We start from the raw sequence: 72,089 nt of genomic DNA, 5'->3' as shown, positions 1-72,089 counted from the left end.
GTATTTAGCCAAATGATTTGGCTTGAAAATGGTATATGTGTTGATATGTAAAAAAGTGTAAATGGCCTTATGATATGTGGTGTATAGTTGCTATATGAATGTCTTGCTTGTGAGATTGTGTGTTGGCACTAAATGGTTGTGTTTTAGATATGTATGTATGCTAAGTTTTAGGCACAATGTCTCATATATGTGGTTGACCATTTTGGTAAACTTTGGAAGTATATTTGGTATCTTTAAAAGTGGTCATATAAATGTGCTTATGGATATCATGTTGTATGTGTAGATAGTACATGATATAAACTTGGTATTGGTTGGTTTTGAGTGCTTACTTATGTCATGGTTATGTGCAAATCGATGTGTATAGGTTGGTACAAATGTGTGTGAGGAATATGGCTTGGAAAATGGCCTATTTTTGTCCACAAGGACAGAGACACGAGCGTGTGCCTCAGCCATGTGTTAGTGACACGGCCGTATGTTCCTTGATACTTTTATAGGAATCAAGTCAGTAGCTTCACACGGCCTAGCACACGGGCGTGTGGCTTGGCCGTGTGGCACAAGTCAGTATACCCTCTAGTTTTCACACAGCATGGCACACGAGCGTGTGAGGCCATTTCGAAGGGTACACAGCTTGTCACATAGGCGTGTGGTTGGCCGTGTGACCAAATTCAGTGAGTTACACGGGGTCAGACACGGGCTGGGGCACGACCGTGTGTCCCCATTTCGAATGCCCACACGGCCTGAGACACGAGCATGTGTCCCCTGCACTTTGAAAATTTTACATGTTTTCCTAAAAATTTCTTGAGTACTCAGTTTAGTCCTGAACAATTTTTAATGCCTATTTTGGGCCTTGAGGGCTCGTATTAGGGACTATATAAATGAATTTGAATGATTTTTGATTTGAATGATAATTGATTATGAAATGTATGATTGTTTAAGTTGTAAGTCCAGTAATGCTCTGTAACCCTGTTTCAGCGTCGAACAAGGGTTAGAGGTGTTACACGTTCAGCTCCTGTGAGCTTTCGTTCAACCCTTATGGGTTTCTGTTTACCACTTATGTGCTTTTGTGCAGCCTTCGGGTTTCTGAATACGATGTACTCATATCCCTAAATCGTTCTTCGATTCGGTAAGGATTGGTAAGTGAAATTATGAAATTATTATTGGAAAACTTATTGTTATTATTGGTATTGGTATGAGCTAAGTGTATTTATCGATTGAAGATGTGATTGACAGGAAATGTACATTGAATGAATTTATTTAAATTGATGTGTTATAGTAGGTTCAGTAAGATTTATATTTAAAGCCATCGAATTTACTAAGCTTCACTTAAGCTTACTTGTGTTATTTAATGTCTTTATAGATTAACATGAGGTTAGGAGATCAGATCAACACATCAAGCCACACTATCCAACTTGTTTCGGTAGTTTTTGCAACGCATATTATGGTTTATATGGCATGTATAGGGTGAATCGGTTTGTGTAAATGTTAAGAATTACATTTTGTTTATACTCTCAATCAACTTATGTATGGATGGTTTAATCATGTCTGAGATATGTGTTTGGAATAGTTAGGTGTTGGATAACTCATAGGTATATAAGTGAATTGATTAATGTGGTAAATTAGAATGTTAGGATATATGTGAAAATATGACAATATTAGAGCTAGGAATTGGTTGTTTTGAAGGCATTGTTATGGCCTGTAAGAATGAAATTTGAGGTGTCTAGGTTGAAATCAAGAATGAGTGAGAAATGTGGCCTTAAAATGACCTATTTTCATCCACACGGGTAGAGACACGACGTGTATCTCAGCCGTGTGTGACACACAGCCTAGCACATGGGCATGTGGTCTGGCCGTGTGTCCTCTGTATCTCTAAAATTGAGAAACAGAATGCCCAAGATTTTGCACACGGCCTAGCACACGAGCGTGTGGCTTGGCCGTGTGACCTTTACACCTTAATTTCATAACACACGGCCTTGCACACGGGCGTATGGCTTGGTCGTGTGACCCAAGTCAAAGAGTTACAAGGGCATGGACACGAACTGGAACACGGCTGTGTGCCTTACATCGATTGCCCACACTACCTAAGACATGGGAGTGTCTCTTGGCCGCGTGAGCCACACGGCCTGGCCACACGGGCGTGTGTACCCTACACCTAAGAAAATTGTTGAAATTTTGCGAAAAATTCTCTGAGTTTTTGGTTTAGTCCCAAGTTATTTTTAATGCGTATTGTGGGCCTCGAGTGCTCATACAAGGGTAAATATGAGTGATTTATGATTGGTTTCTGATATGTATATGAAATCTTTGTATTTGATCTGAAAAGTCCGGTAATGCTTCGTAACTCTGTTCCGGCAACAGATAAGGGTTAAGGGTGTTACGAGGCCTATAACTAATCTAATTATTATATAAAATTAACATTATTTTCAATAATGCCAAAACTTATCCGACCATTATCTATAGAGAAGAATGGCAAAATTGACATTTTAGGCCCTAATTGATTAATGTATTATCATTAAAAAGAAATCCATAATAGTAAACTTTTACCACCTTTACGATTTCATCCTTATACTGTAATCAATTCTCTAATAAATCAAATTTTTTGAACTAAAATTTCATATGACACTAAATTGAACCAATGATTATTAAATATTAATATCTACGGACTTGATCATCGGAGAACGGGCTTTCGAAACCATCGTTTTTGATACCTATGGAAACGGATTGTTACAACTTTCCTCCTTTTTTATGAATTTTCATCCTCAAAAATTTTACTTGAAAAGAGATTTAGGTATTGTAACTTTATGGTTTCTTCTATTTCTCAAGTATCTTCCTCAATACCATGGCGATGCCGCAAAACTTTTACTAGAGCTATTTGCTTGTTTCTCAGTTTTTTTACTTCTCGTGCTAAAATCTTCACTAGTTCCTCACTGTAAGTTAAATAAAGTTGCAGTTCTATTGCACTCAAATATATCACATGAGACGAATCAGAACGGTATCGACACAACATTGATATATGAAAGACATTATAGATTTTCTCAAGCTCTAAACGTAAAGATAATCTATACGCCACTAGACTAATTCGCTTAAAAACCTTATACGGTCCTATAAATCTCGGACTAAGTTTTTCTTTTCTACCAAACCACATAACTTTCTTCCAATGTGAGACCTTCAAAAATACCTTGTCGCCAATCTAAAACCCGACGTTTTTCCTTCTTAAATTCGCATATGACTTTTTTTGATCGGAGGTAGTTTTTAAATAGTTCTTGACAACTCTAACTTTTTTTTTCTATTTCACAAACTAAATCAGATCCTACCAACTTCTTTTTGCTTAACTCAAACCAGCACAATGGGGTTCTGTATTTTTTCTATACAAAGCTTCATACTGTGCCATTTTGATACTCGATTGATAGTTATTGTATGCGAACTTTACTAACGGCAAAAATTTCTCTCAGCTACCCTTAAATTCCATAACACAAAAGCAAAACATACCTTCAAGTATTTGTATCACCTTATCAGACTGTTCATCTGTTTGTGGATGAAATGTTGTACTGAAATTTAGTTTCGTGCTCAAAGCTTCATGGAATTTACCCCAAAATTTGGAAGTAAACCATAGATTACGATTTGAAATAATAGACATCAGTACACTATGTAGTCTAACAATTTCAGCCACATGCAATTCAGCTAACTTATCAAGTGAAAAATCAGTTTGAACTGTAATGAAATGTGCAAACTTGGTTAATCTACCAACAATTACCCAAATCGCGTCTTTCTTACTCGATGTCAAAGGCAAACCTGATACAAAATACATGGTAACACATTCCCATTTTCATTCAAGGATCATCACTAGTTGAAGCAGGCCAGATGGAACTTGGTGCTCAACTTTCACTTGCTAGCACACTAAACACTTCGCCACAAACTTTAAGATTTCACGCTTTATTCCTGGCCACCAAACGATCTTTGATGTTTTCGGATAAGTGGATCTTTGATGTTTTTCGACTTTCAACCAAATGATATTCTCTTCTATTCTCGTACCAAGATATGCTTCGAGTGTGGGCTCGAACCAATTAAATCAAAACACAGAACTAGAAAAAGTTTTATTTTCCTTTTATGGTGAAAATGAAAATTCTCTTTTCTTTAATAGAAACCGATAGAGTTGTTAATCTAGAAAAATATATTTTATAGTTGAGAATAAATTCTCTCTATTTTTCGCCAGAGTAACAATCTCTCAAAGTTGTGTTAATAGCTTTACTGGTTTCATCTATTTATAAGGGAGAAGGTAGAACCTTTGTTGAATTGTAGAGGTTTATTTCAAATATAAAAACAACTTCTTAGTCCAACTAAGAGAGGGAGAGGATCTGATAGGGTGTGATTCCCCTCATATGTATTATGATGGGGATTTGGGCCTCTCATTGTATTGGGCCCAATTATATGTGTTTTTTGGACTTTTAACCTAACACTTTATAATTTAATCTGACCCAATACATATTTTTCTATTTTCCAAAATAAACATTAAATTTTCAATTAAATAATTTTCTCATCCTAATTTTACGCACGATAAAATTATAACGATTTTACCCTTGGTAAAATTTTCAAGAAAATATATTCAATATTTCATAACTCAATTTATTCACTATAATCGAATGGTTTATTTTCATTTTCGAGTTTTAAAACTACTCAAAAACATAAACTCATTTTTCCAATAATTTCTGAGTAATCCATATACATTTGCAAATGAATCATTTCTCATTTTCATTTATATTTCTATTTACTTTTGAGAAAACCACATTCATTTCCAAATGATTCCATTTCTCTCCATTTTAGAAAAAACCATAATTATTTCTGAATGTTTTCCATTTCTCCATTTTTATTCATTATGTTCATTTTTTATTCAACACTCAATTCATTTCTAGTTTCAACAAGCTAGCAGAATGATCGATTGGACGTATGTAATTAAGGCTCAAATGATTTATAATTAAGTTCCCAATTTTTGTCAATTAATTATAAACTTATTTAGTCACGAAGTCATTCCACTTTAGTATCGTGACTGAGCTCTCTCTAACGACATACCATTACGAAATTATCTACTTAGTACTCGTCCAATGACCTTGTCATAAGTGTGTTACCCTCATAGGACATATTTAATCTCTTTGAGATAACATCCGCTCTCCCAATATGATCTCATTTTATCTCATGGTAATTATTACATCTTTCTTCATAAAAAGTCAATTACTATCAAATAGTAATCAAGTCATTCATCACAAAGACAAACAACACGTAACCACGTTTACTTTTCATCAACCATGTAATGCCAATAGGAGGATATCATTTACCCATGTCCCAGACTATGAATTCCACTATTGTCAATGGCACTACATACTATAAAAGTCGTACACCTAATGCACCAGCTTTCGGTTCCTTATCTATTCAAACTTAGGTTTTACTTACATCAAAATGTACGAGTCACATATACATAGCTTGTCATCCATTCAGGATTTAGGTATGCCACACTATAAACGTCACAAGTAAATAAATTCATAAGCAGATTTAGGATCTATTCTGCTTAAGTCATGTCCGATGTACTGTCAGCCCTCCGGTCAGTCACATCTATGTCTCTATTTTCTGGGAGTCGTCCACTTTGATGGCCAAGATAAAACATCTCCCCAACTAGACTTGATAGACAACATATTAGTTTTTCAATTGGTTTGCTAATTTCCAATTAGACTAATGACATGTTTAGGTTCGTTTACTAATACAAGTTATCTTTTTTGTATTACGATCTGACCACGTAATACCGCTTAGTATTAGTTAAACATTAGACAACCAGTGAGTAACATTTACATCCATTTTTCTTTGCGTGCAACAATCGTTTGAGGGCGGTATACAAAATATTAATGTGATTCATGAATAATTTTATTAACCAATCTGTTCGAAAAATCATAAGTATACTTAGATGAAAATACTACACTTCGGGCATTAGATCTAACACATACTGGGCTGACCTGCCATGAGAATGTTTCTTGGATTGTTATGTAATAGTCATAACATTTCTCATAGTGATAATTGTATGCATAATCCTTAGACTTGAAATCATCATTGTTTCAATATCGTAAGTCATATGCTTTGAGATAATCAAATGTCTTCCGTAAAAGGTTGTACTATAAAGACTGATGTTAGGTGTGCCACAATTTGTGAGGTAAGATATGAGTGATCAAGATAGGATTTGTCTCTCCTACATAATGGGAGAAATATCTCATGCCTCTTTATTGAGTGAGAATAAAAATGCATGATTTTTCTTAAATTAGTTGTTATGATATATCATACTTATTTGTTTATCTTAGTCCATTCAGGAATCAAGGAACAAGAGATTGGACTATACAACAGTGACTATTCCATGACTTGTGTTCAATTTAAATATAAAAAACAAAGGGATAAACTACGTAATAATATTATCACAGAAGACCATGTCAAACCACGACTTCTTGCGACTTGGGTAGTAGTGAGGCATAGCTAAATGACACTTACTGTTTATAACATTAGAATTGTTTTAAAGTTGTTGCCAACTTTACAGAATCTTGTAGGGTCACACCATTTAGTTCGGACGATCAAATTATGATGAAAGTTGGGATTATATTTAACATGTCATAAAAATTAAATTGATTATAGAAATGTTATAATAATTAATTTAATTTGACAATGTTAATAATATATCTACATACTTGATGCGCATATATAAAGAGGATTCAATTAAAATAATGTGCATATTTTAATTTTATAAATTTCTTTTCGAAGTTATTAAATATTGTATTTAATAAAATTCAATTAAGGGGATTAGGCTAGGATTTAAATTAAAGTAATATCTCCTTAAATAAAAGAGAAAATCACGTTTAAGGAATGTATCATATTTTCCTCTTAACAGTTAATGGTCATTCAAAGTAGTTTTTGAATAAAAGGAATGCCTAATCTCGATTTTAGGTTACCCGAATTAAAACTTTGACTAGCAGCAAAATTCGTCTTTCTGAAAAAGTTTTAGAGTTTGTTTGATCATTATCATCCATGCGGATCACGTAGAGGTCAGGACTTTTGCGTTGTGGCCGTAGTTTGTGGAACAAACAAAGGAGTCAACGTCAGACCAGTGTTTCTTTCAGATCATCAAAGGTATATTTTTTCGACCTTTCTCAAACTCGAGTTCGTTCCTCGTACATGGATCCTTGATTGCGATCAACGAAATTGTTTTTCCACTGTGCCACAACGCATACGGATTGAACATGAACATGGCTTTGATGCATAAGGATTCCATAATTGCAATTTATTTGCAATTCCTTTGCAAGGCCTTATTTATTTGATGGACTTCTTTCTATTAGTACTTTGAACATTAAAAGCATTGTTCATGAACATGGCTTTGATGCATAAGGATTCCATAATTGCAATTTATTTGCAATTCCTTTGCAAGGCCTTATTTATTTGATGGACTTCTTTCTATTAGTACTTTGAACAACTTATATGTTATTCGTACTAACACAAAGGAAAACTTTTGCAATACTACTAGGATTCCATAATTGCAACTTATTTGCAATTCCTTTTGCAAGACCTTATTTATTTGATGGACTTCTTTCCATTAGTACTTTGAACAACTTATATGTTATTCGTACTAACCCAAAGGAAAACTTTTGCAATACCACTCACTAAGTATGTGCTTTTGCTTTAACTCATATATCCCAAGTGTAATCCAATTGCTACTAGGACATATATACTATCAGAAATTAGGTCATCTGATTGAGGACGCAATTAAGGGAAAGGCATGGAAGCCGATCAAACTAGCCAAGGATGGTTAAGTATCTCACTTTTTTTTTGTTGATGACTTAGTCTTATTCTGTGCAGCGGATGTTGTCAAGAAAAGATGGTGAAAAAGATTCTTGAGCATTTCACATTCTATTCAGGCTACAAGATCAGTGCTTAGAAAACAAAGATTTTCTTCTCATCCAAAACTACTACAGCTTATATTAGTAGTTTTTTGGGTTTCAAGTCAAAAATTTGGGTATGTATTTGGGAGCGCCTTTGTTTCATCAAAGAGTGACAAGAGGTACATATATGTTTATCATTGATAAGGTTCGAAATAGGTTGAATAGATATGATGCTAGTCTTTTGTCTATGGCAGGGTGTTTAACGCTTGCAAAAGCAGTTCTGATGGCCATTCCAAATTATTTCATTCAAGGTTGGCAATGAAATTGTGAAAATAGCCGTAACTTTGTGTAGGAGTCATCAAATGGCATAAGAAGAATTATTTGGTGGATTGGCAGTCTCGTTGTCAACTACAAATGCATGGGGTCTCGGTTTAAGGCAATGAAACTAAAAAAAAGTCAATTCTTGTACAAAACGGGATTCAACTTTATGGCCAACCATGATGCTCATTGGGTACTAGTCTTAAGGTCTAAATATAATATATGTATATATATAAAAATTTCCCTAGCAACTTGATGAGATGTAATTGCTCCTATGTATAGTGTTCCTACTCGAAGGTTTAGGCGAACATTAGAGAGAATATGTGTTGGGAGTTAGGGGATGGTACACGAGTGAGATTTCGAGTTGATCCTTGGTTCCAAAATTAGGGCCACTTTTCGAAAGTACTCTAGTTCCTGAAATGGTTGATAAGCCTAAAAGGTGGAGATGGTATCTATTTACAAAATCCTTGGACCGAACCACTTTACTAAGGATTGCTTCGGTAAATCCACCTAAGAGCATATGAGGGTAGATGTTAGTATAAGGCATGAAGCTACTTAGGCAAACTCTTAGTACCCGAGGCATATAAATATATTTCTAAAGTGCATTTGTCACCAAAAGATTTGAAAACTAAAGGGACCGCAACAGGTGCGTCAATTTCTTTGGCGAACAATGAGGGAGAGACTACTGATTAACTTCAAACGTTGACAGACCGCCTCTTGGTACTTATGTGGAGCGGCTACGGAAACTAACCTCCATGCTCTTAGGGATTGTGGGAGTGCGAGAGGTATAAGATTTCTTCTTCTCCCTTCCACTTAGTAAATATTGATGATAAGCTTAACATGAATTGTTTTGGCATGCATGGGAGACTTTGTTTGGGATTACTTCTTGGAACCTAATAACTATAATCCAATACACACAACCCAACCCAAATTATATCACACCTAATAACCCATTTACAATTAAACAAATAATTTATTTTTACCCTAACCTTATCACTTTTCTTTTAATATAAAGTTTAATTTTACATAATTAATGTATTAAAAAGATAAACAAAATATATAAAATATTCTAAAAAATATTCAATGTGAAAATATTTTGAGTTACCTACTTAAGATAAACTTTTTTTATTTATTTTAATGTTATTAGCGGCTAATAATTTTTTTTTCTTTTGTAGAATTATATCTAAAGTAATTTTTAATATGTATAATTATTTTTACTTCAAACATTATATTAATAATACTATATCACATTTACTAAAAAAGTGACAATAAAAAACTATATACACACTTAGATAATAGGCGTTGTACTTTTAATATCCATAGTAAAAAAAAATGTGCAAATCGTTTTATCTATTCAAAGATAAACTTTTTTATTAAATGAAAAAGTTTTTTTATATTTTTTTAATGTCGAATAATTATATCTAAAGTAATTTTGTAAATGTTAAACTAGTTATAATTATTTTATAATTTCTAATTTAAATATTATATTAATAGTATTTTATCATATTTACCGAAAAAGAAACATGGAAATTTTAGAAAAATATATATTAAGAAATTGAAATAAAATAAATGATTGATGAATAAGTTGATGATTTTTTTTTTGAGAAAATTGAGATTTAATTTTTATTATTTAAAATTTTATTGAATTATACTTACTTTATCTTTCATTTTAAATATATTTAATAATTTTATATATTTAAAATTTTAATAGTTAATAGAGCAATAAAAATATTTTTCAAAATGATATAAAATTTAGGAAATAATTACTATATTACATTAAAATAAAATTATCTTCTATCAAAGAAATTTATAGATTTTATTTATTCAATATTTTGTAATACCAATAATATAAATTATGGGCAAGGTAAGTGACAGATAATATGGTTTTTTAGAATAGGAACATTATCACTTGGGTATCAATATTTGTACTTTCATTTTGTGAATTACGTACTTTTAGTATTGCAATGACTAAATTGTTACATTTAATTATAATAATAAAATTAATTTGATTCAATTCTTATAACAAAAAGATTTACTGAATACATTCACTAAAAAGAACACACTAAATTGAAGTACTAAATGATGTATTAAAAAAAAACGACGACTATGATAATATTCTCTCAAAACCTCACTTATGCACGGTGTTTTCACTCTTCAATCCAAAATTAGGTGTAGCGACCTAAAAATTTCGACACGGGCGCTAGTTGAAGTAATTATTGAAAATTTGAAAACAGAATCTCGGTTTATTTAAAAAGGGAGTCGCCACCGATCTTTTTTTCTAGGTGTGATCGGACACCTAATAAATTCTCTTTTTAGAAGAAAAAATTATTTTTAAAATTTTTCTAAAAAAGAGGTAATTTTTGGTCTATTTGAAAATCCAGAAAAAATTAGAGTTCGGGAGTCGGTTACGCACGAGGAAGGTATTAGCACCCTCGCGACGCCCAAAATTGGTATCTCGTTAAACACATGTTGTCTTAATTTTCAAATATACGAGTTTAATTTAATATTTAATCGTGATCCAATTAAAACATGAGAATTTCTTGTTTTGAAAACACGAGAATTTCAAGACATAATATTTTTAAAAAAAAAAAATTTATGAAACACTAGATTTTTTTTTTGAAAACACGAAAATTTTTAAAACACCGAAATTTTTGAAAACACGAGGATTTTTGAAATACGAAAAATTTTGAAAACACGAAAATTTTGAAAACACGGAAATTTTTAAAACACGGGAATTTTTTGAAACACCGGAATTTTTGAAAACACCAAAATTTTTGAAACACGCAAAATTTTGAAAACACGAAAATTTTTGAAACACAGAAATTTTTGAAAACAAGAAAATTTTTGAAACACGGAAATTTTTAGAAGACACGAAAAATTTTGGAAAATGGAATTTTTTTTAAAAACACTGGATTTTTTTTTTGCACAAATTTTTTGATTTTTTATTAAGCACGTATCGTATTTAACACGAATCGGTGATATTCACTCAATATAGCAATGAAATCAACGAATTAGTATCAAATCTATTCGTTGCCTTATTTTTGAAAATACGAGAATTTTGAAACACGAGAAAAATTTTTGAAGACACGAAAATTTCGAAACCCGAGGTTTTTTTTTGAAAATACGAATTTTTTTGAATATTTTCGATTTTTAAAAGGGCGTATCGATTTTAACACAAACCGATGATATTCACCCAACATAGCGATGAAATCAACGATTTTATGTTAAATCGATTCGTTACATTATTTATTAAAATTATTTAAAATTAAATTAAATTAAAAATATAAATACAAAAAAAATGCATAAAGCACTAATAATATTAAAACGAAATAGCATAAAAAACGGACAATAAAGTAAAAGTGAAATAAAAGAAATTACCGAAACTATCTAAAACATGAACTTGGTCGAACAAGTGACGCAAATTGAAACCCCCTTTTTTTCTTCTCTTTTTTTTTCTCTATTGGGCCGGGCTGCTGGGCCTGCTTCTGCTGGGCTGGTGCGTGTGGGCCTGGCTTGCTGGTGCTGCTGCTGGGCTGCGCTGGGCTTGGGCTGGTGCGCAAATGGGCCTGCTAGGCTGCCCAAAAAATGGCCTGCTTTTCTTTCTTTTTTTGCTTTCTTTTTCGTTTTTTTTTTGGGCTACTCCTTGGGCCACTGCTTGCTGCTGGCTGGAGCTGCTGTCCGGGTCGGTTCTGGATCGGGTCGACCTGACTATTAAAAAAATTTCTTCTTCTTCTTCTTCCTCAAACCCAAGTTGCGCCGCCACCACTCGCCGCCGTTCATGCCGCCGCCGTCATCTCCATCGATGATGCCGTCGGACCCTCTCCTCTTCTTCTCCTTTATCCTCTCTTTCTCTCTTTTCTCTCTTCTTTTTTCTCTTTTTCGCAAGTTTTTTTTATTTTTTTTGTGGGTCTTCCGATTGTGGGGTTTTTAAACCCATTTATAGCTGTTTTTTCTTCCTTTTTGCAGGGATTAGGTGGTTAGGGGAGAGGGAGGCCATGCCTTAGGCCGGTGGCCGAAAATCACGGGGGTAGGTGTGCAAGTTGCTACCAGAAGGACTAAATTGCAATTTTAGTAAAATTTATGGGGTCTAAACGTAATTTTGAGAAAATTTTGGGGTCAAAACGTAATTTTAAAAATTTTATGGGTTAAAATGTAATTTTAAACAAGTTTAGGGGTCAAAATATAATTTTAAAAAAATTTAGGGGTCAAAATGCAATTTTTTATTTTTTGTATTTTTTTGAAATTTTAAAAAAAAAACACGAAATCGAGCCGGACAAAATTCAGTGATTACATTAGGTAAATAATATTCTCATTTACATATTTGAAGAACTAAAAATTAGTGTTGAAGTTATGATTTGGCTTTCAAGTTATACTTTTTTTTTTTATGAAACAAGTAGCAACACCACTACATACGGCTACACCTTATATCTCGAGCTAGGATAGCCCAACACCCTGGTATCTAAACGTAATTTTGAGAAAATTTTGGGGTCAAAACGTAATTTTAAAAATTTTATGGGTTAAAATGTAATTTTAAACAAGTTTAGGGGTCAAAATATAATTTTAAAAAAATTTAGGGGTCAAAATGCAATTTTTTATTTTTTGTATTTTTTTGAAATTTAAAAAAAAAACACGAAATCGAGCCGGACAAAATTCAGTGATTACATTAGGTAAATAATATTCTCATTTACATATTTGAAGAACTAAAAATTAGTGTTGAAGTTATGATTTGGCTTTCAAGTTATACTTTTTTTTTTTTATGAAACAAGTAGCAACACCACTACATACGGCTACACCTTATATCTCGAGCTAGGATAGCCCAACACCCTGGTATCGGATTGTCAAACTGCTGAAAGACAATGCCTTTTCTGCGGAATGCCTTGGCCACATAGTCTGCAGCCGTGTTACTTCCACAATCAATATGCCACACCAACACCTCCCATTGCAATGCCAACAAACCTTGACTGTGTCGCACCAAGCTACAAGCAGTGACACCAACAGAATCATTTGTTATCACCCGTGTAGCTTCCAAATTATCACTCTCCAAGATCACTCAATGGTACCCTTTACCCCTTGCTACTCGTAGGCCATCAAGCATTGCCTAAAGCTCCGCCCATAATACAAGGATCTATCTACTGCTTTGCTCAAACCCAGACAACCAATTCCCTAAAAGTCCCGAATCAGTCCCCTACAACAGTCGCACTTGAAGCGGCATCAACGTTCACCTTGACCCAACCGCTCGGCAGCACACACCAACTAGCTCCGCTCACGTCCCCACCAATAGGTTTAACTTGTACCATGGCCACCCCATAAGACATTACCTCCACACAGCAATGCCTAACAACCACAGACTCTAACTTGGTTTCATTCTAAAAAATACACCTATTTCGCCTCTTCCAAATCTGCCACATCATTATTCCAAATAAAGACCCCCCACAAGACATCATGGGAAACAATGTGAGCCGCTTCACTAATGTTCTCCTCTATCCAAGCAAGCTGTTGGCCTAGTAAAAAACATGTTAAGCTAATCAACCGGGACAACCAAACGCCAAACCACCCTAGCAGACTTGTAGTCACGAATGCCATGCAATACCGACTCAGCAGACTGTTAGCGTAGGCTACAGTATGGGTTATCCGTCAACCCCAAATGATGACACTCCTCATTAATAAGGATTCTCCCTCACAACACTAACCGTATAAACTAATGCAGTCATTGCGGCACAGCCAGTTTCCAAACTTACTTCCAAATCGGTCTATCCTCTAGTTGTTATTAGCAAAGGCCTAATATGAGTGAGGTAAAAAGAATTGCCCCAATGTGGTATTGCCCTAACTAAACATATCTCCTCCAAGTACATCAGACGATACCGAACATACCTGTACTCGATCAAGTATGTTTCGCCCCAAAATACGTAAGAGCATATCTATCCACCACTTACCATCTACGCCCACCATGTCAGCAACTGTGGTATCATTCACCCTACTAACCTGACCCTCAACATAGTTAACAAGCGAATCAAAATTAATGATCCATCTATCCAACTAGAAACAACAAGTGCGACCATTACCCACCAATCAAATGACACTGTCGTACACCTCCTTCCACACTCGTAAAAGTGATCACCAAACATGGTAGCTTCTCAATTTATCAATGTTCGTGGGACCAAGTCATGAACTTCATACTTCTTTTGTAACAATCGAACCCGAAGGGCCTCGGTTTTCAAAATCAAAACATACCCAAGCTTCATAAAAAATGCCTTATTCTGACTAACTAGATTCCGAATCCCCAAGCCACCATTTTTCAAAGGTTGACAACAAGCTTCCCAACTCACTAGATTCACACGCTTAGTCCCATTCATCGTGCCCAAAATGAAATCCTGGACTAACTTCTCAATCTCCTTACAGACCCAAAGAAGCAACAAATATTTCTGCATAAAGTAATTTGGAATAGCTAGAATGATAGACTTAGCCAGAGTGAGTCTTCCAGCCGTATAAAGCAAACTTGCATTGTAACCACTAAGCTTCTGGCGCACCTTATCAATCACGAACTGGTACGTACCACGACCAACCAGTTTGTGAAAAAGCGACACCCGCAGTAGGTGCCCAAATCTTCCACTGATAATACGCTTTTTAAGAGTTTATTATACTTAATTTTGATAAATTATTGAATGAAATGTCATTAATTTTGATTTTAATATTTAAATTTTTATTAGGTGCAAAAGTAAAATTCGAAAAGTCAAAGTAGTTGAAGCTGCAGACTGTCCTAAAATTTATGTATAATAATTTATTTTAGAAACTTTTATTTTGGAATTTATTTGTAAAACCAATCTTCTTAATTTTTCATTAGAAAAATATTTTATTTCTTGTATTTTATCTTTGGGATAATATTTTCATATTTTAATATTTTATCTTTCATTTTCTTTATTTTATTTTTAGATAACTCCACAATATTAGATTGATGATTTTAAGTATAAATTTGGATTTTTATATTATATTATATATATATGCGGGCAGAAGAAGTGGGGGTAAAGGTGCTCATGGGTCGGGCCGGGTCGGGATTAACTAAAAATTTAGGCCCATCATGGCCCAAAAAATAGGCCTAAAATTTTGCCAAAGCCCGACCCAGATAAAAATGCTAAAACCCAGGCCCGACTCGGCCCACCCGTATTAATTTTTATATTATTTTTATATTATTTTTAAATATATATAATACATCAAAAATATTAAAAACGTCAAAATAAATATTTCCCAACAAATTAAAAATAAATTTTAAAAAATATGTAGACTTAAATAACACAAAGATAAATGCAACTTAATAAGCAAAGGTCTCTAAAATAATAACAAAATTAACAAATGCCTTTAAAATAATAACAAAATTAACAATAAAATAAGTTTTACACAATATCCAAACAATAACAACAAAATAGCAGCAACATAATAGTAAAATGGTAGCAAAATAGGGAAAACAACAAGAAAATAACATTCAAAAACAAAAAAAAACAAATTTTTTTTGTCCTTTAGTGAATTCGGGCCGGGCCAAGCTAAGCCCGGGCCAAAAATGCCTTACCCGAGGCTCGACCCATTTTTTAAATGGGTCTTATTTTTTATCCAAGCCCATTTTTCGGGCCTATATTTTTGCTCGAACCCTCCCACATTTCGAGCGGGCCTTCAGGCCGAGCCGAGTGACCCAACCCATGATCAGGTCTAAGCGGGGGAGCCCCTGTACTTTAAATTGAATTTCAATTCCAATTTCTTCATTTTGTTTTTGCCTTTCTTTGGCCTGCACAACATTGCGCATTTTCTTTTCAATTTTATTTTTTTAGTTTTAATTAATATTTTTTTTTTTAATTTTGTTGAGTAGTTAGGAGCTAAGTTTTCCTCTAGCTTTAGGTCGATAAACAATTCAGTAGAGAGCTGTGAGATCTAAACCCACACTTAAAAATCTTCATTATGGTATTTGTTGTTTTTCTGGTTTAGGAGATAGACATTATTGTCTCACAAAGTTGAATTGGGATCAAGTCAAAAACAACTCGTTGATTCGATATTTATAGATGTACAGTCGGAAGTACCAAATCGATTGTCTGTTATATTTGGTCTACCGAAGAACACATTGACGTGTCTAATTAAGTAGTTGGTAGGATCCATCAAGGAAAATAGCAATCGAATATAAGCAACCCACGCGGTTGAAGTCATTGGTTCGAGTTGGGCCCTTGTAGTTCGTAAGACTACCTAATAGCTAAATCGTGGACGCATGTTTCGTGGTTGTTCCTTAGGTAAGCATGGTTGTTCCTTTGGTAAGGATTAGTTGTTGGGCATTCTTACAATTAATTTACACACAGAAGGGTTGTGGTCTGAGGTGTCCTCAATCACTATAACTAATTTATCAATTGAACGGGAAGATTTGTTATCAAGGATCATTTCAAAATAGGAGCAAAATCGAGCTTGAAGCAGGAATTTCATCGTATCGATTAATTTCATTTCATTTCATTGCGGGCTATTTTGTGCTTTTTTTACCAAATCTGGACATACCAACCACTTGAGCACAATCTAGAAGTAGAGAAGAGTGGTTGTGAAAAAAATTATGAACATTCAAATGTACTTTGCTATAGCCAGAAATTATTAATTGTTTGGGTTTATGTCTAATTACCCAATAAGAGCACAAGAGGTAAATATATCTTCTATGGAAAGTAATTTTAATGATGTTGCTAATATTGTTAATCACATTCGTGCAGGAAATACAATGTCGACCACAGTATGTGGTATATGTACTACACTTAGCCATGCGGCAGAGGCGTGTCCTGTCTGGGAGGATTATTATCCAAGATAATTTTGCATTATAGCATCATAGGAAGTTTTCATGGCCCACCTCAAGGGCGATACGGCTCATTCTTCAAGGCATACAATTATGAGTGGAGAGGTCACTCTGATTTAGGCTATGGATTGAGACTTCAATTAGATCCATATTATCAACCTAGTCCACAAATGCAACAATCATAGTTTTCAGGTATGTCTTTAGAAAAACTCGTCAATGCTTTAATCGCTGACACTCTTGAATTCCATCAAGAAAGAAAGGCAAGAATGGCGAAACTAAAGAACCTAATAATTCAGCTTGCTACCTTAATGGGTGAATGTGACTCCCAAGAGAACTTGTCAATCCAAATAAAGCTTAAGCTGGGCCAAAACATGAGTTCTATGACTCATAAAAGCGGAACAGTTCTAGAGCCCCATTCAAATAAAAATTGTGAATAAGATTAGCCTCCAATTGGCAGATACCTAGATGAAGTGTTGGAAAATGTTTTGGTTAAGGTTAATGACTTAATATTTCCTACAAGTTTCTATGTTGTATATAGGGAGGATGACGACTCTTTGGATATGATGCTTCCGACATTCTATTGGGACGATCGTTCCTTAGCATTGCAAGAACCCATATAAACTTTTTTAATGGTACATTTACTATGGAGTTTAATGCTAAGGTTATTAAATTTAATTTTTATAATTCGTTAGAACATCCTAATAAAGTGTTTGAGGTATGCAGTGAGGATAAGATTGATTCTATGACACAAGATTCTTTGGACATAAACGATGAAACCTAATCAATGCTATTGCCTTGCAGGAATGCCAATGAGGAAAATTGAGTCAACTTGGAGAACATCTTATGGTTGAAGAAAAATTGTAGGACTTAATGCAAAAGACAGAAGTACTAAAGCCTCTAAAGGAAGGCGTCAATATTACGAAACTAACACCCGTTTATTTTGAACTTTGGCCTCCTATTTTGTAAGCACTGATGTGGGAATCAAAACCGCTATTTGATCGTCTTGGTCTCCTCAACTACCTCTTATCAGGAGACCATTGAAAGCTTCCGCCTCAAGATGTGGAAGAAATTCAAACTAAATATCTGCCTTGAGCCGAACAATGAAAATTGTCGAGCAAATGACATTAAACAAATGCGCTTTTTGGGAGGCAACCCAATTTTATTTTATTTTCTTATTTGTTTTAGTAATTTTCTTTCTCTTTATTTTTATTTTTGATTCTAGTTATTTCTAATTTATTTTATTTTTCTTCAATAGGATTGGACTCTTGCGATCCCTTACATCAACGCCTTATCGCATTGCACAGCCGTAGAGAAGTTTCCTCTTCATACTTAATTCATTCATTTAATTTTATTGTGATACACTGAGGGCAATGTATGGATTAAGTGGGGGAGAGTTTGAACTGAATTGTTAATTTATATATTTTTTTAATTATTTGTGGTAAGTTGTGTTGTTGTTTACTTTGTCCTAAGTATTAATTGTGTTTTCACCCTTGCATGCTACTTTAATTTGAAAAAAAATTCAATGACTCAATTCTTTAAACATTTAAACACTAGGAAAATTTTGATTCTATCATTTAATTCTAACAAGAAAACACTTAAATTCACTTAATTTTTTGAGAAAAAATTGTACGAAATTGAATACTTTACGATGTTGTTTTGTGTTAAAATTGATTAAGATACTTTATTTGCATGAATTCTTTTTGCCATAAATATTCTTTTGTTTTATCTTGTGTAGGAAAACGATTGAAAATTTATAATTAAAATAAAAAGGAAAAAATGTCAATAAATACTCCACTAGTTATTTAGATTATGAGTAAAGTCTTCGAATCGTAATCAATTGAGTAACCGGAATCAGGAACTTTGGTTGTCATTTGTCTTCGCGTCAAAAGATCGAGCAAAATTCTAAGTTATTCGTTTACTCCACTAATCTCAATAATTATGAGTAGAGCTAGTAGCCGTTTAGTGATGTGATGGATCGAGTAATCGGGGTGAGATGCTTGGGTTCTCATCCTTTTTCGCATAAAAAGATTTAGTGACACTTTAGATAAGTTTTTTAATTTTTGACAAAAAAACTAAAAAAATCAAACACTGGACTACCTAAGAGCAAAATCATGGATGCGTGTTTCGTGGTTGTTTGTTTGGTAAGAGTTAGTTGTTGGGTGTTCTCGCAATTAATCTACATACGGAAGGATTGGTGGTTTGAGGCATCCTTGGTTATTATAACTAACTTATTGGTTGAAAGAGAAGATTTGCTATCAATGATCGGTTCAGAACCGGGACAAAATCGAACCTCGATTTATTTAATTTTATTTTGTTTCTGTCTATTTTCACTGTTATTTTGATTTCAACTACTTCTATTATTTTTACTTTTATTAGATTTAAATTCCTCTTTTTATTTTTGCACAGACCGTCAGACGTCGTGGGCACAACAGCTGTCTAGGCGCGCAACTTGATTAAATCGAAACGATAATTTTAAATATCCTAGTCTTTGTGGAATCGATCACACTCCCTGTACTACTATTTATTTACTGTTAAAGTATAACAATATTATTTTTAGTGAAAACTTAGTATAACACCTATGATAGTTGAAAACTAAGCCGACAACTAATCTCCTCACGATCACAGTACGGGTCTTAAGGGCAAAAATTATTTTTGATTTCCTAGCATTCACACGGTGCCCAAAAAAACGACAGAACTCCTGAAGAATGTCCTCGACGACTAACGCATTGTCAAGGCTAACCTCACAAATCAACAATAAATCATTTACAAAGGAAAAAAGGAAAATACAGAACTCATTTCTTACAAAGCGAAAAGGACGCCAAAGCCCACTTTGAACTGCTTCATCAATCTTACGTCCCAAGCGCTCTATACCCATGACAAAAATATATGGTGACAAAGGGCCTTTAAGGGTTTTTCTTTTCTTTTCTTATTTTAGTATTTAAATTTTTTTATTTCAATATCTAAAATATCATTTTCGTCTTATTTTATTCAAAAATTATTGGAATCTAATAAAAACATCACCACGTGTCATATTTTTATTAATTTTTTTATTTTGAAATAAATTGAAATGAAAAAGGATAGTTCAAATGTTAAAGTGGACAAAAAAATTATTTGTACTTATATTTAAACCTTTTACTGAGTTGATGTTACGAGCTAATCAACGATGAATTATTAAAATACTTTTTTATATACAAAATAAGTTATGTTACTGTAAGGGTGTTTTTTTTTATCTTTTTTATTTTTTTATATAAGATAAAAAAAACTTAATCATAGTAATATTTAAATTGGTGACACAATAAATTATATATATATTAGAAGCGATCATGGGGCCATGCCAAGTTCGGGTTGGGCCCAAGCAAAAAATTAAGGCCCGTTTGTTAGGCCCGAGCCCAGCCCACCTATATTCAAATTTTTTTATATTATATTTTTTTACATAATTTTTAAATATATATATATAATACATCAAAAATACTAAAAATATTAAAATAAATATTTTTGAACAAATAGAAAATAAATTTTAAAAAATATATATACTTAAATAATACTAAGATAGATGCAACTTAACAATAAAATGTCTCTAAAATAATAATAAAATTAACAATAAAATAAGTGTTATACAATATCCAAACAATAACAACAAACTAGTAGCAATATAATAGTAAAATGGTAGCAAAATAGGGAGAAAACAACAAGAAAATATCACTAAAATAACAAAAAAAATAGCAGATTTTTTTTGACATTTAGTGAATTTAGGCTGGGCTTGAGCCAAAAACGTCTTACCTGATGCCCGGCCCATTTTTAAAACGGGTCTTATATTTGTCCAAACACATTTTTCAAGCCTATATTTTTATCCAAACCCTCTCACTTTTTGGGTGGACTTTCGAGTCGAGCCGGGTGGCTCAATCCATAAACAGGTGTAATATATCTACTATAACAATTTAAAGTTACAATTAAAGAAAGCGTTCCAATGTGGCATGGTTAAGAAAAGGTCATTTGGCAAGCTAATCATTTGTCAGGTGTCTTTATTGACTAAAGTTTAAAATAAATATTATTTCAATCATATAACAAGGATCATACATGTCAATAATCTCCGCTATAATTGATTTAATCATGATTATGAAAAAAAATATAAATATATATTTTTTCTTTTTAATCTTTAATTTATATTCTAAATTTTTTTATGGGTAACCCTAAAATTATTTATATTAATTTGAATTTGAATTATCTTTATAAAAATTAAATATTTATATTATTTTTAATTTTTAACAATATTATTTATGAAAGGTTAGAAAATTTATATAAATTTTAATAATTTAAGATAATATATTTTAATTATTGAAATATTTAGTAAAAATCATTTAATTTTTATATACATAAATTTAATATATCATAATGGAAAATGGAGTATAGTTAAGCTTAAAAGATATATATATATATTCAAATAAAAAGGTCCGTTTAACTTGCTTCCTTTCCAAAAGTACCCCATCCTGCCGCTCCACCACCATCACTACCACCCCTCCCCTGTGGTGCTCTCTCTAAACTCTTTATCACCCACCGCTACCAACACCAATCCTGCAATGGCGGCGGCCGAAGCAGCAACTATTTCCTCCGACTCTCTAGCCACAGTTTCGAACGGCCCCGTCCTTAGCTTCATCAACAAACGCCTACGTGCCCTACGCAAGAAATACAACCGCATTCTCCAAATGGAAGAATCCGTCTCCCAAGGAAAAACTTTGAACAAAGAACAAGAAGATGTCCTCCGTTCCAAACCCACCGTCTCTGCCCTTATCGATGAACTCGAGAAGCTTCGCCAGCCTCTTTCTTCCGCTGTCTCCGAAGAAATCTCACTCGCCTTACAGCGTCAAACCGTTTCATCATCAGAAACAACCTCTCAAGCCCAACCTGACAAGACTGAAACCCAAGAACAACTACCCAATGTCCCCGATCATGCCATTGAGGATCTCCTCAATCTTCTCTATTTCGGGTCGTTGTTCGATGTCAAGTCTCAGAGTGATTTTACCTCCACCATGTTGACGAGGACCCACGAGAGAGGCTGCTGCTTGACTTACGATTACGTTACCGACGACGCTACCGATCTGCTTAACGAGAAAGATTTGGATTTGATTTCGACGCTGAGTGGACTATTGACTTCGCGGCCTGCTGATTCCAGTTTGTCTCATAAGAACGCTTTGCACCGTTGTATCCAGCATGCTATGCTTTGGCTTTCTAAGTCTGACCAGCCGGTTGACCCCAATGCCGACGTTTCATGTATTCATCCACTCTAATCATTTTTGTAGCTCTTATAATTATGTACTTATTGTTCAATTTCTAGCTTTTCTGATTTGAGAGTTCTTTGCTGCAGATGCTGGGTTGAGAGAGAGGCTTAACAAGATTATGGCTTTGGATTATTTTACAACCACGCCGGAGATAAAGGATCCTGCTGAAGTGGCTGCTGCTGCTGGGACTTATACTTCTTTCCAGGTTCCGGTGCACGCTGTGCCCATTTCCGTGCCTGTTCAGGTGGAAGATTCGGTTGGGCAGTACCAGCAGAAGGTATTAACTTTGTTTTAGTTCAAAATAAAAGGAGTGGGGTGTTTGGTTAGTGTATTTGACTTTTGCATTTTGTTTCTGATATATGTTTTAGTATAAAAACTTTGGTTTCCCTTTTGTTCTGTACAGTTATCATTACCGAAATGATTGTTAATTTGTTTTGTTTGATGCAAATACATTGAGGTCTTGGTTTTCAGCTATATAACCTAGAGAGGGGAAAAGAACATCAGAGAATTCTTAGAGTTTCTTAAAATATAAGTTAATTGCAAACGAAAGTTGGAGAAACAAAGTTTATTATGCCAGCAACCCACTAAATTATTTGTTAATTTTTGTATATTGTGAAGTTAAGAGTTACTGCAGCGGTATTAGAGAGTTACTGCAACAGGACATAAAATTTTTGAAACAGTGAATAATCGTGCTTGCCGTAGATCCTTATGTGTTGGTTAATATCATTGTTATTTTGGTATTATATGAAATTATAAATCGTTTATGCTTTGCAATTGGAGGAAAATATTAATAACTCATATTGGTTGCTAGATTTTTTAGACATCAACATTGTGAACTCTGTCTAGTCTTCTTTTTCTTATGAATAAGACATACACAAATGTTTCTAGTGTATTAGCAAATCTACCTTGTATAGTGTCCTCCTTTTTTCTTGGAAGGAATGAGGTTGTTTAAGCAAGTTTCTTTTATTGTTGAATGAAACCAAGTCTAAGACAGCTAAACAGGAACTATTTGTAGATGGAGGTACAGGAGAAAGTATTGGGGTTGGGGAGGCAAGATTTGTAAAATGTTGGTACAGAATGTATAAATTACCTAAGATTGAGCTAGTTAACAACCTTGCAGGCAGAATGGCTAAAAGATCTCATGAAATAGTTTTTTATTAGTGCACAGAAGTAGTATACATATTCATAGAGTTACAATGTTCTACTTCCTTATTTCAAATTTGATTCAGTACCAGTCCTAAAAAGTTTAGTTAAAAGCTTACGCTCCAAGGCTAGGATGATAAGAAGGGTTTTCTACTCGGGGATTATTCAATCCTGATTTGATCTCTGAACTTTGGCTACTTGTGCCTTTGAGGATCAGTTTTATCTTGTTAGTTTCCCATTGGCTGTTTCTATGTCCCATTTTCATTGACAGGGGTTGCCCTAACTCCCCTTTGTACCTTGTTGTTTTACACCATGTATGTGTTGCATTTGAAAATTGTTTCTCAATCTCTAGCAAAAAGCCGTTGGGACCAACTAGCCTATTTTGCTCCAATACTGTTAACTATGGTATATTTAAGGATTTGTAGTAGCTATGAAATATCATTGATGCTGGGTTCACCTAAGTTATTGGTGGCTGTGCTATGTCCCAAGTCATCCAAAGGTTGGCTCTTTTATAAATTTCAAGTTGAATATGTTTCAAACTCCAAGTTTTGGCAATAGGGTTTCTTGCTCATTCATATTGTCTCTTTGTACGTACTACTATATTCCTCTTTGTGTGTGGAGCTTGAGTGCTTGACCATAAAGCATAATGAACTATATCTATTTGTTTCATGTATAACTCCAGGAGTGGGAATCTTATTATCTTGTAGTTTATTCATTCCATTCAGTTGATTGTTGGAATGGATGGCATATTTGATTGAATTCATTCTTTTCATTTTCCCTTTAAATACTTTACATTTCTTTTACTCATGACTTTGCTTAGTGATCATCCTGTCCCTTAGAATTGTTTTCCAAGAGATATGCTGTGCTTTGGTAGTTCAAGGTAAAATCGGTGCTAAGAAGGCATGTTTCGTATCAGACAAATCTTGAAAAGGACAAGTTTGTTTTAGATTTTTCTTTTCCAAAAAGAAGTTTACAAATTTGCCTTCTATAGTTGTGAAATCTGCAGTTGACTCAGTAAGAATAGATGGCCAAATCTTTTGGTGAGGCAGCATATTTAGCTGAAGCAATTGATCCCATGATTTCTTTTCAATGCTACAAGGTAATGAATAATGGGTTGGGTTGTGTCGGATGAGTTTATCCCTTGGCTTAAAGGTATACTAACCCAACTGAATCTACAACACCAAAGGCATTCAAGTTGTTGAGAAGGAATGCAGAAAAGCGCAGAGGATTGTCCCAATAAACCGTGTGAAATTGGAAATGTAGTGTAGTTGAGAATTTTGAAGTGACGTTCGATGATTGGTACCTTGGTATTTCATGATTCTTTGATTCAGGTCAATTTGTCTTGAGAATAAAAGAACTCAAGTTAGTAGTTCTTCCTGCCTTGGTTTTAATAGGCTATGTTGGACCATGCTTTTATGCTTACAGATTATCATGTGGTTGTGAAGTGGGAATGACTTCATAGGTAGTAATTGCATGACATGAAATGTGATGACTCTTAGTTCTCCTTTTTCGAACTTGATGTTTTCTTGTTTAGGATTGCTTCACTTTTTTTTAGGTAAGTGGGAATGTTATTGGTACGGTACACGTTATTTGTCTTGGTATTAACATAAATGTTTAAATTTCATTAGGAACTTTTCACCTATTAGTTTTATTATCCAATTGGTATTTTTCTTTCAAGTTATTCTCTTATTTTATGCAGGCAGAAGACGCATCAAATTATCAAGAAACTGAAACTGGTGACAATCAATTTAGTACTATGGAGGAACTCCAGAAGGTGCGTTCAGTTAGTTTTAACACTATTTTTGTTCCTTTAGGATTCTATTTATTTGATTTGTTTTAAAATATTGTTACAGGATCCTGCTCTCCAGGATAATTTGGAGAAAGAAAATCAGGCAGAGGATATTACAGTTCAAGAAGAAGAACATGGCAAGCTACAGGTTGATAATGGAGAATCCAAGGAACAACAGTATGTGCCTCGAAGACCATATCAGAACCAAAGAGGTGGCTGTAGGGGTTATTTTGTTGGTCGTGGAGGTCGAAGCAGTGGAAGGGGAGGTGTATCCTACCAGAATGGGCACAACCAATATTATGATCAGCCTGCCAATCATTATTCTAGTAACCATTATAACAATAGAGGCAGAGGTGGCAGAGGAGGTGGTGGCCATGCTTACAACAATCATGGCGGGAACCCCTCTGCTGATGTTGGTGTGGCCTCATGACCGTATTACACCATGTCCTCCAGGTCCATTTTTCCAGATCGGTTATAGAAATGTACTTTTTTTGTTCTTTTTGCATGAAACATAGTCTGAATGTGGGTTGACGTTGATATCTAATTATCCGAAACACCCCATATAACTTTTTTGTAGTTCAGTTCAATAATATTATGTGAAGAGTCTCCAGAGAGATGATGAAATGCCCGTTCTTATAGATTCGTCAATAGGTGTTCTTTTAGCTGTTTAGATGTCAAATGCTTGTGTTTCAGGTTTGTTCTTTTGGCCAGTCACAAACTCCCACTCAATTCTTCACATCTTTTTATTGCCACCCCAAAATGACCCCAATGGATTTGTTATGAAAAATGAGCCAGTGATTCCCATTTCAACTCAGATCATTCCCAACCACAATCTTTCCATTCCCCTTCAAAAGCCTGCCATCCTAAGAATATTTAGGATATAAATTCCCATTCAACGCAACCACAATCTTCTGGATCTTTGCATCCTACTGCCAAGACAACTTAATTCTAGACAGCAAATTAGCGACACTAGTGATATCTGCATCAATTGTGGTTTACTGAATTTAAGGTTTTTAGGCAACATATATGCCACAGTAATAGTAGTACCTTTTCTATAGATCACTTCATAATCATACCCCAACATTCTAGTGACCCATAACTGTTGAAAAGGTGTAGTGGCCTGGTTGCTAACTAAAAGCTTCAAACTTTGTATGGTCTATCTTGATTTTAAGTGTCTCCTCGCCAAATATCAATTCCATTCCTTAATTACTAATGACACAGCTAACATCTTGTCATAAATGGACAAGGCCTGATACCTAGGTGCTAAAGCTTTGTTGAAATAAATTAAAGGTCTATCTTTTTATTTCCGCTCCATAAGACATTTGTTTCAGCCACAAACTCAATGTCAAAATCAGGAAGAGCCAAGATTGGAGCTGAAGACAGGACCACTTTTAATTCTTCAAAGGCCTGGGTTGGCTTATCACTCCATTGCCGTTCTGATTTTTTTAACAGCTTAGTTAAGGGCTTAGCAATGCTCTCATAACCCTTAACAAACCTTCTTCAATAACCCGGCAGTCTAAAAAATCCTCAAAGTTCTTTAACAAACTTAGGAATAGGCCAATAGGCACTTTCCACTTTACTCCTGTCCATTGGAACCCCTCCTTAAGAAATGGTATGTCCTAAATACTCAATCTCCTTTGCCCCAAATTGACATCTACTTTTCTTAGCAAACAACTGATGATCTCGAATTATCTTAAATGCTTCACGTATGTGTCTTAATCCTAAGAAAACACCAAAATATCATAAATAAATACATAAAACCTGGACACTCTTCCTAAGTAATGGCTTTAATACCACATTCATCGATCCTTAAAGTAGAAAGAGCATTAATGAGATCAAAAGGCATCATGAAAAACTCATAATTTCCCTCATGTGTCTTAAAGGTTGTCTTGAGAATATCAGGCTCTCACATATCAGGCTCTCACATCTTGATTTGATGATAACCATCCCTCAAGTCTAACTTAGAAAAGGAAAGAAAAAATATCTTTTAACTCTTCAATAATCGGGATGAGAACTTCATCCTTAAAATTTAATTGACTTAGTTGCCTATAATCTACACATAATCTCTAAGACCCACTTTTCTTATTCATTGTCACAATTGGTGAGGAAAATGAGCTACTACTATTTCTAAATTCTAATGACACTGGCAGCCACCATCTATTGCACCATCTTTTTTAACTTAGGGCCCAGGGCCCGTTCAGTTGTGCTTTTGACAAGGACTTTTTCCTCAAAAAGTACTTTTCACTCCAAAACATTGCTAAACAAACATTGGTTGAGTGAAAATTTTAACTTAAAAAAAAGTATTTTTCTTCAGATGTAGGTCTGTTTGATTGGCGGAATTGATTTTTCGGAAAATTAATTACAAGTTTTCCAGTGTTTGATTGGCGGAAAATGATTTCCTATTGTAAAATATTTTACAAAACAAGGAAAAAGGAGTTCTTGTTTTAGGAAAATGTCTTACCATTTTGAATTCGGTAAGACATTTTCCGGAAAATGACCCATTCTTCTCTCCTTTCCCCTTCTCCTTCCCTTTCCCCCACCCCTTCCCTTTCCCGTTTCGAAGCCTACAATCGCCTCCAAGCCATGGTAGTGGCCTTCGGAGAGAAGTTGCCGATTCCCGAAAATTGTAGCCCTCAGCAGTCAATCTGATGGAAAAAGCTCTCTCCTTGAAGCTTTGCTTGGATTCCGTTTCAATGTGCGTGAAATTGAAATGGGTACTCAACAACCTTTCCTTTTGCAGATGGTTCATTACCGTTCTGCACTTGAGCCTCGTTGTCGCTTTCAGGTGGTTTTTGCTTTTAGAGTTGGGTGCTTTTGATTTAATAACTTTATTTTTAGGGGGCTTGTTTTTATGTTTCTATTTAAAGTTTTTTATTGATTTTTTTATATGCTGAATTGGGCTTTTATCTGTGTTTATTTAATTTATATGAAGTAATAACTGGATTTTGGATGGAAGAATTTCAAATTATATAATCAAAAGAAATATTTAAAATCAAAGATCGAAAAATTTAAGGCTTTTTCTTTATAATAAATTAGACGGATCAATTTTGTTAAATATCGATAATGTATCTATTTACCAAGGATTCATTTTGTTTTAGATCTGAATAATCTTAAACTATAGGGTTAATGTTTGCTAGAAAAAAGTTTTTTTTTCTGTAACATCTGGGTATTCATTGAGTAAATGCTCCATTTGAGCAGCTTCCTATGTTTGCATTGTCTTCTTTTTCGTTGATACTTAAAATTGACAATTGAAAACAGGAAGAAGATTCTAAAGAATATGGAAGTCCAGTTGTTTCAGCATCAACAATTGCGGATGTCATAAAATCAACAAAGACTAAAACTTCAGTTTCTCCTAAGCCAATTGTAATGAGAGCTAAATTTGCACACTGTCCTAACCTCACCATCATTGATACCCCAGGACTTGATCTGAAGGTAGCTTGCTGGTTCATCTGAAAAAGAAAAATTCAGACTTGGATTGATTGAAATCTTTGTAGCAAAATGATCTTATTAATGAATCACATTATATTGATTGAAATATTTTGTTGCAATGCAGCATTTTGACACTATAAAAAGCTAGTTCATCTACCATTTTTTGTTGTTTGAAGTCTGAACTTTAGGGGTAAATGTGAAGATTCTAACTGTGTAAAGTTTCATGCCTCTTGAGGTGCCATTGGCTCGCATGCAGCTTCTGATGTATGAACTATTTTAAGGCTTGAGTTAGCATTTTCCATCCTTTGTAGGCAATAAAAGTTTGTTTCTACCATATTGCAGTGAGAAGAAACCTGTATAACTTATTTGCTGATGATATTTGTTATCCAAGGCTGGATTTTCGGACTTCTTATTTTCGACTCTATTCAGATTGAAATTATTTGTTATTCTCCTTCCTCTGTTAAAAGTTTTCACTAGGTGAATGGAAATGCAAAAAATGTGTCTTTTTTTGTGTATAAAATGCACAATGTTGGGAGCATTTGTACAAGACCATAAGTACCAATTTGCTATGACATAAGACCATAAGTACCAATTTGCTATGACTGGCATGGTCGTCTTACCTTATATGTTCTTGCAATTTCAAAGCCCTTGCACTAGTAACAAAATCTATTGAATGATAAAAAATTGCCATAGGATAAGGTCTTCTAATGTCTAAACTTGCTTTGTTTATGGTGTTGTTTGATCAATTGTAGGTACAAACTATAATGTTCAATTGCTCATTAGATATAATGATATAGAAGATAATGTTTGTGTTTTCATTGTTGCTCACCAATTGTTGGGTGATAAATCAATCTCCAATTTTCCTTTAAATTTTTTCGCAGCTACTTGGTGACAGTCATGGGTTTAGTGACTCCATAGAGTGTGTCATTAGCATTGGTTGACACATATTCCGTGTTTATTAAAGGCTTACCACGACAACCAAAGGTACTGCTGGTTGTCATTGTTGGAGACTAGGTATGTTACAAGGCTTATTATGTATATCATCACCATGGTGTTATCGCTTATCATAATTTGATGTAAAAACATGTGATTTATCTGATTGCAGGCCTTGTCATTTCTCTCACTAGCCGCGGCTTGCTCAACTGCTAGTGTGAGAAGTCTTTTGGTCAATGTCAGCTCGACATATTGCCTGCCAAAGATATGCAGTAGATATCAGTTGTCTGCAGCTATGGCTTTCATGTTGTGGTTTCTATCCTTTGCTTTAACTCTCTTCAATCTTTGGCTCCTTCTGTCTTTGTAGCGACTCGCAACTTCCAAGTTCCAACCCTTTCTTCATACACAAAAAGTTCAGCAGGCTGATCCTGACAATTCCATAGATGTTCAAATTAAGAAGTGTACATTGACAGTATTATATACAAACATCAAAATCTTGAACGATAAAATTGAATTTCAATGTTTTTTGAATAAAGTTTGCTGCCAATTTACGATTCATTGATTCATTTATCTAGTTCATACGATTAATATTCTAGCTTAATAATTGAGTATTATTATATATTATATATTTAATTTGATTTATTTAATTATAAATAAATCATTGCAATATATGTAAAAACAATTTAAAATATAAAAAATTATTAATATATATTAATATATGTAAAAACAACTTTTCCGGAAAATATTTTCAGGAAATCTGCCAAACAACAGAAAATATTTTATATAGATTCAATCAAACACCAAAAAATATTTTTCAGTAAATCATTTTACAGAAAACTAAAACATTTTCCAAAAATCATTTTACGAAAAATATTTTATTGACAATCAAACGAATCCAAAATTTTTTTAGCTTTTCCTAAGCTAAAAGTGATTTTGGCTGATTATTTACATTTTTATCCTCCATTAGTCTTCTCTCAAAACACACGGTAGAATCCCAATTTTTTCTTCCTTTTCTCTTTCTAAGTTTTTTTTCTCTACTTCTCTTCTCTTTTATTTTCTTTAATTCTTCCATTTTCTTCAAGATTGTTGCTGCTCTCTCTCTCTCTTTCTTTCTTTCTACTCCTCTAATCTCATCTTCTCATTTTAACTCTCAATTTAATTTTTTCGTTTTTCCCATTTCAAGTTGTTCCTCCTTAATTCTTCCACCAGTGAGCTTCTTTTCTTCTGCGATTGTTTTAGTTGTTCTCTTCTTCTCTTTAATTGTTCCTTATGCTTAGTTTAGTTGTTTTCTGCAACTGTTTTGGCTTGTGAAAGAATCAAGTTTTTTAGCTCTTGATATTGGATTGGAATATTTCTATCTCTTATGATGAAACAAGAAAAAAAAATCTTATAACAATTGATTGTTTGATTTTTTTTAACGAGATGGCGATTATTTATTTTTTCTGGCTTTTCTTGTGACAAACTTTTACCTTCAACGGATAATGATGATGTTGAAGGGTTTTTATTTTTATTCTTTATCTTTGTTGTTTTTCATTTCCATTCCGTGTTTCTCTAAGTTTATATGAAGATTGAGTTACATAAGTTTGCTATTTTTAATTGATGTTGGTTTCACTACTCTATATTTAGATTGTTAAGTAGTTTCATTAAGTAAGTTTGTATCTTGTTAACTCTTGACATTAACTCAGTGAAACACTTTAAGCATAGAAGTATATCTACATGATGACCTATTGGTGGATGAATGCACATTTGTAGGCTGTGGTGTATAAACTTGTAAATCATTAGGCGCTCTTTGAGAGATTATTTACTTTTGCCAGTCTCATGTGATGAATATCTTCTGTTTTGTTCCCCTATTGTTGTCAATTGTTGAGAAAATGAATTGCAATTTTTATACCACAGAAATCAACTGGTGGAGTTTTGTTGCCCAAATCAGCTGTCAAGTTTGAGAGGTATTTGATGGGGAGGTATGATGACAATCTGTTAAACACCTTTTTCCCCTTTTCAAATGAATGCTTGAGATGCCTTAATTCATTTTATGATTTCAACTTAAGTTAGTTTCGGTCGGTGCCGAAGTAGGAAAAGTGGAACCTAGAAAGAAGGTAAACAAATTCAGGAATTTTCTGAGCAATCTCATGCTAAGTGATGCCTGTCAAAATGCTGTCATTTTCATATGTAGTTATTCTTCTAATACAATCTAAAAGAATTCCTATACTTTTGTAGGTTCTTTTCTCGGATTTAAATGCTTATGAGGTTAGTTAGCATTCCTTTTTGGCGAAAATAATTTTGTGTTACATTGGGTTGTCTTATATGTCGATATTCAGCCTAATTAGAAAAGAAATTCTAGTAACTTGCAAGTTTAGCAGTAAGACTATCACTAACTATTAAAATGATGGTATCTATTATAGCGATGAATGTTTTTTTAGGCATAATCTCTAGTTCATTCATTTGGCCGTAGGTTTCTTTGGCAAACATAATAGTAATGTTATTTTTCAAAAAGTTGGGTGTACTGCACATGAGGTTTCTAAAATGCTATTGTGTTGCTTGCAGGTGGATTTAAGAAGAGATACTAGGCATGTGTTTTGTAAAGAGAGTGACTTGTTAATTGAAGTTGATTGAAGTTTTTTCTAGTCTTTTGTTTTAAGATGAAGAATCAATTGTATTTCGAAATTGAGCAGTTATTTGCAATTATAATGTTGTTCAGTTGTTGCTACATTTATGTTAGTAACTTATTAGAGATGATAATAATTGTTTAAATGTTAAGAAAGCTTGGTGTTCTTAAACATGCCTTCATAAAATCTTTGGGGAATAATATTGACTCCATGTGAGTTGTGAAATCCACTGACTATTTTGATTTCACTGATTTTTCAACAAATTCTAGAAGATATTTTCCTGTTCTAACAAATAGCTGGAAACGTTATGCATCTCTATGTTCTTCAACTGATAAGTCATGTAAATTCTTAAAACGCTGGCATTTCATTTATGTAAGACATTTTTTATGGCAGAAAGGGTAAGTTATAGTTTTGAAAAGCAAACGATGGTCGTTGTTGCTACAATGGCGATACACAAACTTATTTGAAAATATGTCGGTCGAAATAGTGCAGATTTTACGGAATACAAAAATATTAACAGGGCATATGAGAATATTATTGATTTAGAAAATGTGCATGATGGAGAAAGTGAAGATGATGATGATGATGGTGAATCAAACAATTCAAGTAGTTTTGAAATTGAATTAACTAACAAAAGATGTTGTAGCTTCTAGTTCAATGAATTCACTTTGAATTGTAAATGCTAATATAAAATTTTTAGTATTTATATTTGGTATATAATTATTATCCCTTTTTGAAACTTTAATCCAAATACATGTAATATTTTAATTTGTTAGGTTTATGTTTTTTTATGTTATGTTAATATCTAATATGGTTTATATATTCAAATTACATTTTAAAATAAAATAATACAAATGTGTTAAAATCATTAATTAAAAATTAAAAAAAATTATTTTTTAAAATAATACAACTGTGTTAATATCTAATTACAAATAATTATATTTAAATATTTAAAATATATTATATATTATATATTTAAAATAATTCATGTTAATTAATTAGATTTAAAATTAATATTATATATTAAAATATTAATAATAAGTTATAATAAATTATTTTTTATATTCTTTCTAAAATATCATAATATTAACTAATTTGAACATTATTTAAATACATATTTGTTACTTCATATTACCATGTCTAAAATTGACATTTTATTTCTCAAAAGCACTTTTCAACAGCAATACTAAACACTTATATTTTAAACTAAACTTCTCAAAAGCACTTTTTCACAGTATTTTTCAAAAGTAATACTAAGCCATTAATCTTCTAGATGGTTGGATATCTATATGACCTTATTTCGACAGCAAGACTTCCATTCTTCAATGGAATCCTATGGTCTTGGCCTCTTAAGTGGCAACTCTCTAGACTTAACAAAAATATCCTCAAATTCTACCAAAAACTCTAGCAACCCTTTTTTTTTTCTCATAAAATTCTCCTTAACCTTTGATTGTGTGCCGGTAGTCATCAAATAAGAGAAAAGATATAACTCCATCTTTATAGTCATAGGTTGTATTACTTTCGAACACAACTTAGCTTTCATCAAATTAATTGCACCAGATTATATACCACTCAATTGACCCCACTGTAATTGAAATTTTATTATGGGAGCAATAAAATCCCACACAATGGGTCCAATTTCACTAACCATTGAACCTTTAAAACAATACCACATCCCTTTAAAAGTAACACCAAAAAATTAGTAGAGAAGTGAACCTCCTTACATTGCTAAGGAACTCTTTACTCAGTCCCTAGTAAAAATTCAACCCCCCTTTAACTATGGCTATCATTGTTTGACATTATTTTCAAACAGGCAAACTCAAATTACTCAGACTCAAATTATTTCATGTACCATCATCCTAGACATCAAAGTTCAAGATCATCTAAACAATTTACAAATGACTCGAACTCATTCTCTCTATCGCTCTCTTTTAACAATATGTAATAGAGTTGGGATCTAGTACATGTATGTCCATAACTACATTGAACCCTAAAACAAAAGCATAACCCTATTTTTTTTATCCTCAATCTTAGTAAGGCTAGGAAATTTGGTCCTAGGTATGGGAACATTGGTAGAGGTAGGTTTGGTAATAGTTTGAGAACGATTAAAACCAAAAAATTTAGTTGTACTCTGCGAAGGCTGATTTGGAGAGTAATTAGTTTTAGGATTGGCTATACTCTGAAAGAACTGACTAGGATTATAATGTGATTTAGAGTTAGTATTCATGATAGTTTCTAGCAGATTTATGCAAAGTAGTGTAGTTTCATTTCTAGTTAGTGTGGACTACAGGTTTTGCTTGCCTAGCCATGTGAAGGGCATCAATTAAGTTCTTTGGCTTAAGCAACTTAAAGTACTAAGAAAAATGCTTAAGGTCTATGAATTAGAAAGGGAAAGCTGGTTGAGGACACTTGCAAATTTTCATTGAATTGTTCAACGGGCCCTGTTTGCTTCAATGCGACCAACTCTGTCATTAGATCCTCAAATGCTGGGGTGTAAACATATATTCATGTTGTTAAAAGTCTAGAATTTGGATACTGAAGGACTTACGATCTCAGCCTTTACTAAGATAAATATTTTATTAATTTTTTAAAAATAAACAATTTACCATATTTTTTAATATTTACATTATAGTATATTTATTTTTTATATGATAAATCACATAATACATAAAAGAAAAGAAAATGATAATATATTATGAACTTGAAAGCGGGTTGAGTAGGGTTAGGCTCGAACGTTGAATATTAGAGTCTAAACTTATCCAATACTTAAAATAAACTTAATTTCTTGCTCAAACTCATTTTTCGAGCTTAATATTTTTTTAAACCCTTTCAAATTTCACAAGCCTACCATGCCATATATAGGCGAATTGAAATTGTCTTATTTAGCTAAGAACGAAAACATAATCTTTCCGTTACTAATTAATAGATGGGTGATTCAAATTATCAATCAATATAATTTATCTTAAGATGAAATCATTTTTGAGCTTGAATTTAACAATTATTTCTACATTAGACCTCAACTTTTTTTCAAATTAAATCCTAAACTTTGCAATTGTTGATTGATACACTCTTGAATTTTCTTTTTCAACTTAGCCCTTCAACTTGGCACTTTTCTCCATTACTACATATCTGGCCTAAGAAGCCCAACCACTGAAATATCAAGATTCGTTTTTGTTTTGGGGGGCTCCCCGGAAACCTGTCATCCATTAGAAAGCCACTCAAAGCATCCGCTCTTAATTCCGAGTTGGAACTGAACTACCTATTCTTACAACGAAGTATGGCGCTTGCAACAGGGCCACGTCCACCTCCTCTGCTTCTTCCATCTAAAGCCATCAACATCCCAAACCCTCCTTCATTCGACCCCCACAGTCGCATCCTCATCTCTTTGAAACAATGTACCCACATCTCTCAGCTCAAACAAATCCACGCCCTGACCCTTCGTTCCACTTCACCGTACCATCCAAAAACCTTCTTTTTATACTCTCAGCTTCTTCATTTCTCTTCCTTCCTTGACTTCAACTACGCTCTTCAACTTTTCAATCAAATTCAAAACCCCAATTCCTTCATGTGGAACACACTTATAAGAGCCTGTGCCAATGATGTTAACAACAAAGACCAAGCCATGAGGCTTTATTTGGAGATGCTAGAGCAAGCTCTGGTTTCTCCTGATAAGCATACTTTTCCATTTGTTTTGAAAGGTTGTGCTTACTTGTTTGATGTATCTGAAGGGATACAAGTTCATGCCCATGCTTTGAAACATGGGTTCGGTTCCGATGTTTATGTAAATAACAGTTTGATTCATTTTTATGCAAGTTGCGGGTTTCTGGACTTGGCTGAAAAAGTGTTTGTTAAAATGCCTGAAAGAAGCTTGGTTTCCTGGAATGTGTTGCTTGAAGGTTTTGTTCAGTTTGGTAAGTTCAATAGTGCTCTAAATCTGTTCAGGGAAATGCGGAATTCGTTCGATCCTGATGGGTATACACTGCAAAGTATTCTAACTGCTTGTGCTGGTCTTGGGGCTTTCTCTTTGGGTGCGTGGGTTCACGCTTATTTGTTGAAGAAGTGTGATTTTAATTTGTCCATTGATGTTTTCATCAACAATTCTTTGGTGGATATGTATTGCAAATGTGGGTCTTTAGAATTAGCTCACCAGGTTTTTAAGAGGATGCCAAAACGTGATTTAACTTCATGGAATCATATGATCCGAGGATTTGCAATGCATGGTCAAGCTGAGGCAGCAATTAGATGTTTTGATAAAATGATTAGGACAGAGCGTTTCAGACCAAATTCCATTACGTTCACTGGCGTTTTGAGTGCTTGTAATCATAAAGGCATGGTTTCTGACGGTCGTCTGTATTTTGACATGATGGTTACTGATTACAAGATTAAACCTGCATTAGAGCACTATGGGTGTTTGGTTGATCTTCTAGCCCGTGCAGGGTTTATTGATGAAGCTCTTGACCTTGTATCAACGATGCCTATGAGACCTGATGCAGTCATCTGGAGAAGTCTTCTTGATGCTTCTTCTAAGAAGAATTCAAGTGTTGAGCTAAGTGAAGAGTTGGCCAGGCAAGTCGTTGAATCGGAAGGAGACATTGGCAGTGGTATTTATGTGCTGTTATCAAGAGTTTATGCATCAGCTAGTAGGTGGGATGATGTTGGATCGGTAAGGAAATTAATGACCGATAAAGGCGTAAAGAAAGAGCCTGGATGCAGCTCAATCGAGATGGACGGTGTTGCTCACGAACTTTTTGCAGGAGATACATCTCATCCTCAAACTAAAGAAATATACCAGATGCTAAAGGTGATTGATAAAAAACTAGAATCGGTTGGTTATTCACCTGACTATTCACAAGCACCTATGATCGACGAACTTAATGAAACTAAACAACATTCCCTTAAGCTGCACAGTGAAAGACTAGCCATTGCTTTGGGGCTTTTGAAGTTGCAACCAGGTATGCCAATACGTATTTTTAAAAACCTTAGGGTATGCAATGACTGTCATGAGGTAACGAAACTGATCTCCAGAGTTTTCAATGTCGAGATTATAGTACGAGATCGTGCCAGATTTCATCACTTTAAAGATGGCTTCTGCTCATGCTCGGATTATTGGTGATAATTGTTCCAAGTGTATAGCTAGAACAAGTAAATTACATAATGTACATGACAATGAAATGTGTCACCTTTTATTGTTTGTGGCAACATTAAGTTTTCATATGGATGATGCCATTCTTACAATGCTTGAGGCCACTTGATTTCTGCAGTCTGCTGTACAAGTTTTATGTTCCAGATGCCAATAACAACATAATTATTTCAAGTTCACAGAGTAGGAGCTGAAAACATCCTCAATAATTCAATTCAAGAAGCGTGCAACAAATTGCAACAAAAATAACTCTACAAGACCTTAAGGGAGCAAAATTAAAAACTGCGAGAAGTTAGAACAGAAGCAATAAGATAATCTATAGCTTGAATTCGAAAAGCTTGAAATGATGACCTTCTTTCATAGCAGGAACATTACTCAATACTGAACTTAACCCAACTTATCGTTGGAAAAACTGCAGTGGGATGTAGGAGACTCGATGAAAACTTATAGCTTATATTTGAAGAGTTTGAGTAGGATGTACAAAGCATGTTGATTCTGAAACACCTATGACATTCCCTCAATGTAGCTCATGGATTTATTCCTTGTTTTACAAAGTCTCTTGCCACTGGAAAAAAAATGTACCAAAAGATAAGTCACATAGATCATTAGAAACCATGTAACGTGAAACAAAACCGAAAGACTAACCATAAATAAAATGGTATAGGGGTACTTGATATATTTACCCAATGAGATACAGTGCTCATTAATAAAACTGTTAAGCATGTTCAAATCAGACCCTTGCATCAAGGGTTATATACAATTGAGCTAATTCTGATCAAAATTTAGGTTTATCATGACAAGTTTATATAATTGGCTTTCATACAATAATTTTCCAAAAACAAAATTGTCCAAAGGATGAAACAACTTATTTTAGTCTTTGAAGTATATTAACCTTCTATTTAGTAGACTAGTGCAACATCATACTGGTGACAAAACCAGAGTTTAGTTTATGCAGTAGATTAACTCTGTTTAGTATGCCTAATGGCACATCATATGGGCTAGTTCTCCCACAAAATGTTGTTCTCAAAAACTAGCCGTATAGCATTAAAATACCCTCCATTTAGTACGGTTAATTGTATATGAGCAATAAACTCAATCACAAAGATAACAATGTCGACTATGAATTTGGAGAGCTACCAAGAACTCAAGATCAAGAATCCTAGGTACATAAATTAAACCCCCAAAACAAAATTTTAATCTAGCAAAGGTCCAACGTCCAACAATTCCACTTAGATGAAAAATCACATAAGATAATGTGTGCTTACGACAAGAACGAAAAGGCAGTTCATTTTGAGCTAGAAATGTTTCGAGTACGGATTATATAACCTCAACTCTTAATGCTACATCATATATTTGATGATACGATTGAGAAGATGTTGCATTTGGATCTACACAAAAGAATCACATTTGCAAATTCTTGACGTTGCAAGTTGCAATCACCAAATAGAACACAAATGCTATATGAATAGAAAAAGCAATAACCAATGGAATGCATATGCAATTAAGATGAATATAAAAACCAGAGCAGCAGAAAGAGAAGTCTAACCTTTTGATGCTGATGGAACTCTTTGTTTACTCGTTGATGTTCATAATTTGTCTGTTTAGCATCACTTGTTTGTTTAGCTGGTTTAGCTTCTTTGCTAAATGTTTGATTTATCAGTGATTTATTTGATTCATTATTGCATTTGATTATGGTAACTTATTTTAGATTTCTGGGTTTGATTTCACGTCTTTGATGATGCTTCGGTTCTATTCGGCTTTGTTTAATTCATTTTGAGTTTGTTATTAAAAAGAAAAAGAAATGATTGCTTTTCTTGGCATTATTATTGATTTTGGGTAGGATTTTCTTTTTATCTTTTGGGTTTGCATGGATGTGATTCAGATTGGATCGAATAAGGCCAGAAGATTAGTATTTTGGGTCTAACTGATTGTTCGTGTTCTGAATTTCATTTTGGAGGTTCGGTTTTTCTTTTTGGGTTTCTTGTTTTGGAAAATCAATAAAAAAGGAGCAACAATGGGATAGCTAAAGGTTCGGTTAGGTAATTAGTGTTTCATGTAGGAGTGAGTTTCATTGTTAGAATTGATTGGATCATACTATGTGGAGAGCAGTAGAAATTGTTTTATAATAGATTCTATAAAGCTCCTAATCTGATAAGAGCCAACACTCCTATTTCGATGAGGACTACCATCTGAGCGAACTATATTAGAAACTTTAAAATTCTAGCAAATGAGTACTCAGAAAATATTCTGCAACTTCAACTTAAAAGACATGTGAAATGGTGATTTAAAGGGGAAAAAATAACTAAAAATGACTACTCAAATCCCACTCTCTAAAGTGATAAAATTCTTTATAATAATGCCTACTTAAGCACCCAACCTAGCATGCTTCTGAAGGATGGTAGAGGTTGCTGCCAGTGTTTGAGAGACCTAGTTGTCACATTTTTCTGTTGATCCCAATGGCTCTGTTTATCGATCAAATAACGCTGTTATTTATGCCACCTCAAACCAACTACAAAATCCAAGACAAAAACCATTATTTATGCCAACCCAGAAGAACAATATGACATGTTAGCAAGATCCATAAACAGAATTCCCACTGGGGGTGATGCCTTTAAATATGGAATGATAGGGGGTGTATAAACCAATTCTTATCCCAGAATTTTCTCCTGCCAAAAAATGAAACAGAATTATTCAACTCCCAGAATCTTTACTTCAGAGAACAAAATGTCCTTACTAATGCATCTTACAGTCTAGAAGAGAAAAGTACCTTACAGAAAATTTATGTGATATTATTGAGGAGTTTTAGGTGACTCAAAATCACTAGATTCCCTCACAAAGCATCTTCAAAGCTGTGATGTTCAAATAATTGATGTTCAAAATCACTATATTCTGTACAGTAGGAGGGTAGCATAGAAAAATTTGGCTTCAAAATGTTTTTAGTTATCTAGGGAGTCATGAATCAGAGGCCAAAATGTTTTTAGTTAAAAGTAAGAAGCATAGAAAAATTTGGCTTCAAAAATTTTCTCAGGGTTGAAGATATTGATACTTTTATGTGTTGTAATATTATGCACTTGGACAATATTGTTACTATGTGGTGTACTGCTAATTATGTATTTGGATAATATTATTTCTAGTACTCATTATGGTTTCGAAGCAATTTATAATTATTCAATATTCTTACTAGTATTCATTGTGGATAATATTTTTTCAATTTATAACGATCAATATTGTAGCTTATTATTGAGTATTATTATAAATAATCATTGCAATATATGTAAAAACAATTTAAAATATAAAAATTTATTAATATATATTAATATATGTAAAAAACAACTTTTCCGGAAAATATTTTCAGGAAATCTGTCAAACAGCAGAAAATATTTTACACAGATTCAATCAAACACCAGAAAATATTTTCCAGTAAGTCATTTTACAGAAAAGTAAAACATTTTCCAGAAATCATTTTACGGAAAACATTTTACAGCCAATCAAACAGAATGTTGATCATCTTTTGCCCAAATAGAAATGACCTGCCAAGCTTTACAACAAAACAATAATTTAATAATGATTTCTTTTTCCAAATAGAAATTATCTTTTATATGCAAAAGACATCAAAGAAATTGATATTCTCATCTAATCGTAACTCAATTTATACTAGAAATATGCTCCACTCAAGACTATAGTCTCCAAGGAAAACATTTGTAAGAACCCAACCGTCATTGCCATCAACTACCACTTTTTTCGCGAGTTGGTATGTTGGATTCTACTTGATAATATTTATAAAGCATCATAGATTGATAAGAATTATAAGTTAAGCATAGATAAAACTAAGTTACTGTGAACTCGAGAGTACTCAAATCATAATAGGTTAGAGAGAGAGAGATTTATTATTCTGAAAGAAGGGTCTCTTAAACCTAAAAATAGTGTGAACCAACAAAAAAAAGATAAATAAAAAGCAACACAAAGGTTAACATAGACTAATTGACAACTCGGGAAAGAATAAAAAGAGGGAAAGGTTCAGGGTTTATATGGGGGAGGGGGAAGGGGAGGAAATAAGAAAAGGAGAGGGCAGAGGTGGAGAGATGAGTAGATGATGGCAATGGGAGTAGTCGTAAGGAGGTTGTCACCACCACCAAGGAATTGATCATCATGGCTTCGGCGACATCGCTTGATATGACCCTTCCACTAACTCCGTTCATTTCACTTACAACATCTCATCACATCCAAAGTTAGTTGTAGGGAATGTGACGGGCCTTGAAGGAAGCTCACTTTATGTCGTGATTCCTTTAGGGTCATACTCTATTGAGGAAACATCGTTTGATCAAGGTTTTTCTAGTTTGAATGTAGATATTTTATCTTTTCTTAAGTTAGCAAATAGTGAAGTAAACTAACAGGTATTCTTTGGGGGAAGTGAAGTAAACTAACAGGTATGCTTTAGAGGAAGTAGATTCGATATGCTACACCCCTCTTGATTCCCTGCATTTGTCAAGTTTTCATGTTTCCCACTAATTAATCTTCTAAAAGCCTGCTTACAACGAGATGGTGTCTTAGCGTCCTCATAAGGCTGATCTTTTTGTTCGCGTAGATTGCTTGAAGTTTGACTTTATTTTTTTTTATAGTTAAACTTCTCAAGATCATAAGCATCACCATTAGCTAGTTCCAACCTAATTCTTGCATTATTATCATGAGTATTATCACGCTTTGCGAACTCTTGAACATTACCCTCATCGTAGGTCTTTTTTTAGCATTTTATTTATTAAGAGAAATAGGGCTTTGGAGTTTCTTATTATCTCTCTACCCATCCTTCTCTTAAACTTTCGAACGACTTTATTATTGATAAAAGGTAGTGAAAACATGGTTTTGTGGCCATTCCACTTCTTTCAAGTTAGATAAGTGGCCCATTCATACTATCTAAAATGAGCATAGGTTTTTAAGGTCCCTAAGCCTATCGGAGTCAGAAATGGAGGCCTTCAACTATTAGGATTTAATGCCTTAAGTATAGTGTATTTATCATTTTATACTTGTAATTTTTTAAATAAAATGGTTTTTAAAAAAATTCTATTACTCATTAATATCATTTGTATTTGTTTTCAACAGTTTTCGCACGCAAAGCAAAATATAAGCAAATATTGGCTCATTAATTATCTAATGTTTAACTAATACTAGGTTGCATTATGTGGTCAAATCATAATGCAAAAAGACAACTTATATTAGTTGATAATCTAAATAGTCCATAGTCTAATCAAAACTAAGCAAATTGATTGAAAGACTATTATGTCGTCTATCAAGTCCAATTTGGAAGATATCCTATCTTAAGTATCAGAGCGAATGACTCTCAAAAGAATAAACATAAATGTGATTGTCTGGACTGACAATACTTGGACCTAAGTTGAATTTATCTTAGATCTATTTATGGGTTTATTTTTGAGGTGAGATTAGATTGATTTCATTTGTTTTTTTTAAACCAAGCCAAGGTATTTGCTTTTCTATTTTTCAAACCAAAATTGAACCAATGGACATAAGAAACCAATAGTTACTAAACCGTACTAAATTGGTTCAGTTCAGGTTTTGGGTTTCCATATTGTTTGTGGGCTTAGAGCTTTTGGACTTTATTTAAACAAAATTGACTTTGGATTTGGGCTTTTCAACTTTAATTAGATAATATTATCTTTGTTTTATGTTTCTTAGACACTATTTTACAATTTAATTTTTTTAATCATACTTAAAATCTAAATGAATATATTTATCTAAAAAATAATTTGTAAAATCTATAATTATAAATGTTTATTAAAAGTCTAATTAAATTTTGATTTAATCACCTTCAATCTTCACTGGACATAATCAAATGTTAAATTATTTGTATTTTTCAACTCTTAAGGTGTAATGACAGCAAAAAAAAAAAAACCCAAGTTGGAAATGTTAATAATGATAACGAAAATTTTATAAGTTTTAACACTAATAATAATAGAAAAAAGAACATTGTACATAATAAGTAAAAAGATATAAACACTTGGATTCTTAAAAGTTTTAACAACAATAATAAATAAGCAATTAATTTGTGAGGGATTGACATTAAAATTAGATTTAGGGTTTGTATTTTATATTTTATTTTATTTATAGAATTTAGAAGCAATGGGTTTTGTTTTGGGCTTTAAAGGTGTTTATATATTTGGCTTACATGTTCAGAAAGATATTCGGCTTTTTTTTTGGAATTTTAAACTGTTTTTTGGGGACTTCTCGATGTCCAATACAATAAATCAAAACTGAACTTGAATTGATGTGGTTCAATGATATCATCTAATTGAAACCAAACTAAACTATAAAAAACCTGAACTGAATTATTGGTTCAACTAGGTTTCTTGGCTTGGTCAATTTTTTTGCTCAGCCTTACTTTATTCACTTGTGATGTTCATAGTGTCGTATACCCTAATCGAATAAAGTGGTTTCGGGACCACAAATCTGAGTCAAAAAAATATTTTAAAATTATTTTTAGTATTTGCAGTATGTGAATTATAGTGTGTGAAAATTTTGTATGAAAATTTGATCGTTTGAGTGCTCAATTTGATAAAAAGGGCTTAATCGCGTAAAATGAAAACTTAGGGATTTAATCTAAAAGCATCTATTTGTTGATGTCTTTTTAATTAGGAGGCTTAAAAGTGTAATTAACCCACTATATAGATAGTGGATGGTTATGGACTAAATTAACCTTAATGATTTTATATTATAAATTATGTAAATAAGGTTAAATAGGTAAATAGATATATATTATATAATATACTTTAATTAAAAGACATAAAAATTGGTTAGTTGTCATCTTCCTCAAGCCAAAATTGAGAAAAGAAAAGGGAGAAACATCCAAGTTAGGGTTCGGCCATTAGGGAGCTTGATTCAAGGTTCGTTTTTGTTCGATTTTTGAAAATTTTTATGTTTTTGTGATCGTTGCTTTGTGTTCTATCAAACCCATGCTTTAATTTTAGAAATTGATGGTGATTTTGAGATATGCCATTGATGAATGCATGAGATTTTTGTTAGTTAATGGTGAAATATGAAAGATATGTGAAAGATTAACATGTTTTGCATTTGAATTTTTGGTGAAATTGAGTAATTAGGGCTAAATTGTGAAATTAAATTTTTGAGGGGACTAAAATGTGAAATAAATGAAATGTGTGGACTTGTATGAGCACTAGGAATATTAGGCCCTTGTATGGTGTGGGCAAATTTTGTGTATTTTGTGTTTTATGCAATAGGGACTAAATTGCAAAAAAGTGTTAATGTTAGGGGCAAAATGGTAATTTATCCATTTATGTGTTTTTGGACTAAATTGAATATAATAATATTTAAACTAGCTCATTTTGAATATGTTTAGATCAAGAACCAAAGAAATCAGAATTAGATCAGGGAAAAGCTAAAATCGTCTACTAATTGTCCAGTTTCAATTTTCACTGTTCGAGGTAAGTCTATTAGCTATTAAATGTTATTAAATTAGTATATATGTATGTATATGTATTGTATTTTTGCTGAACTATAATTTAAAGTATATTGATTTAATAAATTATCTTTGCCCGTAGTTTTTTTATCCTCTTTGGAGGGGTTTTTCCACGTCAAATTTGTGTGTTTAATTTCTCAATTTATTCTGCTATTTTTGTTACTTGTTGCTTAATCGGGTCGATCCCTAACAAGTGGTATCAGAGCTAGTTCAATTTTCATATATCAGCCCATTCAGATATGGCAACAACAAGGTTTGAAATTGAGAAGTTTGATGGTAAGACAAATTTCAATCTGTGGCAAGTCCGGATGATAGCAATTCTAGCTCAGTCCAGTTTGAAAAAAGTTGTTACTGGGAAAAAACCTGAGAATCTAAATAAAACATAATTGAAAAAGCTTGATGAAAAGGCCTTGTCTGCAATCCAGTTGTACCTCGCGAATACGGTATTGATGGAGAAGGCCTTATCCGCCTTGTGGAAAAGGTTAGAAACTCTTTATACGACTAAGTCTCTGGCTAACCATTTAGTGTTGAAACAACGTCTATTTACGTTTCGCATGAATGAAGGTGAGCTTCTTAGAGATCACATCAATCAATTCATTACTCTTTTAAATGATTTAAAGAACGTTGACGTTCATATTGATGATGAAGATCAAGCTATGCTATTATTGTGCTATTTACCCTCTTCATACAAGTCTTTCAGGGAGACCCTGATTTATGGCAGAGACAAACTCTCGTTCAAATATGTGAAGGGTCATTTGTTGAGTAGAGACAAACTAGACAATGAGCTTCACTTGGATAGCAAGGCAGATAGGCAAGCTTCCGTTTTGATAGCATCAAATAAATGAGACAAAAGGTGTCGCTATTGTAAAAAGTTAGGTCACGTCAAAGCAGATTGTTATAAACCGCGAAATAAAAGAGCTGCTGAGAGTAACGAGGAAGATGTAGATGGTGCTAATTTGATCGATGAAAGCGGTGATGATTTCTTGTTAGTGTCAACGAGCGATTACTCTAAGCTCACGTCCGAGTGGATTCTAGATTCGGGATGTTATTTCCACATGTGTCCCAATAGAGAGTGGTTCTCCACATACAGTTCGGTTAAAGGTGGAGTTGTGCGCATGGGAAACGATTCATCTAGTAAGGTAATTGGTATTGGCATTGTTAAAATTAGGATACACGATGGGACGATTAGGACACTCTCAGATGTCAGGTATGTACCTGATTTACGAAAGAATCTCATCTCCTTGAGTATTTTAGATTTGAAAGGATGCAGAATCAACATCGAGTCAAGCGACATTAAAGATCTCGTGGAGCTCTCGTTTTGTTAAAAGGTAAAAGAACTAGCAGTCTTTATATTCTGGAAGGTTCTACAGTGACCGGTGAAATCGGACGTCTCTCGTTCGTTACATAGTTGAAGTCAACTCGTTTGGAGTGGAGGCAACTTGGTCATAGGAGGGGAAAATGTATGACCATTTCGTTGAAGAGAGGTTCTCTTTTGGATGTAGGTTTTGAAAAGTTAGGGCACTATGTTCATGAAAATCAAACCCAGGTTAGTTTTGATTTGGCAGTGTACAAGTCGAAGGCTAGAAGTCTTCCAGTTTCTAAGCACAAATTCGACTCAGTTAATTCCCTATATAATTCAAGATAGGCTCGTGGTAGGCTTTGGCAAAGATGGCGTTTTAAGAAATATAAGTCAAGGTGGAGATTTGTTAAGTATGACTCCTATTTTCAATCAAATTTGAGAAATAATCTTCTAGTTAAACTCTGTTTATTTGTTTCAAGCAAACACTGATTAGTTTAGATTATTTTATTATTATTTGAAATATGAATTTAGCTTATATAGGCTCTTTTACAACCTTAGAAAAAACATCCCATTTAGAGATTAGAACTCAGAACACATTTAGAGAATTTTGTGTTTACGTTTTGAGGGTTTTTTGTTTTCGGAGTTTGGGGTTTAGTTTTATCTCTATCTTTTGTACTCTTCATTCTTTTGTCATTATAGTAAAATTATCTTTGCCCGTGGTTTTTTATCCTCTTTGGAGGGGTTTTTCCATGTCAAATTTGTGTGTTCAATTTCTCAATTTATTCCGCTATTTTTGTTACTTGTTGCTTAATTGGGTCGATCCCTAACAATTAGCTTTCTTAAAAAGTTTTTAAAATAAAATACTTAAAAAGACGTACTCATGATTTACAATTCACCTACAAAAATTTTTAGTTTTAATCTTAACAAAGTCCTAAAGAATATTTACACATTAATTTAAGATTCTAAAATGGAATCCTATACGATATTTAAAATTAGTTTAAAACCCTAAAAAATATCCTACATATTATTTATAATTTTTCTAGGGTAAATGGTAGATAAGATTTTAAAGACTAACCTAAATTCAAATGTAAAAACCTTATGGTTTCATTAAAATGTAACACCTACTTAACTAACTTCATGTCAACATTTATAGGATGAAAAAATGACCTAAAGTTCCCTCTTTGAAAACGAATAGTAATAAAATAGGAAAATTAATTAAATTGGCTAAAGTTAATGAAAAGTTAAAACTCTTTCAAAAAGGGCAATAATAAAAAGAAAATTTAAACAAATGAAATAAATAAGACCTTGACATGATGATGATAATAATAATACACCTTATTCATAATACAATAAAATAATCAAAGTAACATAAACAAATAATATTAAAATGTATGTATGGGGAATGTGTAAAAAAAACATAAATATAAATAGACAAGAAAATAAATAAAAACGAAATAAGAATAAATAAAAATTATACAAGTGTGAATAAATATAAGACATTAAAATAAAGTGCATAATTGACATTAAATATATAAGATGTAAATGCACATGAAAGGGAAGATATAAGTGTAAATAATTTATTAAAGATGGAATCAAATTGATATAACTTGATTTGGGGACTAAAAGATAAAAAATGTGGAAGACAGAGGATTGATGCTGCAATTAATTTACTTTTAATTTTTAAATATTGGATTAAATCGAAGGTTGAATAAACAAAAGTATTACCGGTGTAAATAGGCTAGAGAGTGAGGGCGGTGCTGCAAAAAATAGGGTATTTTTTGTAAATTTAAAAAGTGAAGGGGTGGGAATAAATTACTCATTTTTGGCACCTATAAATGAAAAAAAAAAGTATTCATTCTTTCATTTTTAACCTCATTTTTTGGGGTTTTCATTTAAATATATTAAAAAAATTAAATACCTAAATAGGTTGTTAGCTAGATTAATTATCGAAATGGCATGTTTTATTTAATCGCGCCTATCTGACAAGCGCAAATCAATTTTTTTTATATTCATATATATATATTTAAATAAAATATTAATTTTTTATTGTTATTAAAAATATTTAAAAATATATATACAGGTAAAAATATGGTCAACAGGTCAAAATACGTGTAAAAAATGGGTCTGCCCGCACAGTCCCCCCTCCTGTAGCATCTGCTGCTGCATGCCCCCCATCCCGCTGCCCCCTCTGCCCGCATAATACCCCTCCTGCAGCATCTGTTGCTACATGCATGGCCCCCTCCCCCGCTCCATCTACTAGCAGCTGATGCTGCATCATGCTGCTGTTGTGTCTAGTCCCTTCAATGGGAAAAAGTTGCAAATGGGGGGCCTTATAAGCATGGTCCCCCGAAGCCCATCCACCGGAAGAGAGAAAGAAAAGAGAGAAAAGAGAAGAAAAAAAAGAAGAGAAGAAGAAGAAGAAGAAGAAAGAAAGAAAGAAAAAAGGTAATGTATTATTTTAGTAAATAATTTTGTTTATAATTTAAAGAGTTTAATTAAGATATTGTGATTTTTTGTTATTAATTATTAATTATTAATTATTTATGTTTAGTGTTTATAGTTTTGGATTAATATTTTGTATGAATGTAATTTTTTTTTGCTTTTTATAATTATTTTAAAATTAATTCGTTAGTAATTTAGGATTATGTTACAAATTTTTGTGTTTGTAAATATTTTAAAATTAATTTATTAGTAATTTAGGATTAAGTTATAAATTGGTGTGTTTAGTTTAGTATTTGGTGTGTTTAACATATAAGTTTATAAAAAAATTAAAAATCATTTCATTTTGAAAATGAATTTGGACAAATGATGTTTAAGCTCATTTAATTTTTTTTAAGTTACTGTTAAGTATTAGTATGTTAATAGTTGCTGTTAACTCATTTAATTTTTTTTATATCAACTTAGATATCAATTTGTCCAAGTTTAATCATAACTGACTCTTTTCATATATTTATATACTTTAAAATTATTTTTATAAAAAAATTATTGTAAAAATATTGAAGAATATAAATCAATTATTAACATACTAATACTTAACAGCAACTTAAAAAAAATTAAAAAATTGATAATAATACATTAATAGTATCAATTAAAAGCGTTTCTCAAAACTCATAATTAAGATTCTTATTTTGAGCAATGGGAGTAGAGTTTTGGCCGTGTAAAAAAAATATGGGATATGGATATTTTTATCTACAATAACAAGTAGGATATGAATCTTCGAATTCCATTTAATGCACTTTTAGGGTTGACTATAAGTATGAATTAAGATATTGACAAATACATTTATTAAAATTATTTAAAATTTTAATTAAAAATTTTAACACCCACAAATATCAATGTTCAAAGTTAAATGCATGTACATGAATTTATTTTATACATGAACATATTGTTTGCATAAGTAATTTAAGGGAGAAAAATTTGTTGTCAACCTTGACAGATTGTGTAAACATTTTTTCAATCTATATTAGTTATGTGTTTTGTGATTTTTTAGTAATGTATTTTAAAAAAAATAATTTTATAGTTATTTTGTTAGTAATTTATGATTAGATTATATAAATTGTTAGTGTTTAGTTTAGTGTTTTGTGATTTTTTAATGTAATTTTTATATAATGTAATTTTACTTGATTTTATTTATTTATTTAACAATTTTTATTGATTTATTAAAATGTTGATTAAATTTGTTGTTATATAATTTTATAGGTTGTTTGAAATAAACTACTCGGTATGTATCTATTTCTATTTTTATTTTTTTAATTCGTATGTTTTTATGTTTAGATAGTTTATATTAATTTAATTATATTATTATTGTAATCTAACATAAAATTTTTTTATTGTAGGTAAATTATGAGAAATTATTAGATATTTACCGTGTTTTGTTTATGAAATTTGAAATAATTTATTGTATTTTTTGAAACAAATTAAATGAATTCATTTTTTTTAATTGTAGTTTGCAGCAAATGGGTTTTTTTATTAATAATAATAATCACATATCAAGTTCTATTAATGAGATGGTAATAAAATTTTTATTTGATACCCATGTTATTTACCGAATTAAATTATATTGTATTAACTATTTTGCTAATTTAATAATGTAAGGGTCCATACTGTGTATTGAGGGATCGTGTTAATAATGTAGGGTTTCAGCCAGATGAACGCCTAATACCATACTTAGAGTTAGCCGGTTTCAGATCAGCGGCATTGATTCGGACTTTTGATCTGCGATACAACTTGATTTCCGCTTTAGTCGAGCGATGGCGTCCGGAGACCCACACATTTTATTTGCCGTGCGGGAAGTGTACCATCACTCTAGAGGATGTTGCACTACAACTCGAGCTTCCCATCAACGGGAATGCGGTCACGGGTGTAAGTTCAATCTTTAGGCCGACTACCTTTTGCTATGAATTACTTGGACGCTTGCTAAGTGAGGGGAAATTTACCAGTTTCATATTTTCATGGCTAAAGGCCAATTTTGAGCATTTGCCGAGTACTGTCAATGAATGAGAGGTGATGCAGGCCGTTCGAGCTTACATTATGCACCTTATAGGGGGTGTATTCATGCCGGATGCAAACGACAATATGGTCCACTTGATGTACTTACCCCTATTATCCAATTTGCATAACACCCATTCATACAGTTGAGGGCCCGCAGTTTTAGCCATGCTGTATCACGAACTTTGTCAGACGACAGATCCTTCTGCAATAGACATAGGCGGATCCCTCATACTGCTGCAGTCGTGGGCACTTTATTGAATGACATTCTTGGCATCCATTAGTCACCAATCATATATATTTCCACTCGTTAATAGGTGATGAACTTTTACCCGTTATAAGAATTAGTTGACTTTTTTGAAAATTATATTGTTCTAACAATTTATTTTCGTAGATGGAGTACTAATCTGGGTATCGGGAGGTCATACACGGTTCTGATATACCGCCTGATGATTGAGAATCATGCTAGAAAGGGGGTAAGTTTTTCCAATATAAACTTAATTTTATTATTTTATCTCACTCGACCCGCGTTAATATAACAATGTTATTAACTGTGCAGTTCATTTGGATGATGTATTCTGTTTTAGAAATTTTGGCGGTTATTCCCTCATTTGACCACGTCCACTCAAACCTATGGTGCATTAGCGCACTCGTACTCAATTTTCAGGTAGTGGAGTGGTATCATGGCGATCAAGTACTCCGGCAGTTCGGTTGCATACAATATATCCCTACACTGCCAGTACGATTAGGGGAGATCCATAGGATGAGCAGGAGGGGGAGGTATGGAAATGATTGGGGAGAAGTGCATGAAGAATATATTACGATGTGGAACAACCGATTGGGAAGGGTACCTCAGATGGATCGTGCTTTGGATCTACAGCCCTCTTTAGAGTACATACAGTGGTACTGTGAGATAGGGAAACCATTTTTGTTTGGTGGGCGGTTGATGGTAGTCCCTCCGCATACGACACGAATTGGGCAACCCCTTCCAAATCTGCATCATGCACCAGAGCCAAAGCCGAAGCCGGAGGTAGAGACGGAACTATATTCTGGGGATAGTTCTTATCATCCAAATTTGGGGGGCGATGACTATTTTTCGGGCTCGTCACGCCACGGATATCTTTTAGAGTTTGATATCTTCAGCCCACCACCACCTCGGTACTCCAGTCATCGTAGCTCGTATCCACCTCAGTAGTCCGTACCTTCCGGCTCGTATCCACCTCAGTACTCCGCTCCTTCCAGCCTGTATCCACCGCTGTACTCCACTCCTCCCGGCTCAAGTTCATTGATGGCGTTTGAGACATATGATTTTTCATCTATGTTTCGCACCCTCCTACATATGGATGACGAGAACGTTGATCACCGTAATCACCTGTAACATGAACGTCGAGCTCCACAAAAATATACCCTTAAAACCACACCATCAATCCATCAATTTTAGGGGGTTTTGTAATATAAATAACTTCATATTTATGTAATTAATTTTTTTGGCATTTTATTTATCAATTTATTTTTTTTTTGCAATTTAAATAGTCAACTTTGTATTTATATAAAGACTTTTTTGCCATCTTATTTATCAATTTTATAGTTTTTTATTTTATTTTGCAATTTCAATAAATATACTTTATACTAACTATGTAAGTTAAATTAGATTAACTGCAACAAATTGTAGACAAATTTGTGATTCAATCCTCTCAACATGTAATGAACTACATCTCAATTTCTACCTGATTGAGACGATAGTCCAACATGGTAGTTTCGGAGCGGGCATTTACTCCAATTATGACCGGCTAATCTGTATACGCCACACAGCTTCCCATTGGATTTCTCCCTAATATCCACTTCGTTATGGATTCTGGATGATTGCGGACGACCTTTCGGGTTCCTATGCAACCCTTTGTCTAGGACAAGCTCGAAGGTCGTCGGAGGTACCTCCCAAGTAGATAGGTCAAGAAGCACAGGGAACTCGTTCTCTCATACACCTAATGTGTGTTCGAGGGTGTACACTTCATCAATAAATTGTTCTACATTGGGCGAGACTTTAGCACAAGCTGCCATGACATATGCACATGGATAATGAAGTGTTTGAAACCTCCTATAGTTGCATCGTCTGTTTCAGAGATCAACTCCGTAAGACCTAGGTGGTATACTGGGTTGATGACCGATGGTCTCTGTAACTCGAAACGTTTCATTACGTTGTGAATATACTTCTACTCTCATCGACCTCGCCATCCGACGGTTTACAATCATTGCATCCCTAACATCTTCAACAAACACGTGTCCCGCCTCTATCTGGTTGACTTGTTACTGACCCATTCTTGGCATCAAAGTAGCCAACCTGTAGAATGTAACCGAGAAGACAGATAAAATCAGAAGATGTGTTTTTAACAACACAATATTGATCTCCTTCACCAAGTTGGTGGTCATTTGACCATAACGAAAGCCCTCGTCAAAACTTTAAACCCATTGCCACAGCTCCATGATACCCAACCATTGTCGGAAAGATATGTTTGTTTGACCTTCCATGTCACTCTCAAGTCGGGCCATTCTTTGACGGAAAATGTGTGGCTCTAGCTCGTGCGCTGCATATGTATTAAGAAAATATAAGTTACAGTATTGCTTTAAAACATTAAAACTTATATTGAAACGATAAGGTAATTCTTTACCCATTCTCACAACTTGTCTCTTCCAGTCTGCATTCTTATAATCTCGCTGGAAGTTAGTCGCAATGTGCCGGATGCAATAAACGGATCTCCGTGGTACACTGGAACGTCTAATGGCTGCAATTAATCATTTCCCTCTATTGGAGATGGTGCAAATATTATCGTTGCTAATAACATACCTCCGCAGGTTGGTAAGGAAGAATTCCCACGATTCTATGTTCTCCTTATCGACGATGGCAAATGCTATCGAGAGCACATTCCTGTTGCCGTCTTGAGCAACCGCAAGAAGTAGGATCTGTGTGTATTTTTCATATAACCAGGTTTCATCTACTTGCCCAAACGATTTACAGTGGAGAAATATGCGTACACATGGATCAAACGTCCAGAACATCCGATGGAAAATTTTTTTTCTCGATTGTAGTTGGTTATCCGGCCCGTAATAAGGTCGTGTTTGTAACTCAATGACAGTCTCCAGCACATGTTCCCTCTTAGCGGCTATCCATCCCTATAACTCATTGTGCGATGCATTAAAATCTCCGTACAATTGCTCCATTGCCATCTATTTAGCTATCCATGCCTTTCGATTTGATACGTGATACTGGACTCATGCTTGTATTTCGACAATCAGTACCAAAACTTTAATGGTTGCCATGTCTTTCACTATTGGCATGATGCACGTACAGATAGTTTTGGAGTCAAGTTTTCGATGATCTTCTGTCATACATGTTGAAGTACATGTGTGAGACCCAACAAATTTTCGTATCTCTCACATCTGCGAATTCTGGATAAATGCAGCTCGTATCCACCAATTGTAGCCTTCTGCCGACCTCCAACACTCTCCAATATATAATGTTGGTTTAGACACTCTCCAGTATTTCAGGATACTTCAAAAACTCGGCTGCCCGCGCCGCATCGGGGTCTATCCGAGACATGTGTGCCCCAAGATGATTGTGTATCATAATACGACAAATCTGGTTTTTGACTGAAGACGCGTTAACGTTTCCATCCTCATTCACGCCTTCATCGTCAATATCATCCGGAACCTCGTCCACGTCATGATCACTCACTATCGACTTCGTGATCAGCAAGATCACTACTATATTATACATTATCACCAACCACATCAGTCTCGGGTGCAGCATTAAGATCAATATCGATCTCGTGTATAGTTCATTGACTATCAACATACGATATCGAAACCACCATACACGGCTCTTGATCTCCATCTTCTTCACCTAATGGAGTGGGATCTTCAGTTGCCTCCACACCAGCTAACTCAGCAAATAACTGAATCGATGCATTTTGGTTGCTCCGAATCCCACAATAAAGAGTGACCATTGTCTCCACGTCTTCATCGTTTACAAGTTCCATTTCGGTAAATTTTATTGGATCCGTCGAAACTGGAAGCTTGTAGAAAAGTTTTGATATCCTTCTCCCACAACGTCTATAAATTTTTTCACTAATTTTTTCCTTCATATCATCAAACGACATATTTCTATTAAATCCCATTGCTAATTGTTTGCGACATTCAAATATACATCCCACGGTTGTCAAAATTTCTCCATTGAAATAAACGCATACAAAAAACTGATTCTCCCTCTTCAATACTAGATCTGTTAAAAAATTTTCAAAATTCTTAAAACAGTTTTGAAATGCAAAAAAATTACATAATATTTTTAATGCAAAATTTTTCATTCAGAAGCTTACTAAATTAATAATCTAACAAAATAACTTTCAAATAATAAAATTACTAACAAGACTCTGCATTCTATTTAAAGAGAAATAAACCAAAATACCTTATCCTCCTCCTTTTTTTCCTTTCTTTTTTTCTTCTCCTTATCTTCTTATTTCCGTTCTGCTAAATTTTGTGTCTGTTCCTCTGCTAAATTTTATGTCTGTGCTCATTTGATTTTTGGGGGTATATATAGGGGAAAAATTAAGCAGCAGTGAGCCCCACCATTTGCACCTCTAAGTTAGGCACAACTAGTCGTGCCTGTCAGATAGGCTCAACCTGTATTTCGTATCTATACCCGGGTTATATACTGATCCCGGAAAAAATTAATAATATTTTATTAAACGAGAAAAAAATAAAATATTTTAATATAAAAAATTGATTCGCGCCTGTCAGATAGGCGCGATTAAAGAAAACGTACAATTTCGATAATTAATCTAACTGACAACCTATTTAGGTATTTAAATTTTTTTTAATATATTTGGGTAAAATACCCTCATTTTTTAAAAGAATTTTTTTTTCCTCCTTCTATGTTGGCCATAGCTCCACCACTAGAGAGCCCAACGACTCTCCGACCTTCGGTGGTGGAGCTACTACATACGGTAGCCGAATTTTTTTTTTATTTTTTTATTTTTTCAAAGTCAAAGTTTTTTTTTTTTAAAAATCAATACTTTTCTTAAAGATCAAAGCTTTATTTCGAAATAGTTCAAAAAAAAATCAAAACTTTGTTTTAAATTTTAAACTTTCCTTTAAAAGGACTAAAAAAACATATTTTTATTTTTAAAATCTAAACTTCCTCTTTTTTTTTCTTTTAAAAATAATCACTACTTTTCTTAAAGATAAAAACTTTTATTTTGAAATAGTTGAAAAAAATAAAAAATTTGTTTTAAAATTTTAAACTTTCCTTTAAAATAACTAAAAAACATATTTTTATTTTTAAAATTTAAATTTTCTCCTTTTTTTTCTTAAAAAAATCACTACTTTTCTTAAAGATCAAAGCTTTTATATTGAAATAGTTGAAAAAAATCAAAATTTTGTTTTAAATTTTTAAATTTTCCTTTAAAATGACTTAAAAAACATATTTTTATTTTTAAAATCTAAATTTTCTCTTTTTAATAAAAATCAAAACTTTTCCCAAGATCAAACCTTTTTTTTAAAAAAAAAACCTTTATTTTAGAAAGGAGAGGGGGAAAAACGGGATTTTTGGGGCTCCTAAGGGGGAGGACCGACGGTCCGGTGACTTCCCCTTCATCGGAGCCCAAAACCCGATCCCTTATGACATGATGTCTAAGTAAAAAAAAAGATAGAAGAAAAGAAGAAAAAAGAAATAGAATGCTTGTTGTTGTTTTTTTTTTCTTACCTTTTTTTTAGCACAAAATACAAAAAGCCTCCCTTTCTTTCATTTCATTTTCATCTATATATATATATATATTTCAATCTTGTTTATTTGTAAAAAAAGATAATAATATTTAATAATAATATTAATAGTAATAATAATAATGATAATTTGGGCCCTTGACAGGCCCAAAAAGGGAAAAAGGGAAAAGAAAAACAAAGGCCTCAAATTGATCAAAATCGAGTGGGCTTCGAACAGGCCCAAGAGAGAACAAAATTAAAGGGAACAAATGGGACTTTAATTGGGCTCGAACAAAAAAGGGTGTCTACAGGGACTTAAGTGCAATAATTTTGAATTTGGCATGAATTTCTGTAATTATAAGTTTTGGCGGTCTTTGGAAAGATGAAATTGAGATTGATTTTGAAATCGAGGCTCTGTAACGTGGTTTATGCACAAGTGTACATAGTCGTTCAAGTAATAAGCAAGTAAAAATGAGTTATTGTCTCCATAGGGATTGTATAAGCTTCATCGATTAATTGCAAAATTATAATTAACAGTTGATGTAAAACCTAAATAATTTTGGATAGTGATGATTAAATTAACTAAATGCAAAAAGTGATCCCTAATCCAATTTTAATCTAAATGCAAATTATCTAAATGTTTGAATGAATGGCTTTAGCAACAAAAACAATCAACATTAAATGAGATAGGACAAATATACTAATCAATTCAATTTACTTTACTTTATCATACTTAACAATGTTCGAAAATACTTCTATGGCAACTCGATCTTTCATTAGTTTGGAAACCAAATTAAGTCCTCTCGGATCTTTTACTTAGTGAAATATGCATTTTACTGATCATATTAGGCTAACGGTTTCTTAGCATTTATGTAAGGTCACAGGGACATTTACGTTTGCAACAGTTTAATTACATAAACCTAGAAACTATGCAAGATAATAGAGCTAACTAAAGATATTATGAACCTCAACTTAGTCGGGTTTAAGGATCTAAATTGAGCATTGCACTTTTCAATTATGTGTCTACTAGCCGTCGTCTGGTTAGGATCACTCAGCTAATCTGAGTGCACCCAATCACGTATGAATGAAATGCATCATGATATTAAATGAAAACATGATCAAATAAGGCCCAAACATATTAAACATGGATAAAATAAATCTGATTGAATTAACATAATCATCTTAGCAAATAGGATTTAAATATCATCATTGATGTCAAAAATAATAAACTCAAAGCAAACATGATTAAAATAAATAACAAGAGGAAAGAGTAAACTCTATTCAATTCAGCAGCCTTTCAAATCAATTCTGACTGATGTGCTCCTTCGTTCTGCTCGATGTTTCTTTTGCTAAGGAGTTCCTAAGGTGGCCGACCAAAGAATGCTTTTGACAAAGCTTGTGTTAGCTAAAGGATGGGAAAGGAAATGGGCGGCTATGCAAGGGGAAGGAAAAGGGAAATAGAATATAGAGAAAATGCTAATGAGAGAAGAGAAATGAGATATGAGAGATGAGGGATAGGTGCATGTTATTTATAGGTGAAGGTAAGGGGTAGAGTTTGCTAAAAATAGAATTTAAATCCCTTCATTTTCTCTCACATATGGCTGGCCAGAATTCATGGAAAAGGGGATGACTTAGTCTCCTTATTTTGAATTCAAACCAAGGCTATTAATAGCCATAGGGTAGACAGCTTCAACAGTAAAATTGTTGGGCTGATTTCTGATATTTTCCGACTACAATGACCTTCAATTAAATACCCCAAAACTTACTTTTGGGCAGCCATCTACTTGTATGGGAACTGGGCTTTAATTCCCCTTTGTTAGACGGTTTCTCAGTCCTATAATTTAGTAGACATGTCCATCTTTTAGCACATCTTTTACTTGGTTAAATTATCAACCTCATGACCCAAGTTGCATGGTCATGCCGTCCATATGAATTGGTTTGTACTTGTACATGTTTCATTTACATTAATCACATCTTCGATGGTCCTCCTACATAGTGAAAAATCACATATTAATAAATTAACATAAAATAATATAAAATATGTACAAAAATCATGTAATTAAGCACAATTTCACATACTTTATAAATTCATGCCCAATATTACTAATTAAGTAAAATTCACTTATTTTAATAACAATTACTCAAGATTAACATATTTATTAAACAAAAAAGTGGTAAAATTATATAGAAAAACCCTATATGATTTCAAGTTTACTGGCTCAAATTTTAAAGTTATGATAATTTAGGTTTTGGGGACTAAATTGAATAAAATATGAAACTTTAGGGAACTTTTTTGAAATTAAATTAAAATTTCACATTCATATATTTGGATGTTATAGGTTAATTGGAATTGATAAATTGAAATTAAATTATCATATAGAACAATAGTTGAATCAAGTCAAGGATAATCGGGGAAAAGAGAAACTTATTGAATAGTCTGTACAATTTAACTTGTTTTCTGAGTTTTTTCTGGTAAGTTCATATGGTATAGATATATTTAATTGTGATATGTACTTGAATTATAATCTTTGTGTATATGTGTATGTAATTTAAGTTATTTACAAATTGGTACATAAATGTGAGATAATGACTGAATTGTAAAGAAATGGTTAAATGAGTTAATTGTGCCCGAGTGAATGTATTAAAGGATAGGATATGGTTGGCATGCAAATAGGTTTAGTTGCACGCTTGTACAGGTTTGCACTTTAGTGCCTCTATTAGCATTCTCGTGCCCTCTGGTGTGGTGTAGTTACCTGTGTATCCGAATCTATTTATTATAGTTCATCGCACTACTAGATTAAATTTAAAAAGGGGAATGACGGATAAATGTTACGAGGTCATGCTCAAATGACTATACGTAAATGGAATGATGTAAATGATGTATATGTTCAATGATTTTGATGGATGGCACTGAATTGAATCTGTATTATACAAATTTAAATGTTATACGACTCATATTTGATGATCTCATCTTACTATTGTGAAATATGAATGCAAGAAAGTTATGTAATTAGATAATTTGTTATGTTAATTTTGAATTGAGGTAAGTTTATTATTTTAAAACATATGAACTTACTAAGCATTGAAAATGTTTACTCTATTGTTGTTTTCTTTTTGTAGTTGTCCATTTCCGAAATCCTGTCGGTTGGATCATTTCAAAGCTCACACTATCCATTTGTTGAATCAGTAGCCTTTTGAATGTTATATGTATGGTTATGTGGCATGTATATAGATATTACTGTATGTGTTTACTTGGATGGACAAAATGGTTTGAGATATTTAATGTTTGAAGTGTGGAATGACCAAATGCATAGTATAATAGTAATGCTTGGGTAACATGTGGTAATGTTTGATCAATCATCCAATGGATATTTGGAGTATGTTTTGATATGGCATGGTTAAAAGTGATATGAATGCATTAGTATTGTGTTAAGTTATAATGAACATTATTTGAATGGTATATTGAGTGTGACAAGGCATGGTAAAATGGATGATTTTGGATGATTATGAACCAAGGATTGTTTGGTTAAATTGGTATAGCTTGGATTGATTTGTTGTTGCTAAATTTGTGAAAAATGTTGGAGTGGAAGCTTAGGAATAGTTAGGTGTATGTTTAGATTTATCTTTGGAATGATTTTGTGTAGGATATAAGTGTGCATTTATGCACCAATTGGCTAATGGTTTAGCTTGGCATGGAATAGGTACCAAATAGTTTAAAATGTACCAAAACAAAGTCCATATCGAGACGAGAAACTCCCCTCGTCGCAACGTCGGCCGATAGTTTGTGATGTACCGATGTCAAGTGCCTAGATGTCACAACGTGATAAACTGTTTGGTGATGTCACAACGTCAACCCTGGGTTTTCAAAACTTTGTAATTTGGTCTTGATTCATGCTCAGGTCAACAGAAGAGCTTTCGTAAGCTCGATTAAGGCTCAAATTTAGTTGTGAATTGTATTATGAATGTGCTTAAGCTATAAATGTTTGTTTAATTTTTATAATTATTGTATTTTCGTCATTAATTGCTTCGACAACGTTTGTAGCTTCCCACAACTTTGATCAGACGATCGGGTCGGGTGAGGGATGTTATAGACTCCATGATTAAATAATATTATAATTAATAGACAAAGAGTCGAAACTTAATTACAAATTTTTTGAGTCCTAATTATATATGTCCAATTGGTCCTTCCGCTAGCTCGAGATAATCCAAAAATGAATTGCACGTAGAATCGATAATACAGAATGAATGAAAATGACAACTGAGATAAATAGATCATATACATCACTATCCATGATGAATGTGTTTTCTCTCTAAGTAAAAAAAATGATTTAGGAATTAAATTAATTTCTTTGAATTATTACTTAATTGATAGAAATTGAATAATTGAAGTTTCAAGTAAAACAAAATTTATTTCCTCATAGATTCTTTTGAAATATTAATATTTAACTAATACTTGTTCAAACAAAACTCTTGTATCATTTCTCCATAAATATGAACTATGAGCTAACCTGTTTACATACCATTTGAGAGTGTCGTTATTCTATCATAAAATAATGGTAATTTTTTTTAGAATAAATTCTATTTTTGTGAAAAACTCATAGTTTTTGATTCTTATAGAGATAACTAACTTTCCCACTGAAAGCTAAGAAAAGTTTTCATTTTGTGCACTTGGTTTGTTTTGTTTGAGCCCACACTCAAAACAATTTGGGGTTAAGGATAGCAGAAAAAGTCGTTCGATAGAATATTGGGAAACGACTTAGACCACCTCATATAAAGCACATATATTATTTTGGTCAAAAGTTTATTACTATAAATATCACAATGCTTGATTTTAAGAAAAATAAATTAAACTACTGTAATGCTTAAATACACTATTTTTCAAACCAATTTTTCCAATATCAACTTGTTGAGCCAATACAAGGGGATCAACATACGAAGTGATCAAAGACATGATGAATGTCTTGGCTGACAACAATAGGCTAAGTAGCAGGATTTTGCTTGTACTTTCTTTGATTTGTGCAATGTATATGTTACAATCTTTAGATTTCTTTAATACAAAGAAAACTCATTGATTCTGCTCTTAGGTTAGGCTTCAATCCAGGGATCGTCTAGACTTGATTTTGAATGGATGTAGATTGTTTCAATTATTGTCAAAACTTGATCTTGAAACGGGTTTGGACCTCCTTTCTTCAATTGAATTAGATTAAAAGACAACTTTCTTCATAAATGACTTTTGGCTTCCTCTCTTCAGTTGAACTGGATTGGATGGTGACTTTATTCAAAAATGCCTTTCGATTTCCTCTTTTTAGTTGAATTGGACTTGAAGGTGGCTTTCTTGAGAAACAATTTTTGACTTCCTCTCTTTGGTTAAACTAGATCGAAAGACGACTTTTCTTTAGAACGGATATGATGTTGCTAGAATTTCTTCACATTCTTCAATTTCTTCAAAGATTTCTTCAGAGAACTTCTAGACTTTTGTAGAATTTAACTTCTCCATTTAAGGGTTCTACAAGAATTAAACTCTTTTATGTATTATTTATCTTCTATTAATTTAATTAATTAGAGATAAAATAATTATTTAATATTATCACTTAATTATTTTAATCTAATTAGTGATAAATTATTTTTTATCTCTTAATTAATTTAAAGTAATTAGAGTACAATATATAATGTCTTCTTTTTTATCCATAGTAATTTCGACTTAACCCACAATAATTTTTACTTGACATGTGACTCTTTATGATTAGTTTGAAAATTTCCTCGTTAACAATTATCCTCTTAAAATTTGATCACATACATAAATTTTGAACTGTAGCAAGTGAACTAGTTTTGAAATTTAATTTGAATTTGATGTTAAACATTCTTTATAGTGAGGTTATCTTACACCTTTGTATTTTCCAACTTTGGAATTTTTGTACGAAATAATAATCATGGAAAATTTTAACAATTTCATGGAAAATTCAAGTGCCATGTTATCTAAAGGTGCTCATGGATCTGGTCGGGCGGGGCGTAAGCATGATATTAACATACTTTATAATTGTCCAAGCCCAGCTCGACCCTAGCCATTTTAGATCCCACCCATATTATTTTCAAATTTTTTTAAAAATATTTATATTATTTTAATTGAATATTTGATAATTTTCTATATTATTTTATTTATTGAAATATTTTATATAGTCATTTTTTGAGCCCATTTTAGACGCCGCCTATTTTTTGTCCAAACCCTCCAAAATATCGAATAGACTGGATGGATAACCCGCCCCGTAAACAAGTTTACTTTTACCCATGGTTATATTTGTTTATTTAAAATAAAGCCTCGCAACCAGAATTTCATCAAGCTCACTCTAGAAACAAAGGGAAAAGGTGCCGCTAATCATGGTCTACTCATGCAACAACTCCACTTTAAACTTTATGAAGAAATCAGCATGCTTTTAAAAAGAAAGCCTCAACAAGTTTTGGTGCATTGGAATTTGACACTAATTGATACTTTGCAATTCTTATTGGTGGTGTTTGAACCTGATGATAAAACCAAGTTATTTATGTAGTTTATTTTTTTAAAGGATCGAGTCATGACGTAGTTTAAAATCATTTTGGATATGTAATTTAAACTCGTGCTTAGAAATGTCATTTTTTATGAACAGTTTAAGTTCATACTTTAAAGCATAATCATTTAGATTGAACAGTTTAGGCTTAAGCTTAAGAGAATCGAATGAACAGTTTAACTTCGTGTTTAGAACTAGCTATAAGTAAGTTGAAAGAATATTTTGAATTTAAGGAAAATGCTAAGACTTTTTTAGGCAAACCACTAAAACAATAATGTTCAAGTTTGTTACATCCTAACGTTTTAATTCCCAAACAACTTTTAGCTTCTTATTTCTACCAACTCTCTTGACATTTGATTCACTCAAACTTGATTTTTTTTTAAAGATGGCTTCTTGTCACCCACAGTACCTACTCACGACCCCAACAAATTGATTACCATATTCAAAAGTACATTTAATATTTTGCTGATCTTTCTTATATTTTTCTTGACATTTTGTACTTGTGGTACCAAGTAATCCTATAAAAAAATTAAAATACTAAAATTATGTACATCATTTAATTTTCCTACAATAAAAAATCAATCCAATGAATAAAAAGCTTTATACTTAGACTATTTTGAAAACCTTTCAAGAAGTATCTTATTTCAACATACTTTCTCTATTTTCTTTTTTTTTATTGTGCAAATCTTGCCTCTTTCGTCACTTATTCTTGATAAATGAAGAAGCATTTGTAAGATTCATATAAGATATATTTTTTTGATCTCCTTTAGATAAATACAAAAAAAACCATAATACCTAACCCCTAAAAGAGAAGAATAATAACCTCAGAAATTTCTTCTCCTTCTTATTCAGCTGATAAAAAGCAAAAATGGAAAAGGATGAGAACAAATTTATGGGTTCCTTCTCCCTTGATAGTTTTTTTTTCTTTTGAGAACAAAAGATATTTTTTTCATCAAAAAATAAATGTAAACCTAGAGCAAAATGGTTTTTTTTCTCTTCTTTCCATGTATTATTACAAGGGTGGTTTCATACTCGGTCCTCTTTAAGGACACGAATTTAAGGGAGCATTAGGAATAAATTGAATTAATGGTGAATTGGCGAACTCTAATCGAATATTCACGAATTTTAGTGGTTGTTGGGAAATTAGTTGAGTTTCAATTCTAGTTTGGTTAAGGTATAACCTGTTGGTTCCTTAGTGGGAGATGAAATGATTATTGATGAATGGTTGTTTTACTCCATGGAAACTGTGCCAATGGGGTATATATATAAGTGTACATGAGAAAAGAGTTCTTCTAAAAATTATGTTTACAATTCTCTTCTCAACTGCATCGTCTTTTTTGGTTGCTCCAAAGAAGAAGAAGATGAAGCTAAAGGAAGCTTTGCATGGGATGGTAAAAGTGAGATTCCAGTCTGAAAAGCAGAAAATTTGATAAGATGGTAATCCCCTAAGCCTCCATGTACTCACGAATTAGAGAAAAAGAGGTGTAAGAAATCTTGATAAGCTTTTGTAAACTTTTGAGATTTAGATTTTAAGGTTTGAATGCCTTCGATTTAACTTATATATGGTTTTTGTGCTTAGCTACCAGGTCGATGGAGGTTTTAGCACATGGAAAAGCTAAACTGGTAAAGATGAGGGAGTTCAGGTGTAACACCCAGATTTCTAATAACCCAAAATTAGGAATGAATAAGGGACTAAATTGAGAGAAACCACAGGCTAACTGCCTATATTGGAAGAAAAGGGAAAGTTGGAAATCGAATTGAATATGGTTGAGATCCAATTATGGTTTGGTTAGAATGGAACCAGCTGGTTCCCGACCTCGTCCATTTCTCTCGTTCTTCATCTACTTTGGTAGCTCAAAGAAGGAGCAGACATGGAAGGTTTTTTTTGGAGTAGACTTCATGAGGATTGAGCTAGAAAAGTAGGAAAATCAGCAAACGAGTAAGATTTTGTTTGGGGAAACCTTCGCTGTACATAGGATTAAGTTATGGTCATCAAAACCATTTTAAGGGTTTTGCATACTATGAAAGCTTAGGTTTTCAAGATGTAGCATAAGTTTAACTAGTGGGTTTCTGGTTGTAAGCCGCTGTCTGGAGAATGGAAGCTCTGGTATTAGAGAGAAGGAATAAGCTATGGAGATGATAAAGTCTAAGGTGAGTTCTAGACTCCGAATCCACTGTTATGGTTTACGTTGTTTAAGCATGTCATGGTTTCATAAGAATGAATGATGATAATATGAGCATGCATCGCATGTTTGGGGAAACCTTAAGGGTTAGATGAAGTTTAGGATCGGAATTAAGAAAGAACCCATTAATTACCACTTTGGGCAAAGCTTTGAACCTTGCAGATGGAACATTACGGTGTTTAAGCATCAAGGTTAGAAGGTGCAAAAGAGGTAATAGAAGAAGGATTAGGGAAATAAAATCACGAAAAGGTATTTACCACGAAGATGGTATCAACTGATTCTTCGGGGTGACACCGTGATAACAGTAAATGGCGTAAGACCGTAGATAAAAAACGCTATGGCAGTCTAGTATGAGATACTTAGTGTAAGACCATAGATGAAAGACGCCATTACAGTATGGTACATGGTAAAATAGTGATGACATAAGACCATAGATGAAAGACGCAATAACAACAAGGTAAATGATGTAAGGTATGAAGTGTAAGACCATAAATGAAAGATGCTATGGCAGCTAGGTATGATTAGTAAGACCATGGATGAAAGACTCCATGGGATCATGAAGTAATGTGCCAGGATGACGAAACGGTATAAAGACCATAGGTGAGAGATGCCATGGCCACAGAGATAAGTTCGTTGGGATAGTAAACATGAAATAGAGTGAGTCTACCAGGATAATAAACACGGGTGAGTCCGCTAGGACGAGAGAAATGAGGTAAAAAAGGTATAAAACCATACCTAGGCTACGACATCCCTAAATTTTTCCATAGAATAGACGTGAAAAGTACTTCAAAACCTCAAGTGATGAGTATACGACCATTGTGCCAAGTATAAGAAACCACACAAGTAGAAGAAATGTCAAATAATAGTGTAAGTAATAGAAGCGGATCATGAGGAATCTGCCAAAATTGATGAAAGTGGTAATGATAGTTGTGGTAGCCGACAAGGCATAGGCGAAGACCCGATAAGAATTGGGGAAAGTTAAGTCACGCGAAAACTGGTCTAAATATGGAAATGTAAGAAAAAATCAAGCAATGATCTAAAATCAAGAGCTACCAAGAAATGCTTAATGACGTGGTACGTGAGAAGCAAACCTCGTAAAGGGAACAAGAATTTCATTTTCAGGATAAGGATTCTGTTCAGAGGACAAAATGTTTGTCAAGACTATTCATCTTTGAGGAAAGTCTCTTATAGGTACGCCTCCATAATTATGGCTCGTAGGGGGAATATGAGTAAGTGGGATGGCAAACTAGTATAGTTGTATAAGTAATGGCCTTCCAGGACAATGAGTCAACTATTAATCACATGGGGCAGGTGAGGTCCCAAGTTAGTCTTATGTATAAGGTGGATTACTAGAAGTAATCCCACACTACGAACAATAAGGTGGAATAAGAATGAGTTTGCCAGAGTGGCAAGACATGCTAAAGTCAGCATGGTCAAGAAATGCCAACAAGTCATTTGGTACTGTAGTATAGAAAATGAGGAAATCTGCTATGGGTTGATTCAACTATGAATTTTTGCCAAGGAAAAAAAAGAAGGATAGACGAGAAGTAATGTTAGGATCTGTTGATATGGCGAGGTATCTGAATTTTTGTCAAGAGGAGAGTTCGACCAGAGGAAGGTCTCTTAGTGAGCCGAGTAGCTTGGAAGATCGAGTGGAGACCACCACCCTAACACAGAATCTTGCCTCGAGCGAGCAGAGAGTATTCATGTTTATTTTATTTTACATTTGTTACCCTTGTACAATATGGCTAATTTATGGTACAGTGAAGGAACTCACTAAAAGTTCATTCAAACTTATCATTGGTTGATGTATGTTCAAAGGATTTGTAAGATTGATCGAGGACTCAGAGGAGAGACTAAGCCAAATAGAATTGCGAAATCGAGGATCATAGGAAATTAGAGTCATACATATAGGAAGGGGGTACTGTAAGAGGTTTCGCCCAGAAGATAATGTGGTGTACTTTGATAATGCCTTTAGAATTTGGGCATTGAAATAGTTAGCCCTGATAAGTGTTGTAAGAGACCCATTGTAACTAAATAGTCTAAGTAAATATAGAAATGAATGGAAGGATTAACCATTCAACGACTCAAGGCCTTAGTTGTAAGAACTCATATTATTGATTTATTTATTAGATTAAATGACTTTAGTCTGTTTATAGTAGCTAACCTAGCAAAACTTAAGTATAGGTCCTTTATGATGCTCTACACCCGGATCTGGTCAATGGGTCAGGCTTGGGGTGTTACATTAGGTGAGTTTTTGTACTCTACTTTTAGATGAATGATGGATGAGTGCTTAGTTGTGATATGAGTTTATGCATGTTATGAACTATGTTTGAAATTTTGGTGATTCATGAGTATGGTGAATGAGCATGACATACGTGTTTAAGGTTGCATAAATTCATGAAAGTATGTTATGCATGAAAGGACAGTGTATCATTGTTTCTAATGTAGTGTACTCTGTAATGCAATAATATTTGGAATGTTATGTATGAATTGTATGTTTATATTATTTATGCGGAGTACGAAGGGAATTTACCTTGACGAGATAGACGAAGATAGGAATAATTGGTAAAACGGAGGATTAGGCAGGCTGATAGGAGGATACAAGGGAGTTTGGCGGCATCGTGGAATGGTATCTACTGGCTCGCTAAAACGACACCGTGACAATGGTCTACCAACTCTATGGAGCTACACCTTGACGATGGATATTGACTTGTCCTTTAAGGCGACACCATGTAAACGATTTATAGGTCCTTTGAGGCGACACTGTGTAAACGGTTTATAGGCCCTTCAGTGAGACACCTCGTAAAGAGGTTTATTGATTCTTCAAAATCGAAATTCTGCCAAGACAATAAACATGTGATTATATTATGTAAGACCATAGTTGGGTTATGGCAACAACTGAAGTCCCTAAGATAGTAAACCAAAAAGCCCACCATGGCATGAAAGGAGAAGTCACTATAAAACTCGTATGGTATGTAATAGGATGGAATGATCATGCAATGTCTGAGAGCGCGAGCAAACGGGATAATAAGGGAATCCACCAAAATGCAACGGTGAGTACAACTAATAGAAATGACTTCATAGGTATGTGTGAAAGGAAAGAGAAATTCCTTTAACTTATTACAAATATAGCATCCTCCATTAAGAGTCCACCTGAGTGGTTACAGACCCAACATTGGCTAAGTAAATACAGAAGGGATTATCGTAGTTGAAATACTAATTGGTAATCGACAAGGAGGTAGCCAGAACTGTGGGTAATTCAGTAAAGGATTATATGGAAGAGAATGTTTGCCAAAAGATGGTTAATCAATAAAGTCCGCCAGGGGTTTTGCAAAAAAAGAATATGTTTGTCAAGACTTTTTAGCACGGGTTAGTCCACATGGGATTAACGAACGTAGAAGTTCGCCAAGAACAACTTAAGAAAGAGAGAGTCTGCGGGGGAGACTATCTAATTTTTGGGAGACTATCTAGTAGATAAGATTTCACAAAAAAATGGTGTTTTTTCGCCACCCATGTTCCATATCCAAGGCTTCTAATAAGGGTATCGGTAAATAGATTCTTCTTTAAAGATTGATTCATGCGTGGGATGTGTCACATGGAATTCATCGTTGGGAACAGACCAACAGATTTAGGTCGAGATCAGTGTGGAATGTAGGGATCAAGGTAAAAAGCCAACAGTTATGGCGAGAAATCTAATAATCTGGCAACAACGAAAGTCAATATAGGTATCCGTATATATAGTTACTCTATGGTAAGACAAACCTAAATAGGCAAACGTGGGAGTATAAGTTGAAACCAGATGAGGGCAAATTCGAGAAGAAGAGGTGTCTGGTATAGTACGATTACAACTACACTTATTGACAATGTCCGTCGTTGGATAGTTCAAATTATGTAAAGGTGTCAGCGATGCCATGTCAAGTCTACAAAATCTTATAATTCTCTTAGACAGTTTCAACTTTGTGCATTAATTCTTATTTACTTGTCAAATTAAAAGTTTTCCATAAGTATTGTTGTATAGAACCTCACTAAGTTTATTTAGACTTACTTTTGTACCACTCTGAATTCAAGATTAAGAAATGATTTGTAGAATATGGAGGGACCAAGTTAGATATCGCCAAGTCCACGCGAATTGTGTCGTAGCAGTATCATGTATATATAGGGGCACTATTTGAGGCCACGTCTCAGGGTATAAATGAGATCAGTTTAATCAGAACCTTAGGGTCCAGGTCGTTGTAATTATAATTATACAAGCCAGTAGGGCAAAACGTCTGTAAACATTTTAATAATTATATAACAAATACATTAAATTGAAGTTTTAAATTCTGAGAAAGGTCACCATAAAAAGGGTAAAAATAAAGTTACATGGGTTACATTAGGTGTGAAAATTTGTGTGGTTTAAGTTGTAATTAAGTCAAGTTAGGAAGTCTATTAAGCAACCCGATTTATTTGTGATATTTGGTACTTGAACCCGGCGGTCGGGTCAGGTATAGGGTGCTACAGGTGGAAAAGAAATGAAGCTGACCAAAATTGGTGATTGCTCACTACTATTTTAGCTATTGGGTAAACTACATTGGTAATCACTGAATTATTAGTAAGTTTTTTCTTTGTCACCCATCTATGAAAAATTATAAAATTGTCACCCAATTATTCAAATTTTCTTTTTGGTCATTAATGTTAAATGGCTGATGGAAAGATGATGTGACAGCTCTTAAAATTGACATAATAGTAACTTTAACATTTAGAGTGCGTTTGGTTGCTGTATTGGATTAGAGGTGTATTGGATTAGAGGTGTAATAGCAAATCAACTGTTTGGTTAAATGTAATGGAATAGAGGCGTAATAGTAATCTTGTGTTTGGTTGAATGGAATAGAGGTGTAATAGCATAATGGAAAAAACTAAAATGACTAGAATACCCTTAGCATAAATTTGTTTTGGTAAATGATTATTGTTATTGTTATTTAAATTTTAATAAGATGATTATTATCAATAATAAATAATTTAATCATATTTAAACATAATTATTATTAAATATATTTTAATTAAAATATATAATTTAATAAAATTCTTATAATTAGCATAAATTTGTTTTGGTAAATTATTATTGTTATTGTTATTTAAATTTTAATAAGATTATTAATATCAATAATAAATAATTTAATCATATTTAAACATAATTATTATTAAATATATTATAATTAAAATATATAATTTAATAAAATTCTTAATAATTAATATTCTTATACAAATTTACTCAAATCATAATATATGATACTGTAAAATATAAATTAACATAATTATTATTAAATATATTATAATTAAAATATATAATTTAATAAAATTCTTAATAATTAATATTCTTATATGAATTTACTCAAATCATAATATATGATACTGTAAATGAAAATTTGAAATAATTAATATTAAATATATTTTAATTAAAATATATGATTTAAAATAATTTAAAATAATTATAACTAATAAATTATATTTATGAATTTGTATAATTTAAAATAATAATTATTACATATAATTTAATAATTAATATTAAATTTCATAAAATTCTTGATAATAAATTTTCTTTTATGAATTTATACAATTTAAAATAATTAATATTAAATATAATTTAATAGTGATATATAATTTCATAAAATTCTTAATAATAAAATGTTTTTATATGAATTTACTAAAATCAATATATAACTTGAGAATTATATTCTGCATAAACATAATTAACTTATATTAAGAAAAGGTTAGATGAAAATGAAATTGTACATCATAATCCATATTTTATATAGTTTTAGAACATCAAAAAGTTTGAACATTGATATTTAATGGTGAGAAAGAAATCTTCTGACCCATTCCAATCGGGCAACAGAAGGTAAACTATAGAAAACGATCATTTGAGCTGGATGATCGGGAATTTTACTCAAAGCATCATACCGCTGATCGTCGGTTAAACCTTCAATTGACCATAAGGCTGAATATAAATTTGAAGCTTTCTCTTCCATCTTTTAATGTTCTTCTAACTTCTGCTGAACAACCACCTCGGAGGCAATACTCCTACTGATTTGATCGCCAACGGCCTGGATTTTTTCCCCCAACAAAATGGCAGCCTCATCAAATGAAGAATACACATTATCACGAGCATCAGATTTCTTCTTGCTCTTGTTTGAAGATAAGGAACCCCCTTGGTCTCTATCTCCTCGCAGATCCGTACCAGAAACATCCATGTCGTCTAAAGAGACGTCAGCTTCGCAGTCATAGAATGTGTTTATCTCTTCATTCATATATGTAGTACGTTCATCCTCAGCATGTATTTCTTCAAGAACATCAGCAGCTGTTTGAGCGTCTTTCCCAGTCGCCCGATCTCTTGCGTATATGGCAGTAAGCTGGTTGTAGTAAGGGAAAGAACGATGTCTGAACTGAGAGGCTTCTTTATGACTCTAAAAAAAACGAGGAAATCATATTAGTTATAAGTTTTGTAAAAAAACAAATAAATACTTGAAATACATTTTACCTTAACATAGGATTCCCAAACTGCATCTTCAGCAACAAGGAGCTGCCTATGCTCGTCCCAACCAAAACTGTTGTTGTTTTGACCATTAAGCATGTCGTAGACGACTGACCATTCCCTTTTTAGGCACCTAATCCGAGATTCAATATTTGGCCTCGCCTTCAACATTGCTCTTGGTAAAGCCTTTTCTAGCATTTTCTCTAGCTCGTTCAAATAACTGGCTTTGAACCCGGTATCAGCATTAAATGTTCCTACATTGTGCAAATCCACCATGCAAGAAACCAAGGCTGCATCCTCTTCTGGAACCCATTTTCTTTTGCTTCCTCGAGAAGCTTGAGAAGAAGCACCCGTTGGTGGAACACCTGACATATTGTTCTTAAGAAAAAAACAAATTAACATTATTTACTATTTTGAATATCATGAATCAAAAGGTGAATAGTTTATAATATTATATCGGTAGTTCAATACTAAATTTAAATTTATAACA

The 72,089-nt window shown here is 33.1% G+C and overlaps 3 protein-coding genes and 1 long non-coding RNA gene across 4 annotated transcripts; all 4 read left to right on the top strand.

Moving 5' to 3' along the window:
* Positions 1 to 21,468: 21,468 nt before the first annotated feature.
* LOC107899611 (uncharacterized) lies at positions 21,469 to 25,851 on the top strand. Its single transcript, XM_041090779.1, has 4 exons — positions 21,469 to 22,287; positions 22,382 to 22,572; positions 25,138 to 25,212; positions 25,292 to 25,851. Exons 1-4 carry the CDS (start codon positions 21,597 to 21,599, stop codon positions 25,655 to 25,657), a joined length of 1,323 nt encoding a protein of 440 aa, XP_040946713.1. The 5' UTR covers positions 21,469 to 21,596; the 3' UTR covers positions 25,658 to 25,851.
* Positions 25,852 to 27,495: 1,644 nt separating this feature from the next.
* LOC107898463 (dynamin-related protein 5A) lies at positions 27,496 to 30,147 on the top strand. The gene is made up of 4 exons (XM_041090778.1): positions 27,496 to 28,012; positions 28,486 to 28,659; positions 29,538 to 29,670; positions 29,762 to 30,147. The coding sequence occupies exons 1-3, from the start codon at positions 27,938 to 27,940 to the stop codon at positions 29,595 to 29,597; spliced, it is 309 nt and encodes a 102-aa protein (XP_040946712.1). The 5' UTR covers positions 27,496 to 27,937; the 3' UTR covers positions 29,598 to 29,670; positions 29,762 to 30,147.
* A 418-nt stretch (positions 30,148 to 30,565) lies between these two features.
* On the top strand, positions 30,566 to 32,350 carry LOC107899610 (uncharacterized). The gene is made up of 4 exons (XR_005911914.1): positions 30,566 to 30,797; positions 31,486 to 31,550; positions 31,807 to 31,836; positions 32,134 to 32,350. It is a non-coding gene; the product is annotated as an uncharacterized lncRNA (long non-coding RNA).
* A 2,981-nt stretch (positions 32,351 to 35,331) lies between these two features.
* Positions 35,332 to 37,430, top strand: LOC107899607 (pentatricopeptide repeat-containing protein At1g59720, chloroplastic/mitochondrial). Its single transcript, XM_016825373.2, has one exon. It carries the CDS (start codon positions 35,473 to 35,475, stop codon positions 37,306 to 37,308), a length of 1,836 nt encoding a protein of 611 aa, XP_016680862.1. The 5' UTR covers positions 35,332 to 35,472; the 3' UTR covers positions 37,309 to 37,430.
* The last annotated feature ends 34,659 nt before the right edge of the window (positions 37,431 to 72,089 follow it).

The sequence above is a fragment of the Gossypium hirsutum genome, chromosome D04 (genome assembly GCF_007990345.1).
Source record: "Gossypium hirsutum isolate 1008001.06 chromosome D04, Gossypium_hirsutum_v2.1, whole genome shotgun sequence".
Taxonomy (NCBI): Eukaryota; Viridiplantae; Streptophyta; class Magnoliopsida; order Malvales; family Malvaceae; genus Gossypium; species Gossypium hirsutum.
The sequence above is the reverse complement of the archived record's forward strand: the minus strand, read 5'-3'. Positions and strand labels throughout refer to the sequence as shown.

Coding starts and splice junctions, on each gene's coding strand:
- LOC107898463 (XM_041090778.1), top strand. CDS start 27,938: ATGGGTACTCAACAACCTTTCCTTTTGCAGATGGTTCATTACCGTTCT. Junction 28,013..28,485: donor AGCCTCGTTGTCGCTTTCAG/GTGGTTTTTGCT, acceptor AATTGAAAACAG/GAAGAAGATTCTAAAGAATA. Junction 28,660..29,537: donor CCCCAGGACTTGATCTGAAG/GTAGCTTGCTGG, acceptor ATTTTTTCGCAG/CTACTTGGTGACAGTCATGG.
- LOC107899611 (XM_041090779.1), top strand. CDS start 21,597: ATGGCGGCGGCCGAAGCAGCAACTATTTCCTCCGACTCTCTAGCCACA. Junction 22,288..22,381: donor CCCCAATGCCGACGTTTCAT/GTATTCATCCAC, acceptor TCTTTGCTGCAG/ATGCTGGGTTGAGAGAGAGG. Junction 22,573..25,137: donor TTGGGCAGTACCAGCAGAAG/GTATTAACTTTG, acceptor TATTTTATGCAG/GCAGAAGACGCATCAAATTA.
- LOC107899607 (XM_016825373.2), top strand. CDS start 35,473: ATGGCGCTTGCAACAGGGCCACGTCCACCTCCTCTGCTTCTTCCATCT.